Source organism: Oncorhynchus mykiss, chromosome 3, assembly GCF_013265735.2.
Source record: "Oncorhynchus mykiss isolate Arlee chromosome 3, USDA_OmykA_1.1, whole genome shotgun sequence".
Lineage (NCBI taxonomy): Eukaryota > Metazoa > Chordata > Actinopteri > Salmoniformes > Salmonidae > Oncorhynchus > Oncorhynchus mykiss.
In genome coordinates, this window is record NC_048567.1 from 7,002,600 (window position 1) to 7,063,274 (window position 60,675).

Below are 60,675 nucleotides of genomic sequence, written 5' to 3' on the forward strand. Positions count from 1 at the left end.
GGCATGGCAACTAACTTATAATACTAGGCATGGTAACTAACTGATACTAGTTAGCATGGTATCTAACTTATACTCATAGGCATGGTAACTAACTGATACAAGTTGGCATGGTAATGCACTGATACTAGTAGGCATGGTGAGTAATTAATACTAGTAGGCATGGTAACTAACTGATAATACTAGGCATGGTAACTAACTGATACTAGCAGGCATGGCAACTAACTTATAATACTAGGCATGGTAACTAACTGATACTAGTTAGCATGGTAACTAACTTATACTCGTAGGCATGGTAACTAACTAATACAAGTTGTCATGGTAATGAACTGATACTAGTAGGCATGGTAACTAACTGATACTAGTAGGCCTGGTAACAAACTGATAATACTAGGCATGGTAACTAACTGATACTTGTAGGCATGGTAACTAACTGAAAATACTAGGCATGGTAACTAACTGATACTAGATGGCATGGTAATGAACTGATACTAGTAGGCATGGTAACTAACTGATTACACTATGCATGGTAACTAATTACTACTAGTAGGCATGGTAACTAACTGAAAATACTAGGCATGGTAACTAACTGATACTTGTAGGCATGGTAACTAACTGAAAATACTAGGCATGGTAACTAACTGATACTAGATGGCATGGTAATGAACTGATACTAGTAGGCATGGTAACTAACTGATACTAGTAGGCATTGTAACTAACTGATTACACTATGCATGGTAACTAATTACTACTAGTAGGCATGGTAACTAACTGATTATAGTAGGCATGGTTGTCACGTTCTGACCTTTATTTTCCTTTGTTATGTCTTTATTTAATATGGTCAGGGCGTGAGTTGGGGTGGGCAGTCTATGTTTTGTGTTTCTATGTTTTTCTATATCTTTGTTCAGCCAAGTGTGGTTCTCAATCAGAGGCAGGTGTCATTAGTTGTCTCCGATTGAGAATCATACTTAGGTAGCCTGGGTTTCACTGTTGGTTTGTGGGTGTTTGTTACCTGTGTCAGTGTTTGTGCCACACGGGACTGTGTCAGTTTGGTTTATTTCACGTTAGCGTTAATTGTTTTGTATTTCATAGTGTTCAGGCTTTTCTTATTAAAATCGTCATGAACACTTACCACGCCGCATCTTGGTCCGATCCTTACTCGTCTTCAGACGAAGAGGAGGAAATCTGCCGTTATAATGGTAACTAACTGATACTAGTAGGCAAGGTGATGAACTAATACTAGTTGGCCTGGTAACTAACTGATAATACTAGGCATGGTAATGAACTGAAACTAGTAGGCATGGTAACTAACTGATGCTAGTAGGCCTGGTAACTAACTGATAATACTAGGCATGGTAAATAACTGATACTAGTAGGCATGGTAACTAACTGATACTAGTAGGTGTGGTAACTAATTGATACTAGTAGGCCTGGTAACTAACTGATACTAGTAGGCATGGTAACTAACTGATACTAGTAGGCCTGGTAACTAACTGATACTAGTAGGCATGGTAATGAACTGAAACTAGTAGGCATGGCAATGGACTAATACTAGTAGGCCTGGTAACTAACTGATACTAGTAGGCATGGTAACTAACTGATACTACTAGGCATGGTAATGAACTGATACTAGTAGGCATGGTAACTAACTGATACTAGTAGGCATGGTAACTAACTGATACTAGTAGGCCTGGTAACTAACTGACACTAGTAGGCATGGTAACTAACTGATACTAGTAGGCCTGGTAACTAACTGATACTAGTAGGCATGGTAACTAACTGATACTAGTAGGCATGGTAACTAACTGATACTAGTAGGCCTGGTAACTAACTGATACTAGTAGGCATGGTAACTAACTGATACTAGTAGGCATGGTAATGAACTGAAACTAGTAGGCATGGCAATGGACTAATACTAGTAGGCCTGGTAACTAACTGATACTAGTAGGCCTGGTAACTAACTGATACTAGTAGGCATGGTAACTAACTGATACTAGTAGGCCTGGTAACTAACTGATACTAGTAGGCCTGGTTATGAACTGAAACTAGTAGGCATGGCAATGGACTAATACTAGTAGGCCTGGTAACTAACTGATACTAGTAGGCCTGGTAACTAACTGATACTAGTAGGCATGGTAATGAACTGATACTAGTAGGCCTGGTAACTAACTGATACTAGTAGGCATGGTAATGAACTGAAACTAGTAGGCATGGCAATGGACTAATACTAGTAGGCCTGGTAACTAACTGATACTAGTAGGCCTGGTAACTAACTAATACTAGTAGGCATGGTAATGAACTGATACTAGTAGGCCTGGTAACTAACTGATACTAGTAGGCATGGTAACTAACTGATACTAGTAGGCATGGTAACTAACTGATACTAGTAGGCATGGTAACTAACTGATACTAGTAGGCATGGTAATGAACTGAAACTAGTAGGCATGGCAATGGACTAATACTAGTAGGCCTGGTAACTAACTGATACTAGTAGGCCTGGTAACTAACTGATACTAGTAGGCATGGTAATGAACTGATACTAGTAGGCCTGGTAACTAACTGATACTAGTAGGCATGGTAACTAACTGATACTAGTAGGCCTGGTAACTAACTGACACTAGTAGGCATGGTAACTAACTGATACTAGTAGGCCTGGTAACTAACTGATACTAGTAGGCCTGGTAACTAACTGATACTAGTAGACATGGTAATGAACTGAAACTAGTAGGCATGGCAATGGACTAATACTAGTAGGCCTGGTAACTAACTGATACTAGTAGGCCTGGTAACTAACTAATACTAGTAGGCATGGTAATGAACTGATACTAGTAGGCCTGGTAACTAACTGATACTAGTAGGCATGGTAACTAACTGATACTAGTAGGCATGGTAACTAACTGATACTAGTAGGCCTGGTAACTAACTGATACTAGTAGGCATGGTAACTAACTGATACTAGTAGGCATGGTAACTAACTGATACTAGTAGGCATGGTAATGAACTGAAACTAGTAGGCATGGCAATGGACTAATACTAGTAGGCATGGCAATGGACTGATACTAGTAGGCATGGCAATGGACTGATACTAGTAGGCATGGCAATGGACTAATACTAGTAGGCATGGCAATGGACTAATACTAGTAGGCATGGCAATGGACTAATACTAGTAGGCATGGCAATGGACTAATACTAGTAGGCCTGGTAACTAACTGATACTAGTAGGCATGGTAATGAACTGAAACTAGTAGGCATGGTAACTAACTGATACTAGTAGGCATGGCAATGGACTGATACTAGTAGGCATGGCAATGGACTAATACTAGTAGGCATGGTAATGGACTAATACTAGTAGGCATGGCAATGGACTAATACTAGTAGGCATGGCAATGGACTAATACTAGTAGGCCTGGTAACTAACTGATACTAGTAGCTATGGTAATGAACTGAAACTAGTAGGCATGGCAATGGACTAATACTAGTAGGCCTGGTAACTAACTGATACTAGTAGGCCTGGTAACTAACTGATACTAGTAGGCATGGTAATGAACTGATACTAGTAGGCATGGTAACTAACTGATACTAGTAGGCATGGTAACTAACTGATACTAGTAGGCCTGGTAACTAACTGATACTAGTAGGCATGGTAACTAACTGATACTAGTAGGCCTGGTAACTAACTGATACTAGTAGGCATGGTAACTAACTGATACTAGTAGGCCTGGTAACTAACTGACACTAGTAGGCATGGTAACTAACTGATACTAGTAGGCCTGGTAACTAACTGATACTAGTAGGCATGGGAACTAACTGATACTAGTAGGCATGGTAACTAACCGATACTAGTAGGCCTGGCAACTAACTGATACTAGTAGGCCTGGTAACTAACTGATACTAGTAGGCATGGTAACTAACTGATACTAGTAGGCCTGGTAACTAACTGATACTAGTAGGCATGGTAATGAACTGATACTAGTAGGCATGGTAACTAACTGATACTAGTAGGCCTGGTAACTAACTGATACTAGTAGGCATGGTAACTAACTGATACTAGTAGGCCTGGTAACTAACTGATACTAGTAGGCATGGTAACTAACTGATACTAGTAGGCATGGTAACTAACTGATACTATCAGGCATGGTAACTAACTGATAATACTAGGCATGATAACTAACTGATACTACTAGGCATGGTAATGAACTGATACTAGTAGGCATGGTAAATAACTGATACTAGTAGGCATGGTAACTAACTGATACTAGTAGGCATGGCAACTAACAGATAATACCAGGCATGGTAACTAACTGATACCAGTAGGCATGGTAACTAACTGATACTAGTTGGCATGGTAACTAACTGATAGTAGTAGGCATGGTAACTAACTGATAATACTAGGCATGGTAACTAACTGATACTAGTAGGCATGGTAACTAACTGATAATACTAGGCATGGTAACTAACTGATACTAGTAGGCCTGGTAACTAACTGATACTAGTAGGCATGGTAATGAACTGATACTAGTAGGCATGGTAACTAACTGATACTAGTAGGCATGGTAACTAACTGATACTAGTAGGCCTGGTAACTAACTGATACTAGTAGGCATGGTAACTAACTGATACTAGTAGGCCTGGTAACTAACTGATACTAGTAGGCATGGTAACTAACTGATACTAGTAGGCATGGTAACTAACTGATACTATCAGGCATGGTAACTAACTGATAATACTAGGCATGATAACTAACTGATACTACTAGGCATGGTAATGAACTGATACTAGTAGGCATGGTAAATAACTGATACTAGTAGGCATGGTAACTAACTGATACTAGTAGGCATGGCAACTAACAGATAATACCAGGCATGGTAACTAACTGATACCAGTAGGCATGGTAACTAACTGATACTAGTTGGCATGGTAACTAACTGATAGTAGTAGGCATGGTAACTAACTGATAATACTAGGCATGGTAACTAACTGATACTAGTAGGCATGGTAACTAACTGATAATACTAGGCATGGTAATGAACTGATACTAGTGGGCATGGCAACTTACTGATAATACTAGGCATGGTAACTAACTGATACTAGTAGGCATGGTAATGAACTGATACTAGTGGGCATGGCAACTTACTGATAATACTAGGCATGGTAACTAACTGATACTTGTAGGCATGGTAACTAACTGATACTAGTAGGCATGGTAACTAACTGATACTTGTAGGCATGGTAACTAACTGATACTAGATGGCATGGTAATGAACTGATACTAGTAGGCCTGGTAACTAACTGATACTAGTAGGCATGGTAACTAACTGATACTAGTAGGCCTGGTAACTAACTGATACTAGTAGGCATGGTAACTAACTGATACTAGTAGGCATGGTAACTAACTGATACTATCAGGCATGGTAACTAACTGATAATACTAGGCATGATAACTAACTGATACTACTAGGCATGGTAATGAACTGATACTAGTAGGCATGGTAAATAACTGATACTAGTAGGCATGGTAACTAACTGATACTAGTAGGCATGGCAACTAACTGATAATACCAGGCATGGTAACTAACTGATACAAGTAGGCATGGTAACTAACTGATACTAGTTGGCATGGTAACTAACTGATAGTAGTAGGCATGGTAACTAACTGATAATACTAGGCATGGTAACTAACTGATACTAGTAGGCATGGTAACTAACTGATACTAGTAGGCATGGTAATGAACTGAAACTAGTAGGCATGGCAATGGACTAATACTAGTAGGCCTGGTAACTAACTGATACTAGTAGGCCTGGTAACTAACTGATACTAGTAGGCATGGTAACTAACTGATACTAGTAGGCCTGGTAACTAACTGATACTAGTAGGCCTGGTTATGAACTGAAACTAGTAGGCATGGCAATGGACTAATACTAGTAGGCCTGGTAACTAACTGATACTAGTAGGCCTGGTAACTAACTGATACTAGTAGGCATGGTAATGAACTGATACTAGTAGGCCTGGTAACTAACTGATACTAGTAGGCATGGTAACTAACTGATACTAGTAGGCCTGGTAACTAACTGACACTAGTAGGCATGGTAACTAACTGATACTAGTAGGCCTGGTAACTAACTGATACTAGTAGGCCTGGTAACTAACTGATACTAGTAGGCATGGTAATGAACTGAAACTAGTAGGCATGGCAATGGACTAATACTAGTAGGCCTGGTAACTAACTGATACTAGTAGGCCTGGTAACTAACTAATACTAGTAGGCATGGTAATGAACTGATACTAGTAGGCCTGGTAACTAACTGATACTAGTAGGCATGGTAACTAACTAATACTAGTAGGCATGGTAATGAACTGATACTAGTAGGCCTGGTAACTAACTGATACTAGTAGGCATGGTAACTAACTGATACTAGTAGGCATGGTAACTAACTGATACTAGTAGGCATGGTAACTAACTGATACTAGTAGGCATGGTAATGAACTGAAACTAGTAGGCATGGCAATGGACTAATACTAGTAGGCCTGGTAACTAACTGATACTAGTAGGCCTGGTAACTAACTGATACTAGTAGGCATGGTAATGAACTGATACTAGTAGGCCTGGTAACTAACTGATACTAGTAGGCATGGTAACTAACTGATACTAGTAGGCCTGGTAACTAACTGACACTAGTAGGCATGGTAACTAACTGATACTAGTAGGCCTGGTAACTAACTGATACTAGTAGGCCTGGTAACTAACTGATACTAGTAGGCATGGTAATGAACTGAAACTAGTAGGCATGGCAATGGACTAATACTAGTAGGCCTGGTAACTAACTGATACTAGTAGGCCTGGTAACTAACTAATACTAGTAGGCATGGTAATGAACTGATACTAGTAGGCCTGGTAACTAACTGATACTAGTAGGCATGGTAACTAACTGATACTAGTAGGCATGGTAACTAACTGATACTAGTAGGCCTGGTAACTAACTGATACTAGTAGGCATGGTAACTAACTGATACTAGTAGGCATGGTAACTAACTGATACTAGTAGGCATGGTAATGAACTGAAACTATTAGGCATGGCAATGGACTAATACTAGTAGGCATGGCAATGGACTGATACTAGTAGGCATGGCAATGGACTGATACTAGTAGGCATGGCAATGGACTAATACTAGTAGGCATGGCAATGTACTAATACTAGTAGGCATGGCAATGGACTAATACTAGTAGGCATGGCAATGGACTAATACTAGTAGGCCTGGTAACTAACTGATACTAGTAGGCATGGTAATGAACTGAAACTAGTAGGCATGGCAATGGACTGATACTAGTAGGCATGGCAATGGACTAATACTAGTAGGCATGGTAATGGACTAATACTAGTAGGCATGGCAATGGACTAATACTAGTAGGCATGGCAATGGACTAATACTAGTAGGCCTGGTAACTAACTGATACTAGTAGCTATGGTAATGAACTGAAACTAGTAGGCATGGCAATGGACTAATACTAGTAGGTCTGGTAACTAACTGATACTAGTAGGCCTGGTAACTAACTGATACTAGTAGGCATGGTAATGAACTGATACTAGTAGGCATGGTAACTAACTGATACTAGTAGGCATGGTAACTAACTGATACTAGTAGGCCTGGTAACTAACTGATACTAGTAGGCATGGTAACTAACTGATACTAGTAGGCCTGGTAACTAACTGATACTAGTAGGCATGGTAACTAACTGATAATACTAGGCATGATAACTAACTGATACTACTAGGCATGGTAATGAACTGATACTAGTAGGCATGGTAAATAACTGATACTAGTAGGCATGGTAACTAACTGATACTAGTAGGCATGGCAACTAACAGATAATACCAGGCATGGTAACTAACTGATACCAGTAGGCATGGTAACTAACTGATACTAGTTGGCATGGTAACTAACTGATAGTAGTAGGCATGGTAACTAACTGATAATACTAGGCATGGTAACTAACTGATACTAGTAGGCATGGTAACTAACTGATAATAGTAGGCATGGTAATGAACTGATACTAGTGGGCATGGCAACTTACTGATAATACTAGGCATGGTAACTAACTGATACTAGTAGGCATGGTAATGAACTGATACTAGTGGGCATGGCAACTTACTGATAATACTAGGCATGGTAACTAACTGATACTTGTAGGCATGGTAACTAACTGATACTAGTAGGCATGGTAACTAACTGATACTTGTAGGCATGGTAACTAACTGATACTAGATGGCATGGTAATGAACTGATACTAGTAGGCCTGGTAACTAACTGATACTAGTAGGCATGGTAACTAACTGATACTAGTAGGCCTGGTAACTAACTGATACTAGTAGGCATGGTAACTAACTGATACTAGTAGGCATGGTAACTAACTGATACTATCAGGCATGGTAACTAACTGATAATACTAGGCATGATAACTAACTGATACTACTAGGCATGGTAATGAACTGATACTAGTAGGCATGGTAAATAACTGATACTAGTAGGCATGGTAACTAACTGATACTAGTAGGCATGGCAACTAACTGATAATACCAGGCATGGTAACTAACTGATACCAGTAGGCATGGTAACTAACTGATACTAGTTGGCATGGTAACTAACTGATAGTAGTAGGCATGGTAACTAACTGATAATACTAGGCATGGTAACTAACTGATACTAGTAGGCATGGTAACTAACTGATACTAGTAGGCATGGTAATGAACTGAAACTAGTAGGCATGGCAATGGACTAATACTAGTAGGCCTGGTAACTAACTGATACTAGTAGGCCTGGTAACTAACTGATACTAGTAGGCATGGTAACTAACTGATACTAGTAGGCCTGGTAACTAACTGATACTAGTAGGCCTGGTTATGAACTGAAACTAGTAGGCATGGCAATGGACTAATACTAGTAGGCCTGGTAACTAACTGATACTAGTAGGCCTGGTAACTAACTGATACTAGTAGGCATGGTAATGAACTGATACTAGTAGGCCTGGTAACTAACTGATACTAGTAGGCATGGTAACTAACTGATACTAGTAGGCCTGGTAACTAACTGACACTAGTAGGCATGGTAACTAACTGATACTAGTAGGCCTGGTAACTAACTGATACTAGTAGGCCTGGTAACTAACTGATACTAGTAGGCATGGTAATGAACTGAAACTAGTAGGCATGGCAATGGACTAATACTAGTAGGCCTGGTAACTAACTGATACTAGTAGGCCTGGTAACTAACTAATACTAGTAGGCATGGTAATGAACTGATACTAGTAGGCCTGGTAACTAACTGATACTAGTAGGCATGGTAACTAACTGATACTAGTAGGCATGGTAACTAACTGATACTAGTAGGCATGGTAACTAACTGATACTAGTAGGCATGGTAATGAACTGAAACTAGTAGGCATGGCAATGGACTAATACTAGTAGGCCTGGTAACTAACTGATACTAGTAGGCCTGGTAACTAACTGATACTAGTAGGCATGGTAATGAACTGATACTAGTAGGCCTGGTAACTAACTGATACTAGTAGGCATGGTAACTAACTGATACTAGTAGGCCTGGTAACTAACTGACACTAGTAGGCATGGTAACTAACTGATACTAGTAGGCCTGGTAACTAACTGATACTAGTAGGCCTGGTAACTAACTGATACTAGTAGGCATGGTAATGAACTGAAACTAGTAGGCATGGCAATGGACTAATACTAGTAGGCCTGGTAACTAACTGATACTAGTAGGCCTGGTAACTAACTAATACTAGTAGGCATGGTAATGAACTGATACTAGTAGGCCTGGTAACTAACTGATACTAGTAGGCATGGTAACTAACTGATACTAGTAGGCATGGTAACTAACTGATACTAGTAGGCCTGGTAACTAACTGATACTAGTAGGCATGGTAACTAACTGATACTAGTAGGCATGGTAACTAACTGATACTAGTAGGCATGGTAATGAACTGAAACTAGTAGGCATGGCAATGGACTAATACTAGTAGGCATGGCAATGGACTGATACTAGTAGGCATGGCAATGGACTGATACTAGTAGGCATGGCAATGGACTAATACTAGTAGGCATGGCAATGGACTAATACTAGTAGGCATGGCAATGGACTAATACTAGTAGGCATGGCAATGGACTAATACTAGTAGGCCTGGTAACTAACTGATACTAGTAGGCATGGTAATGAACTGAAACTAGTAGGCATGGCAATGGACTGATACTAGTAGGCATGGCAATGGACTAATACTAGTAGGCATGGTAATGGACTAATACTAGTAGGCATGGCAATGGACTAATACTAGTAGGCATGGCAATGGACTAATACTAGTAGGCCTGGTAACTAACTGATACTAGTAGCTATGGTAATGAACTGAAACTAGTAGGCATGGCAATGGACTAATACTAGTAGGTCTGGTAACTAACTGATACTAGTAGGCCTGGTAACTAACTGATACTAGTAGGCATGGTAATGAACTGATACTAGTAGGCATGGTAACTAACTGATACTAGTAGGCATGGTAACTAACTGATACTAGTAGGCCTGGTAACTAACTGATACTAGTAGGCATGGTAACTAACTGATACTAGTAGGCCTGGTAACTAACTGATACTAGTAGGCATGGTAACTAACTGATACTAGTAGGCCTGGTAACTAACTGACACTAGTAGGCATGGTAACTAACTGATACTAGTAGGCCTGGTAACTAACTGATACTAGTAGGCATGGGAACTAACTGATACTAGTAGGCATGGTAACTAACCGATACTAGTAGGCCTGGCAACTAACTGATACTAGTAGGCCTGGTAACTAACTGATACTAGTAGGCATGGTAACTAACTGATACTAGTAGGCCTGGTAACTAACTGATACTAGTAGGCATGGTAATGAACTGATACTAGTAGGCATGGTAACTAACTGATACTAGTAGGCATGGTAACTAACTGATACTAGTAGGCCTGGTAACTAACTGATACTAGTAGGCATGGTAACTAACTGATACTAGTAGGCCTGGTAACTAACTGATACTAGTAGGCATGGTAACTAACTGATACTAGTAGGCATGGTAACTAACTGATACTATCAGGCATGGTAACTAACTGATAATACTAGGCATGATAACTAACTGATACTACTAGGCATGGTAATGAACTGATACTAGTAGGCATGGTAAATAACTGATACTAGTAGGCATGGTAACTAACTGATACTAGTAGGCATGGCAACTAACAGATAATACCAGGCATGGTAACTAACTGATACCAGTAGGCATGGTAACTAACTGATACTAGTTGGCATGGTAACTAACTGATAGTAGTAGGCATGGTAACTAACTGATAATACTAGGCATGGTAACTAACTGATACTAGTAGGCATGGTAACTAACTGATAATACTAGGCATGGTAATGAACTGATACTAGTGGGCATGGCAACTTACTGATAATACTAGGCATGGTAACTAACTGATACTAGTAGGCATGGTAATGAACTGATACTAGTGGGCATGGCAACTTACTGATAATACTAGGCATGGTAACTAACTGATACTTGTAGGCATGGTAACTAACTGATACTAGTAGGCATGGTAACTAACTGATACTTGTAGGCATGGTAACTAACTGATACTAGATGGCATGGTAATGAACTGATACTAGTAGGCCTGGTAACTAACTGATACTAGTAGGCATGGTAACTAACTGATACTAGTAGGCCTGGTAACTAACTGATACTAGTAGGCATGGTAACTAACTGATACTAGTAGGCATGGTAACTAACTGATACTATCAGGCATGGTAACTAACTGATAATACTAGGCATGATAACTAACTGATACTACTAGGCATGGTAATGAACTGATACTAGTAGGCATGGTAAATAACTGATACTAGTAGGCATGGTAACTAACTGATACTAGTAGGCATGGCAACTAACTGATAATACCAGGCATGGTAACTAACTGATACCAGTAGGCATGGTAACTAACTGATACTAGTTGGCATGGTAACTAACTGATAGTAGTAGGCATGGTAACTAACTGATAATACTAGGCATGGTAACTAACTGATACTAGTAGGCATGGCAATGAATGAATACTCGTAGGCCTGGTAACTAACTGATAATACTAGGCATGGTAATGAACTGATACTAGTGGGCATGGCAACTTACTGATAATACTAGGCATGGTAACTAACTGATACTTGTAGGCATGGTAACTAACTGATACTAGTAGGCATGGTAACTAACTGATACTTGTAGGCATGGTAACTAACTGATACTAGATGGCATGGTAATGAACTGATACTAGTAGGCATGGTAACTAACTGATAATACTAGGCATGGTAACTAAGTATTACTAATCGGCATGGTAACTAACTGATAATAGTAGGCATGATTGCTAACTGAAAATAATAGGTCTGGTAACTAACTGATATTAGTGGCCCATTTCTCTGGAGTTTCTGATTTAATTAGTGTTTCATAGGAACCTTACAGTGTCCCTCCTCATGAAATACATGCACACAGTTTACGGGTGTGGTCTTGGAGTATTTTGCTGTGTGTGTGGTTAGGTGTAAACTCCCCCATCCCCCCTCCCTTAGGCCCCTCGAGTTTCTGTCCTCATATTGGAGAGAGATGGCTGCAGAGCAGCTATGTGTGCGTGTATGTGTGCTTACGTGCATGCGTGTGTGGAAGACACAGCCAGAGCTGCGGTAGGGAGAGCCTGAGACTCAGGTGTGGTCAGATGGGCTGTGAGGAGCGAGGGTGCAGTGGAACTGAGGTGGACAACTTTCCAGTCATTCCATTTTGTTGAAACCACAAAAACGCACATACATTGTATGTCCAGAGAGTAGTAAAGCTTTCTTTCACTGTGAGAGATTCGATTTTTGTCATATTTTATCTCATATTTGATTGCCATAATCTGTGGCCCTGGCATATTGTCAGTTATGTATTGATCTGATTTATCTCTTTACAGATTGATGGCCTTGCTCACACAAATGCCATATCATATAGACTAAATAATAAGCAGATCACCTCACTGAGACAGTTAAACCTATATCGCTGGTCCAGCCGAAGGAAACCGACAGTTGCTGAACCGCGCGGCGGTAATTAAAAAAGGATAGCACTGACGCACCTTTCTTGCGCAATCAAATTTCCAAAAGCTCAACAGTCGCTTTACCGCGGAGCTTCAAACGCAGAGGTCAAGATTTCCACGGTCATCTTCTTGAGACTACACCAAAATGAACGGGAACACACTGTTCATCCCGGGTGAAACCTGAGTAGCCTGAACTGAATTGAAGATGAAGTTGGCGATTGTTATATTTACCTGAAGACAAGGCGAAATATGGAGAGTGACAACAGAGAATGACAAAATGACAAAGACGTTCTCAGAGTAAATGAGTTTAGTAACTATAACAGAGATGTTGCATGTTGTAAAGCGCATGCGCAGATCACCACTGTTGCTTTAGTTTAGGACGGTTGGTTACAATTTGCTCCCAAGTATTGTAGCTATTTACAGCCCACACATTTTTTTTTTAATTGCTTAAATCAGCTTGATCTGATATGACCTGAGTTAGAACCATCAACAACAAGCAGGTTAAGTAACTGTAGTGGTTAAATACAGTACTTTGTTTACATCGGATAATTCAGTGCGTTGTAGATTATGTAACGGGTAAACCGGTTCTTGGTAACCCTTTACCATGCACACTGCTGGAGACTACATGCGCTTCTATTAATGACCGTAATTCAAACCGAAAAGTAAAGCAATAAAATAAAATGAAACGTTTGATAATGAGTCTATAATGACAAATGTTTTTCTTCTTCATATTTCCATAGGCCGTATTGCGCGTGTGTGCGTGGATGCACATGTATGCACACACACAGACACACGTGTTTGCCAGTCTATAGCATTGACTATTGTGTAGTGGGAGCACACCTAGGGATTACAGAAATCAAGCTACTGAAAAAAACCGTCAGACAAATATATAGGCCTAAACGTTTTGGGTTTTGCTTGCCTGCCCTCATATTTATTTAGGTAAAATGCGTTGTTTGGGCTATGTTTTAACCGGGCACTACAGAATAAAGACCGACCCGCTGCAACAAACAAACGGCCGTGAGTTATTACATAAATCCTGGTGACATAACCTCTGAGCAGAGCTCGGGCCGAGAGCCAGGGCGCAAAGAGCAAGCGGGTTGAAACCGGAGTAGCCTGAACTGCTTGTACAAGGAAGTTCGTTGCAAAAATGAAGTTGGCTGATATTATCCTCACGTGAAGACAATACGGAATATGGAGAGAGAGTGACAACAGAGAATGACAAAATGACAAAGACGTTGTCAGAGTAAATGAGCGTACTGGCTCTAACAGAGATGGTAGTGCATGTTTTAAAGCGCATGCGCCGTCCCTGCCTCTAGAATAGCAGGTAGTTCTATATATTTAGAATTAAAGATCCAAAGTTTTTTAAGTTATTTATGGTGCATTGCATACTAAGTGCATAGCAAAACGCGCGGTAGACAATAAAAAGGGGTGTGTAGACACGCTTGTCCCAGGAGTGTGAAGTGGCGTAGTGTGTGTCATAGCCAGGTGCAAGCACACGCAGTTTGTTTTGACGAGGGGAGTTATGGAATTTGAGGAGCACGATTCACCCGAACACATCACTACAGAAGAACCAATCAAAAGAGGTGAGATATATTATCTCTATCTTTATTGATAGGCTAGGCCTAGTGTATTCATGTGTAGGCATGGTAGGCTAGGCCTAGTCTATTCAGTCATTTACATTTCACAATGTAAATTATTTGCAGATGCAACTATTAGTGTTTTAGCTATACATTGTGGATTGGGTAAAATGAAAAGGTCACAGGTTAGCATTATAAATTAATGCACATTTAAAGGTGAATGCATGTGAATGTGTGCACATTGCAATATACTCTGTGTGTGTGTGTGTGTGTGTGTGTGCACGTGGATGCACATGTATGCACACACACAGACACACGTGTTTGCCAGTCTATAGCATTGACTATTGTGTAGTGGGAGCACACCTAGGGATTACAGAAGTGCTGTATGAGTGTTGGTATTCAGTCCCTGTCCCCTTCTCCTTCTCCCCCATCACCCTGTCCCCTTCTCCTTCTCCTCCCCCATCACCCTGTCCCCTTCTCCTTTTCCTCCCCCATCACCCTGTCCCATTCTCCCTCTCCTCCCCATCACCCTGTCCCCTTCTCCTTCTCCCTCTCCTCCCCCATCACCCTGTCCCCTTCTCTCTCTCCTCCCCCATCACCCTGTCCCCTTCTCCTTCTCCCTCTCCTCCCCCATCACCCTGTCCCCTTCTCTCTCTCCTCCCCCATCACCCTGTCCCCTTCTCCTTCTCCCTCTCCTCTCCTCCCCCATCACCCTGTCCCCTTCTCTCTCTCCTCCCCATCACCCTGTCCCCTTCTCCCTCTCCTCCCCATCACCCTGTCCCCTTCTCCCTCTCCTCCCCCATCACCCTTCTCCTTCTCCTCCCCATCACCCTGTCCCCTTCTCCCTCTCCTCCCCCATCACCCTGTCCCCTTCTCCTTCTCCTCCCCCATCACCCTGTCCCACTTCTCCCTCTCCTACCCCATCATCCTGTCCCCTTCTCCCTCTCCTCCCCCATCACCCTGTCCCCTTCTCCCTCTCCTCCCCCATCACCCTGTCCCCTTCTCCCTCTCCTCCCCCATCACCCTGTCCCCTCCTTTAAGAGAGCCTCATTCTAATGCTTATCTCTCCCCTTTCTCCTCCCGTTTCTCTTTATCTTTATCTCCTTCTCTATTTTTATCTCTTATCTATCCCCGTCACTCTCTCTCTCTTACACATTAGTTGTCTCATTCTCTCTCTCTTACCCCCTCACTCTGTCTTTGTCAGATCACCAAGGCTCCCTCCCTCCAAGTTCTTTCTCTGCCTTCCCCCTCACATCCTGCCTCATTCACTCTCCCTCCTCCCATCTTCCCTATCCCTCGCTCTTTTTCTTCTTACCCCATTCACTCTCCTCCCCTTCCTCCCTACCTCCTCCCCCTCCCTCCCCCTCTCTCATTAACTCACCTCTCTTCTGCTGTCCAGCTGATGGTGTAACTCTCCTTGAGGGTAAACATGGCAGTAATCCTCTATAAAACCAGGGATTAGCTCTTAGCTGTGTGGGCCTGTTTTGGGCCTGCTGCATTTCCCAGCAATACACAGTCTAAAATCAAACCATGGCTTTCAACTTAGATTCCTTCAGTCTCTATCACACGTACTCCATACGTCATTCATTAAATGACGTCATCCAACAGGCCTAAACCACAGGTGTCAAAATTCATTCTATGGTGGGCCGAGTGTCTGTGGGTTTTAACTTCTCCCTTGTACTTGATTAAACAATGAAGGTCACTGATTAGTTAGAAGCTCCCCTCACCTGGTTGTCTACTCTAGGTCTTAATTGGACACAAATTGAAATTCAATCACAAGAACCAGCAGACACTGGGCTCTCCATGGAGTGAGATGGACACCTCAGCTAAATATAGGCTACAGACTCAGATTGATATTTTCATCTTTATTCCCTAAATTTAACCAGGTCTGGCTGAGAGGGTGCACTGATACAAATATCCTGCAATGATGCCGCAGTTGTCCTCTAGATACTTATCTGGCTTTAGGACACATTAAAACCCTTTCTCACGATGCCGTGACACTGCATATTACTCTCTCCGTTACTCATTGACAGGACATCATGATAGCTATACAGTTATGCACCAGAGAGCTACTCTCTTCTATACTGTGTACATACAAACACGCACACACAAACACGCACAGTCACACACATGTAAATGCACCAGCAGTCGCTCCCTTATTACATTACAGTGTGTGTGGAGTGTGTGTGTAACATGCAGCGGTTATCTCTGTGTGTGTTCTTCTGTCACTCTCCAGCCTGCAGCTGCTGTATCTCCATACAGAGCAGGATAGAGAGACGGGGAGAAGAGAAACCCTTGGAAACTGCTTTTGATTAAATAGCGCCGCCTAAATCTTAGCAAGACTTCCATTGTCAGATAAAGCATTGATTGGAACAGACAGAATGCTGCTGTTTGATTTGATTGAGAGAGCAAGGGAGATAGACAGATAAGGAGAGAAAGAGAGTGATAGAGAGAGATAAGATGGGGTGTGGGTTGGTATTGATGCTGACAGACCAGTCTTTTTGAAAAGTAGAGCACATTGAGGAGTTAGAAGAAGATAGCGGTTTCCATTGCCTTCATGTTGGTCTTGTGTAACATGGCCTCTTAGTCCCCACACTGTGGTTTGGGCTGATACTCAGTGGCATGGGTCAGGTGTCACTGCAGCTCTCACTGGAATCAGATCATTAACACTTAGGTGTGTGTGTGTGTGTGTGTGTGTGTGTGTCTATGCGTTTTCTGAGTCTAGGTGTGTATGTTTTCTGTGTGTGTGTGTCAACTGCTCTGCTCTCACCAGACCTCGGTGTTCTGCTTATGAAGCAAACGTGATTTGATGAGGAGGGGAAACAGAGGGAAGCACACAGCCACAGCAGACCTTCTCTACCCCAGACACAAAGACCCAGGCTACCTCTGCCTCTGTCTGCCTCCACCCAGTGATGCTTATCTCCCCTGCCCTCTCTCAACACACACGCACACACACTAAAAATACACACCTCAGCTTGGAAACAACCCACACACACACATACACACACCCAGTCTAATATGAACTTTCTCACAATTGTGGTAAGAAAGCTAGACTCCCACCTTCCTCCACTATAACTGTGTCTGTCTTTTACTCACCAAGGTGTGTGTGTATAAATATGTGTGTGTGTGTCTGTGTGTGTGTGTGTGTGTCTGCGTGTGCCTGAGAGAGAGTTCAAACTCCATCCACACTCTGCTTGTGTCAGCTCCTACTCTCCCAACTGTCTCTTTCTCAAGGCTCTTCCACACCAATTAATTTCATACAACAATTTCATATAACAGACACACCTGTGCGCAGAGGCCCAGCATCATCCTGGCATAGATTCAGTTCTCCTCTGTTGTGTCAGAGAGACATAGACTCAGTCCTCTGTTGTGTCAGAGAGACATAGACTCAGTCCTCTGTTGTGTCAGAGAGACATAGACTCAGTCCTCTGTTGTGTCAGAGAGACATAGACTCAGTCCTCTGTTGTGTCAGAGAGACATAGACTCAGTCCTCTGTTGTGTCAGAGAGACATAGACTCAGTCCTCTGTTGTGTCAGAGAGACATAGACTCAGTCCTCCTTTGTTATTTTTACTTGAAATGTAACCTTTATTTAACTAGGCAAGTCAGTTAAGAACAAATTATTATTTACAATGGCGGCCTACACCGGCCAAGACCGGACGACGCTGGGCCAATTGTGCGCCGCCCTATGGAACTCCCAATCACGGCCGGTTGTGATACAGCCTGGAATCGAACCAGGGTGTCTGTAGTGACGCCTCAAGCACTGAGATGCAGTGCCTTAGACGGCTGCGCCTCTCGGGAGCCCTATTGTTATTGCCAGAGAAACATAGACTCAGTCCTCCTCTGTCAGAGAGACTGAGATGAGCCCAGTTGGGATGATGAGGGACATGGGGCTGAAGCTACAGTAGAGCATTGAACTAAGATGTGAGAGAGGAAGTGTTTCTTGTGTTCAAGCAGAATTTAACTTGTCTTTTCTTTACTACAGGAGATACTGTGTCCAAGAAGACTCATTTGAGTAAGTGTTTGTGTTTGTGTTTGTGTGTGTGTTTGGTTATGTGTCAATATGCCTGTCTGTTCATGCCCATGTGTTATGTGTGTGCTAGATATATGAGCATGCAGTGTGGTTATGCCAGGATCGCTAGTATTTGCACACGTTTGCACCTGTGCTGAAAAACACACACACACACACACACACACACACACACACACATACACATACACATACACATACACATACACATACACATACACACACACACACACACACACACACACACACACACACACACACACACACACACACACACACACACACACAGGTTTCTCTGTGGTGCCAACATCAACATTATAGCTCTGTTATGCACCTGTGGTACTTTGTGTAGACATTATTCTCCTGTTTGCTGGATTTAGGTTTGGAGATAAACTCTATATTGGTATTCTGGCATCTGGATGCAGATGGTATCAGATAGCATCTCCTTCACATGTGGTGGTGTTTCTGGGCTGTTTCTGCTCCTGACTACAACACACCTGTTAGTTTTGAGTGTAGGGAGAACATTGAAAAATGTCTGGTTGGTTTTCATGATACTAGTTTTCACTTTGAATAATAATCAGACCGATGATGGGATGTGTATCATCAGAAAGCTCTCTCTTTATTGGCTGTTTCAGATGTCAGTCCATACTCAATTGACTAGTTAGGCTGTCACTCTGTGCTGTGGGTACAGTCCTATCCTCTAGACATGTACAGTATATGTCCTTTCTTGCCAATAAAACTTTTTTTGTGTTTCAATGTATATTTGAGGGAGATAGACTGGTGGGTTCAGAGAGTGGTTAAGGCTTTGAGGGTGACTAGGTGAGGGGGTTACGCACAACAAAGAATGGGAAAAAAGTACCGTATGAAAAGAGAGAGAGCGAAAGGGGAAAGGCCCTCTGTCTTTCACACGCACTGTGTGACTGACAGAGCGCTTGAGCAGTGACTAGCGGAGACTTTGAGGCCTAACCATGCTGTAGGCGCACTAAGATAGTCACTCGGCAAGAGAAAGGACAGACAGAGAGAGAAGAGAGCAGAGAGAGAGAGAGATCAAGACAGTGACAGTGACAATTTGACAGTGATTGTGAATTGAGGGTGAGGGTGACAACAAGAAAGAGAGAGAGAAATAGAGTTTGTGAAAGTGGGACAAGAAGACTGAGAAGTGGAGTGAAGACGATGCGAGGTAGGAGTGATGGCCTTGATTTAATGTGTGTTACTCGGTACAGTACCGTTTCTCTGTGTGTGTGAGAGAGAGAGAGTGTATACTGTACTGTAGCCTACATTTGAAGTATGTTTGTTTGGCTTTTTTCCGTCCCCCATTCTCCTTCCGTATTCCTCCAACTCTTCAAGTACAGCAACGTATCCGCTCATAGTCATATTCATTTCTAAACTCAAAACATGATCATGTAAATACATTTTCCAGAATGATTATAGTGCACTGTGTTTCAGCCTGTTGGCATGTCCAACATCCTCACCAGACCCTGGTCCTGTTTCTTTCCAAAACCTCCAACAACTTGACTCTGTAGCTGCTCTTCAAGTTTACATTTGACATTTGAGTCATTTAGCAGACGCTCTTATCCAGAGCCACTTACAGGAGCAATCAGGGTTGAGTGTCTTGCTCAAGGGACAGATTTTTCACCTAGTCGGCTTGGGGATTTGAACAAGCGGTTAAGAACCCAACTCATAACCGCTAGGCTACCTGCCCCCCCAACTCATAACCGCTAGGCTACCTGCCCCTCCAACTCATAACCGCTAGGCTACCTGCCCCCCCAACTCATAACCGCTAGGCTACCTACCCCCCCAACTCATAACCGCTAGGCTACCTGCCCCCCCAACTCATAACCGCTAGGCTACCTGCCCCCCCAACTCATAACCGCTAGGCTACCTGCCCCGCCAACTCATAACCGCTAGGCTACCTGCCCCCCCAACTCATAACCGCTAGGCTACCTGCCCCCCCAACTCATAACCGCTAGGCTACCTGCCCCCCCAACTCATAACCGCTAGGCTACCTGCCCCCCCAACTCATAACCGCTAGGCTACCTGCCCCCCCAACTCATAACCGCTAGGCTACCTGCCCCCCCAACTCATAACCGCTAGGCTACCTGCCCTCCCAACTCATAACCGCTAGGCTACCTGCCCCCCCAACTCATAACCGCTAGGCTACCTGCCCTCCCAACTCATAACCGCTAGGCTACCTGCCCCCCCAACTCATAACCGCTAGGCTACCTGCCCCCCCAACTCATAACCGCTAGGCTACCTGCCCGCCCAACTCATAACCGCTAGGCTACCTGCCCCCCCAACTCATAACCGCTAGGCTACCTGCCCCCCCAACTCATAACCGCTAGGCTACCTGCCCCCCCAACTCATAACCGCTAGGCTACCTGCCCCCCCAACTCATAACCGCTAGGCTACCTGCCCCCCCAACTCATAACCGCTAGGCTACCTGCCCCCCCAACTCATAACCGCTAGGCTACCTGCCCCCCCAACTCATAACCGCTAGGCTACCTGCCCCCCCAACTCATAACCGCTAGGCTACCTGCCCTCCCAACTCATAACCGCTAGGCTACCTGCCCCCCCAACTCATAACCGCTAGGCTACCTGCCCCCCCAACTCATAACCGCTAGGCTACCTGCCCGCCCAACTCATAACCGCTAGGCTACCTGCCCCCCCAACTCATAACCGCTAGGCTACCTGCCCCCCCAACTCATAACCGCTAGGCTACCTGCCCCCCCAACTCATAACCGCTAGGCTACCTGCCCCCCCAACTCATAACCGCTAGGCTACCTGCCCCCCCAACTCATAACCGCTAGGCTACCTGCCCCCCCAAGTGTCTGCTTATTTTTGTTCTAGTTCTTCTAGAAGCATAATGGAGTCCGAATAGAACCGTTTCGTCTGATTCTACAGGGCTGTAGCAGTGATATAATGTAACCATTTACTTTGATAATAATGTATATATTTCAAAACATCTTGCACAGCATTATCACTTATTGTAAAAATACACAAGTGATGTAGTTATAAAAATGTCAATGTGGAAGTTGGGCCTAATCAGTCTTCAAAATAGTTGGTAGTTTTTGTCTAAATATGTAAATGGTTAACTATGACTACTTGTTTAGGTTGTTTTGAAACCAAATGAGGGATCTTTGAAGCGTCTAATTGGTTAGTAAGTCGGCGCTAGGACATTTATGTGTCATTACTGTGGTCATGGATACTGTCCTGATATGACTAAGTATTTTACCTGCTTATGTTTCAAAGACTTAAATTGCAGCCACACATTACCATGTTCTCTCACTACCACTCACACAGTCTGTGATGTGACACATGAGAACTACCACTCACACAGTCTGTGATGTGACACACGAGAACTACCACTCACACAGTCTGTGATGTGACACACGAGAACTACCACTCACACAGTCTGTGATGTGACACACGAGAACTACCACTCACACAGTCTGTGATGTGACACACGAGAACTACCACTCACACAGTCTGTGATGTAACACACGAGAACTACCACTCACACAGTCTGTGATGTGACACACGAGAACTACCACTCACACAATCTGTGATGTGACACACGATAACTACCACTCACACAGTCTGTGATGTGACACACGAGAACTACCACTCACACAGTCTGTGATGTGACACACGAGAACTACCACTCACACAGTCTGTGATGTGACACACGAGAACTACCACTCACACAGTCTGTGATGTGACACACGAGAACTACCACTCACACAGTCTGTGATGTGACACACGAGAACTACCACTCACACAGTCTGTGATGTGACACAAGAGAGAGGAACAGGGACTGTGTAGGAAGACAGGGAGAGAGGGATAGTGAGTTTGACATGAGACCGTACTGTGTTGTGAGATGGTCCTCTTAGAGCATCCTCTACACCAGTTTCTATTTACACATCCATATGGAGCTATAGGGACTGTGTAGGCACACAGTTCTCCTCTGTTATTTTTACTTGAAATGTAACCTTTATTTAACTAGGCAAGTCAGTTAAGAACAAATTATTATTTACAATGGCGGCCTACACCGGCCAAGACCGGACGACGCAGGGCCAATTGTGCGCCGCCCTATGGAACTCCCAATCACGGCCGGTTGTGAGACAGCCTGGAATCGAACCAGGGTGTCTGTAGTGATGCCTCAAGCACTGAGATGCAGTGCCTTAGACGGCTGCGCCTCTCGGGAGCCCTATTGTTATTGCCAGAGAAACATAGACTCAGTCCTCCTCTGTCAGAGAGACTGAGATGAGCCCAGTTGGGATGATGAGGGACATGGGGCTGAAGCTACAGTAGAGCATTGAACTAAGATGTGAGAGAGGAAGTGTTTCTTGTGTTCAAGCAGAATTTAACTTGTCTTTTCTTTACTACAGGAGACACTGTGTCCAAGAAGACTCATTTGAGTAAGTGTTTGTGTTTGTGTTTGTGTGTGTGTTTGTGTTTGTGTTTGTGTGTGTGTTTGTGTTTGTGTTTGTGTTTGTGTGTGTGTTTGGTTATGTGTCAATATGCCTGTCTGTTCATGCCCATGTGTTATGTGTGTGCTAGATATATGAGCATGCAGTGTGGTTATGCCAGGATCGCTAGTATTTGCACACGTTTGCACCTGTGCTGAAAAACACACACACACACACACACACACACACACACACACACACACACACACACACACACACACACACACACACACACACACACACACACACCGTAGCACAGCTGCCCCTCTGTGGTTGGCGCCATAGTGTGTGTGTGTGGTAGTGTGATATACACTGAGTGTACAAAACATTACCAGGTGAAAGCTACCAACCCTTATGTCACTTGTCAAATCCACTTCTATCAGTGTAGATTGATGGGAGGAGACATTTTAAAGAAGGATTTTTAAGCCCTGAGACATGGATTGTGTATGTGTGTCATTCAGAGGGCGAATGGGCAAGTTAAAATATTGAATTGCCTTTGAACGGAGTATGGTAGTAGGTGCCTGGCGCACCGGTTTGTGTCAAGAACTGCATCACAGTTTCCCGTGTGTATCAAGAATGATCCACCACCCAAAGGACATCCAGACAACTTGGCACAACTTTGGGTAGCATTGGAGTCAATATGGGCCAGCATCCCTGTGGAATGCATTCGACACCTTGTAGAGTCCATGCCCCGACGAATTGAGGCTGTTCTGAGGGCAAAGGGGGTGCAACTCAATATTAGGAAGGTGTTCTGAATGTTTGTACACTCAGTATATATCTCCTGTGTGTTTGTCACTGAATATAACATGATGCAGATGTCATTTCTAATATTACACACACTGGGTTCTAATTTTAATGTCAAGGAAGGAGAGGTTTCACCTTTGTAGACTGTTGACTTTGACCATTGACAACTGTAGACTGTTTTACAATGATGACATTACTTAAATACAACAGTGAACATTTCTGCATTTCGAATCTTTAATTTTTCTCTGAGAGTGGCCCACCACCATAGCCATATAGGCTTGGTTCAGGCGGCGTTCTCCATTCACAAACAGAGTCTGCTGATGCTTCTGGGGGATTCCTGTTCAGATTGATGTTCTCTTACTTCAAAAGACTTTCCTTACGCTTTTGGGCGTTCAGACAGCTGCACACACATACACACTTCCAAAGAACCTCACTTTACTTCAAAGAGTTGATACCAAAATCTGAAGTAACACATTCACCCCCAAACATGACAAATGAAAGAGAGCAGTCACACAGTCACACGGTCACACACCCATCAACATTACTTGGTTTACCTCACAACTCATTATTGTTCCCCTTGGACTCTGGGGTTCAAAACAGCCTTTCTGAAATGATTATGTTGAAATACGGAAGCTGCCTTTGTTATTGATTGTGAAGATTTCAGTTATTTTACTTATTAGACAGCATGGTATTACTCAGAAATGACACTTTCCAAAATAACTATTCAGATGCTCCACTCAAAACAAATTCAGTGTGATGGTTATCATTTAATTTAAGATATAGTCTTCAAGCTTGTCATGTAGAGAATTATCATGCCAATACTGTAAAAAAACAGTGTTATTTATCTAGGATTATCTTGCATAAAAATGTTGTTTTACACGATCTCTCAAAGCGCTTTCAATTGTATAGCTTCCACAACCACTTTCAATATAGCACCCATCTGGGTGATGCACAACTTCCATTTTGAGGCATACTGTCCCCCCCATCAGCTATCACCGCTCAATAACCTACCAATAACAAATACCTTACATTAAATGGGTCTCAAACAGAACAATAAACCTTGAAGAATACATGAAATTAAATGTGTCTTAAATTCCAGAGATTCCTTTACTAATTAAGTTATATTAGTATTATAAATATGTTAAAGCACAATGTTTTAATTGTAAAGCGTTAAGAGCTTTATATTAAGGCTAAAGTCTGATGGATACGTATTTGACATTTACAGTATATATATTTATTAGTCTCAGATGTTGACTTGAAAGTATTTATTATGATATTTGCTTCTACATTTTGTAATATTATATAATATTTCATATTAAGGTTTGTCAAATGTGGAATCGATTCATTTATAGCAAATTGTTCAATATCTACCAAGAAGTAAGTAACGTTAAGGATCAATAATCACTCAAAATATATTTACATTTATAGCTATTTTATTCTTTGATCATATTTAATAAACATTTCTTATTCCCTTTGTAACATTTTATAGTCAAATTTGTCCAAATACTGCTTGTCAAAAAATAAGAAATCTATTCATATTTATATGAATAAAAATCTTATCAAGTAATCGTTATCTAGACCAACATTTTTTGACAGAAAAACCTGATGCAACATGAGTTATTTTTGGTTGAAACATGTCAGTGTGCCATCGATTAGATTTGAGATTTTATTTCAAAGTATTCACACAATGTTCCAATGTTATCTCAAGTAAATCTCTTACTCTCTAAGGATAAGCGTATGTTCTCTTTGTCATGCATCTGTATGTTGGAGGGTGTAATTTAGCGGGGTGTTTCCGGTGGAGGAAAGTTGAGGTTTTTCGTCCGTTTACAGAGCAAAATGCAGAATGCTGACAGGGGACTTTATACAAAGACAAGGGAAAGGTGCTGAATGGCACTCGCTGCTCAGAGATATTCAACCCCTTGTGAAGGCCAATGGACATTTTATATAAAAGGCCCTTTTTTGTTAGGCTGCATAGCCTCTGATAGTGGCTTTCTACTGCCCTTCTGCATTAGCTCAATGAACGTAGTCGTGGAAACCATCACAACCTCACTGTATTTGATTTGACTCTCTTTATGTATAATACAGGGCCTTCAGAAAGTATTCACACCACATGTTGTTGTGTTACAGCCTAAATTCAAAATGGATTCAAGTAAGATGTTTTGTCACTGTCCTACATACAATACCCAATAAAGTCCAAGTGTAATTGTGTTTTTTGACATTTTTACAAATTAATTCAAATGAAAAACTGAAGTGTCTTAAGTCAAGTATACAACCCCTTTGTTATGGTAAGCCTAAATAAGTTAATGAGTAAATATTTGCTTAACAAGTCACATAATAAGTTGCATGGACTCACTCTGTGTACAATAATAGTGTTTAACATGGTTTTTGAATGACTACCTCATCTCTGTACCCCACACATATCTGTAAGGTCCCTCAGCCGAGCAGTGAATTTCAAATACAGATTCCACAAAGACCAGGAAGGTTTTCCAAGTATTGACTCATGGTTGTGAATACTTACAGTTGAAGTCGGAAGTTTACATACACTTAGGTTGCAGTCATTAAAAATAGTTTTTCAACCGCTCCACAAATGTCTTGTTAACAAACTATAGTTTTGGCAAGTCCGTGAGGACATCTACTTTGTGCATGACACAAGTCATTTTTCCAATAATTGTTTACAGACAGATTATTTAACTTATAATTCACTGTATCATAATTCCAGTTGGTCAGAAGTTTACATACACTAAATTGACTGTGCCTTTTAAACAGCTTGGAAAATTCCAGAAAATGATGTCATGGCTTTAGAAGCGTCTGATTGGCTAATTGACATAATTTGAGTCAATTGGAGGTGTACCTGTGGATGTGTTTCAAGGCCTCCCTTCAAATTCAGTGCCTCTCTTGACATAATGGGAAAATCCAAAGAAATCAGCCAAGACCTCATAAAATTATTGTAGACCTCCACAAGTCTGGTTTATCCTTAGGAGCAATTTACAAATGCGTGAAGGTACCACGTTCATCTGTATAAACAATAGTACACAAGTATAAACACCATGGGACCACGCAGCCGTCATACCGCTCAGGAAGGAGACGCGTTCTGTCTCCTAGAGATTAACGAACTTTGGTGCAAAAATTGCAAATCAATCCCAGAATTGATTTGCACTTGTGATGATGCTGAAGGAATCAGGTACAAAAGTATCTATATCCACAGTAAAACCAGTCCTATATCGACATAACCTGAAAGGTCGCTCAGCAAGGAAGAAGCCACTGCTGCAAAACTGACATAAAAAAGCCAGACTACGGTTTACAACTGCACATGGGGACAAAGATGGTACTTTTTGGAGAAATGACGTCTGGTCTGATGAAACAAAAATAGAACTGTTTGGCTATAATGACCATCATTATGTTTGGAGGAAAAAGGGGGAGGCTTGCAAGCCGAAAAACACCATCGCAACCGGGAAACACGTGGGTGTCAGCAGCATGTTGTCGGGGTGCTTTGCTGCAGGAGGGACTGGTGCACTTCACAAAATATATGGCATCATGAGCAAGGGAAATGATGTGGATATATTGAAGCAACATCTCAAGACATCAAGTTAAAGCTTGGTCACAAATGGGTCTTCCAAATGGACAATGACCCCAAGAATACTTCCAAAATTGTGGCAAAATGGCTTTAAGGACAACAAAGTCAAGGTATTGGAGTGGCCATCACAAAGCCCTGACCTCAATCCTATAGAACATTTGTGGGCAGAACTGAAAAAGTGTGTGCGAGCAAGGAGGCCTACAAACCTGACTCAGTTACACTAGCTCTGTCAGGAGGAATGGGCCAGAATTCACCCAACTTATTGTGGAAAGTTTGTGGAAGGCTACCTGAAACATTTGACCCAAGTTAAACAATTTAAAGGCAATGCTACCAAATACTAATTGAGTGTATGTAAACTTCTGACCCACAGGGAATGTGATGAAAGAAATAGAAGCTGAAAGAAATAATTCTCTACTATTATTCTGATATTTCACATTCTTAAATAAAGTCGTGATCCTAACTGACCTAAGACAGGGAATTTTTACTAGGATTAAATGTCATGAAGTTTGAAAAACTGAGTTTAAATGTATTTGTCTAAGGTGAATGTAAACTTCCAACTTCAACTGTATGTAAATTAGATATTTCTCTATTGCATTTCCCTCAAAATTGCAAGAATTTCTGAAAACATGTTGTCAACATGGGGTATTGTGTGTCGATGTGTGAAAATAAATTATATTTAATCCATTTTGAATTTAGGTTGTAACACAACCAAATGTGGAATAAGTCAAGGGTTATGAATGAACCTTTATTTAACGAGGCAAGTCGGTTAAGAACAAATTCTTATTTACAATGATGGCCTACCAAACGACAAAAGGCCTCCTACGGGGATGGGGGCTGGGATTGAAAATAATAAATAAATAAAATATAAATATAGGACAAAACACGTTACGACAAGAGAGACAACACAACACTACATGAAGAGAGACCCAAGGCAGCAACACATGACAACAACATGGTAGCAACATAACATGGTAGCAGCACAAAACATGGTACAAACATTATTGGGCACAGACAACAGCACAAAGGGCAAGAAGGTGGAGACAACAATACATCACACATAGAGTACAGTGATGTGTCCTTTAAGGAGTATTGGTGGCAAATCTGATGGCCGAATGGTAAAGAACATCTAGCCGTTCGAGAGCACCTTTACCTGCCGATCTATAAATTATTTATCTCTGGACTAGTGTTGCATAACATTTATCTCTCTCACTCTCTCTACAGTATTTCTTGCTCTCCCTCGCTATCCCCACTCTGCCTCTCTCCTTACGAGTCACTTCTCTCTCGCTCACTGTTACTCTCATCTTCTATTATCTCTCTCTCGCCCGCTTTTCTTTCTTAATTCAGATCAGTAATTCCCTCTCTTTTCTGTATCTGGCCTATAGCTGGTTCGGATAAAGAGATCAGGGATGGGATGAGGGGGGACTGAGAACTCATGTAAGTAACAGTCGAGACCATATCATAATTTACTACACTGAGGGGAGATTGAAAAGTCAAGTAAAGGTTGAGAACAGTAACATGGCATCCCTAGACGAGCTGCTGTTTGTTAGTGTGTAGGATGTCCCAGGCCCATAGTGCCGTAGCAGACACTACCATGGTGACTAGTCAGAGGAGACAGAAGTGTAAGAGGTCATGTTATATTAGCTAGCTGCCATCGCTCCTCATCCGCTCCAGCAATACCACCACTGGTGCTATCAACAGATGTGAAGGAGGCTGGGTAAATGACGGCTCTGATGAAGTTGGAGCCAGGTTAGCTGTTAGCCAGGTTAGCAGTTAGCCAGGTTAGCTGTTAGCCAGGTGAGCTGTTAGCCAGGTTAGCTGTTGATCTTAACTAGATGGGTAGGGCTGCCTGGGGTAGAGATGCCTGTAACAGTTAAAGATAGGGCTGCTGTGCACATCACAGAAGATCACTGACTGGTCTAGGTGATGGAGATCTATAGATATATTTGAGAGAGAGATTTATCTAGAGGCCTGTGATCTGTAGGGGGAGAGATATGAGAATAAAGTACACATAGAGGAAATCGACCAATATCAGCAATGTGGCTTCAGAATAAGATGAAGAAAGATAATAGAGAGATAGAGGATGAGTTTGAGAGATAGGGACCGAGATGGAAACACAGTTTGCTGTGGCAGTTGCAAATTATTCCTAAGTGTTTTCAATCATCAATGATCTAATGTGGAGATGAGTCCACATCCCACACCATATGTTGTCTATGGTATTGCTGATCCTCATACAGCCCTGCAGTACATACTGGTCCTCAATCCTAAATGAATGGAAAAGATAGAAACATATATGTGTGTATGTGCGTCAACAGTGAAAGGTTGTGGGTCAGGTTGGTTTCCTGTTGTTTGAGGTTGAGAATCAGAACTGAGAGAGAAAAAAACAGAGACCACTGACACTCTCTCTCTCTCTTTAGCTCTCTCTCTTTAGCTCTCTCTCTCTCTTGCTCTCTCTCTCTTTAGCTCTCTCTCTCTCTTGCTCTCTCTCTCTCTTGCTCTCTCTCTCTTTAGCTCTCTCTCTTTAGCTCTCTCTCTCTTTAGCTCTCTCTCTCTTTAGCTCTCTCTCTCTCTCTCTTGCTCTCTCTCTCTTTAGCTCTCTCTCTCTCTTGCTCTCTCTCTTTAGCTCTCTCTCTATCTCTTGCTCTCTCTCTCTTGCTCTCTCTCTCTTTAGCTCTCTCTCTCTATACAGTTTTGCAGGCAGTCACTCTACTTGTTTTATCTACCCAACCATCCATTCTGTCTATCCACTTTCCCATTAACATTCTCACACAATTAGCCAGTCTTCATGAAGTGTTGTTCAGTTGTTTTACTGCATATAGACAATACCATGCATGCAGTCTTTAGGGTTATAGTTTGTTACTCTTTTCAGATGTGCAGGATAGTGTGTTTTCTATCAGATGTGCAGTATAGTGTGTTTTCTATCAGATGTGCAGTATAGTGTGTATTATATCAGATGTGCAGTATAGTGTGTTTTTTATCAGATGTGCAGTATAGGGTATATTCTATCAGATGTGCAGTTTAGTGTGTATTATATCAGATGTGCAATATAGTGTGTATTCTATCAGATGTGCAGTTTAGTGTGTATTATATCAGATGTGCAGTTTAGTGTGTATTATATCAGATGTGCAGTATAGTGTGTATTCTATCAGATGTGCAGTATAGTGTGTATTATATCAGATGTGCAGTATAGTGTGTATTCTATCAGATGTGCAGTATAGTGTGTATTATATCAGATGTGCAGTTTAGTGTGTATTATATCAGATGTGCAGTTTAGTGTGTATTATATCAGATGTGCAGTTTAGTGTGTATTATATCAGATGTGCAGTTTAGTGTGTATTTTATCAGATGTGCAGTATAGTGTGTATTATATCAGATGTGCAGTTTAGTGTGTATTCTATCAGATGTGCAGTTTAGTGTGTATTATATCAGATGTGCAGTTTAGTGTGTATTATATCAGATGTGCAGTTTAGTGTGTATTATATCAGATGTGCAGTTTAGTGTGTATTATATCAGATGTGCAGTTTAGTGTGTATTATATCAGATGTGCAGTTTAGTGTGTATCATATCAGATGTGCAGTTTAGTGTGTATTATATCAGATGTGCAGTTTAGTGTGTATTATATCAGATGTGCAGTTTAGTGTGTATTATATCAGATGTGCAGTTTAGTGTGTATCATATCAGATGTGCAGTTTAGTGTGTATTATATCAGATGTGCAGTTTAGTGTGTATTATATCAGATGTGCAGTTTAGTGTGTATTATATCAGATGTGCAGTTTAGTGTGTATTATATCAGATGTGCAGGGGGTTTCTCAGTTTCACCGCTCACTGACCTCTTACGGCCTCTGGGAGATTCCTGTGGCACCTGAAAAGAGTGCACAAAAACACACACTTGACACACTGACACACACACACACACACACACACATTTCACACAATTAATTGCTGTACTGTAAACACAAGGGATTGTCTCACCACTTGACAAACTAACTTACACACACCAACAAAAAGAAAGACACACTTCCCGAACTCTAAAATCACGACAGAATAGCGTATTTATTTTCATATGTTCTGAATGTAATAATGTATGATTTGTTGAATGATGAGGAGGGGGGAGGAAGAGGGTGGGGGGGATGGACATTCCTGGCAGTGTCAACCAAGATGAAAGACTCTATTACTGGCAGCACTATCCTTTATGAGACAGATAGAGAGAGAGGGATGGAGAGAGCGAGAGGTGAGATGAAAGAAGGATAGTCAGAGCAAAAGAGAAGCCAGTTAACCACTTGAAAAGACTGAGGTTGACACCTTCACCTCCTCCTCCTCTCTCCATTCGCAAATATTCCCCCTCTACTGTTGTCTCTTCTGTCTGTCGCTGTGTATTTGATGTCATTCGGTTCATTTTTAACAATGTAAGAAATGCTAATGAGAGGAAAACAGAGTGTTCATTCTTTCACTCTGATTGCAAAGTTTGATGACAACCAAGCAAATAGTCTCTTTTTAAACCCTGTATTATTGTTGCAAAGCTGCGTGTGTGTGTTTGTGTGTGTTTGTGTGTGTTCATGTGAAGTGTTGTTGATTTGTTAGGGGAATGGTCAAACCTCAGTGGGATAGATATACTGACATACCTGCTGAACACACACAACACAGGTGTCACGTAATCAGGTGTCACGTACACAGACCAAAAACCCCTTTTCCACTCCATATTTGTGTGGTCAACCAACTTTCTCAGTCTGATTTTGTGTTAATGTTACCTCTCTGCAGTCTAGGTTTCTCTTTCCCCTTCCTGCCCTCAATTCTCTTTACCATCATCTATATTTCACTTTCTCTTCTCTCCCTAAGTCTCCCTAAGTCTCCCTAAGTCTCCCATAAGTCCCCCCAAGTCCCCCCAAGTCCCCCTAAGTCCCCCTAAGTCTCCCTAAGTCTCCCTAAGTCCCCCTAAGTCTCCCTAAGTCCCCCTAAGTCCCCCTAAGTCTCCCTAAGTCCCCCTAAGTCTTCCTAAGTCTCCCCTAAGTCCCCCAGAGTCTCCCTAAGTCCCCCCAAGTCTCCCTAAGTCCCCCTAAGTCCCCCCAAGTCTCCCCAAGTCTCCCCAAGTCTCCCTAAGTCTCCCTAAGTCCCCCTAAGTCTCCCTAAGTCCCCCTAAGTCTCCCTAAGTCTCCCTAAGTCTCCCTAAGTCTCCCTAAGTCTCCCTAAGTCTCCCTAAGTCCCCCTAAGTCCCCCTAAGTCTCCCTAAGTCCCCCTAAGTCTCCCCTAAGTCTCCCGAAGTCTCCCTAAGTCTCCCTAAGTCTCCCTACGTCTCCCTAAGTCTCTCTAAGTCTCCCTAAGTCTCCCCTAAGTCTCCCCTAAGTCTCCCTAAGTCTCCCCTAAGTCTCCCTAAGTCTCCCTAAGTCTCCCATAAGTCCCCCCAAGTCCCCCCAAGTCTCCCTAAGTCCCCCTAAGTCCCCCCAAGTCTCCCCAAGTCTCCCTAAGTCTCCCTAAGTCCCCCTAAGTCTCCCTAAGTCCCCCTAAGTCTCCCCTAAGTCCCCCTAAGTCCCCCCAAGTCTCCCCAAGTCCCCCTAAGTCTCCCCAAGTCTCCCTAAGTCTCCCTAAGTCTCCCCAAGTCTCCCTAAGTCTCCCTAAGTCTCCCTAAGTCCCCCTAAGTCCCCCTAAGTCCCCCTAAGTCTCCCTAAGTCTCACTAAGTCTCCCTAAGTCCCCCTAAGTCTCCCTAAGTCCCCCTAAGTCTCCCTTTAAGTCCCCCTAAGTCTCCCTAAGTCCCCCTAAGTCCCCCTAAGTCCCCCTAAGTCTCCCTAAGTCTCCCTAAGTCTCCTTGATAGACAGTTCTGAATGGGCTCACACTGTAGTTCTGAAAGATCTGGGTTTGGACATTGGCTACATTGGCTCTTCTGGCCAACGTAGTCCACAGGTGTTTGTGTTACTGTGAACTGTAATGTGTGTGTGTTAACTGTATTATGTTACTGTGAACTGTAATGTGTGTGTGTTAACTGTAATGTGTGTGTGTTAACTGTAATGTGTGTGTTAACTGTATTATGTTACTGTTAACTGTAATGTGTGTGAACTGTAATGTGTGTTTTATTGTGTGTGTAGCTCAGATTGAGGTGATTCCCTGTAAGATCTGTGGTGATAAATCATCAGGAGTTCACTATGGAGTCATCACCTGCGAGGGCTGCAAGGTGAGACTGCAGCACTACCTGATTTCTCTCTGACCAAGCAGACATAACTAACCGTGTGGTCAGATGACTTATTTCCAGGGATTTCATTGGTTATGTCAATGGTCCTCTCTCCCCCTCAGGGTTTTTTCCGGCGTAGCCAGCTGCCGTCCGTGTCCTACTCCTGTTCCAGACAGAGTAACTGTCCTATAGACAGAGCCAGCCGCAACCGCTGCCAGAGCTGCCGACTGCAGAAGTGTGTGACCCAGGGCATGAGCCGGGATGGTGAGACACCCATGCACACATACAAAAAAGATGTCTCCTGGTAAAATAAAGGTTGAATAAATACACACTTTTCATGTCAATTTACTTATTTTTTATTTATTTATTTAACCTTATATGAGGGTAATTCAACTCAACTCCACCACAAACTGTTTTTGTTTCCCCAGCGGTGAAGTTTGGTCGGATGTCGAAACGTCAGCGGGAGTCTCTGCATGCCGAGGTGGAGAGACACCGTCAGCTGCAGCAGCAGCATCTCCAGGCAGAGGCCCAGCCCGCCCTGCCCTACCCCAGCAAGGCATACCGTTTCCGGACACCCCACCTGCTCCAGGCCCCGGCTCCGGCCTACTCCTTCCCTGGAGAGCCAGAGCTGCCACCCTGCCCGACCGATGTGCTCCCCTACCTGGTGTGCTCCCCAGGCGAGTCCCAGGCTCCAAGTCTGGCCTACCAGGGCTCCTGTGTGTCTCCTGGTAGTGGGCACTCAGACGAAAGAGGTAAGGCAGTGGATACATACTGTACACACACTCGAAACACATAATCAGCCCAGCACTGTTTAATATCTATTACCCCTTCCTCCTTTTCACTCCGTCTTCTTCAGGGTTCGACTCCCGTCAGCCGTCTCCTGACCAGACGATAGGGATGGGAATTAGATCGTATGACCCAGAAGACCCTTACTGCCCTTACTCCCCCTCCCCCTCCCTGCTACGCATAGAGGAGCTGTGTGACAGTGTCGTGCAGTCCCATAGGGACACCAGTCAGTTCAGACTAGAGGAACTACAGGCTCTGAGATGGAAGTTGTTCAGTAGAGAGGAGATCCATGCCTACCAGAGCAAGGTACTGTACCAACACATCACTGGTCTCTTATAAATCATCAGTCAGTTTCATTAATAAGTTAAAAGAAGTCTGACCCCTGAAATCAAGTTTTTCATTTTATTATTTATTTGACCTTTATTTAACTAGTCAGTTAAGAACAAATTCTTATTTTCAATGACGGCCTAGGAACAGTGGGTAACTGCCTTGTTCAGTGGCAGAACTACAGATGTTTGCCTAGTCAGCTCGTGGACTTGATCTTGCAACCTTTCAGTTACTAGTACAATGCTCTAACCACTAGGCTACCTGCCGCACCACTCTTCTCCTTCTCACCTCTTTTTGGTATTCCCTCTCCCCTCACATTTCTCTTTTTCTCCCTCCCTCCCTCCCTCCCTCCCTCCCTCCCTCCCTCCCTCCCTCCCTCCCTCCCTCCAGTCAGTAGATGAGATGTGGCAGCACTGTGCCATGAAGCTGACTGAAGCGGTACAGTACGTGGTGGAGTTTGCCAAAAGCATCCCAGGGTTCCGTGGGCTTGGACAGAACGACCAGATCACCCTGCTCAAGACTGGTGAGCCGAATCCACCTGTCAATCACTACTTACTACACTGTCCTCTCTCAAGAAAAGTCTTCCTGTAAGAAGTGCACATTGCCATTATTAAACATTCTTGACCCTCTCTCTCTCTCTCTCTCTCTCTCTCTCCCTCTCTCTCTCTCTCTCTCTCTCAGGATCGATGGAGGTGGTTCTGGTTAGAATGAGCAGGTGTTTTAACACAGAGAACAGCACCGTCTTCTTCGATGGGAAGTTTGGCAGCACTGAACTTTTCAAGTCTCTGGGTTAGTCCATTGGTTCCTAGTCTTAGCTGTTGAATGGATGCTACAGTGAACTTTTCAAGTCTCTGGGTTAGTCCATTGGTTCCTAGTCTTAGCTGTTGAATGGATGCTACAGTGAACTTTTCGAGTCTCTGGGTTAAATCAAATCAAATCACATTTATTTATATAGCCCTTCGTACATCAGCTGATATCTCAAAGTGCTGTACAGAAACCCAGCCTAAAACCCCAAACAGCAAGCAATGCAGGTGTAGAAGCACGGTGGCTAGGAAAAACTCCCTAGAAAGGCCAAAACCTAGGAAGAAACCTAGAGAGGAACCAGGCTATGTGGGGTGGCCAGTCCTCTTCTGGCTGTGCCGGGTGGAGATTATAACAGAACATGACCAAGATGTTCAAATGTTCATAGATGACCAGCATGGTCAAATAATAATAAGGCAGAACAGTTGAAACTGGAGCAGCAGCACAGTCAGGTGGACTGGGGACAGCAAGGAGTCATCATGTCAGGTATTCCTGGGGCATGGTCCTAGGGCTCAGGTCCTCCGAGAGAGAGAAAGAGAGAAGGAGAGAATTAGAGAACGCACACCTAGATTCACACAGGACACCGAATAGGACAGGAGAAGTACTCCAGATATAACAAACTGACCCTAGCCCCCGACACATAAACTAATACTGCAGCATAAATACTGGAGGCTGAGACAGGAGGGGTCAGGAGACACTGTGGCCCCATCCGAGGACACCCCCGGACAGGGCCAAACAGGGAGGATATAACCCCACCCACTTTGCCAAAGCACAGCCCCCACACCACTAGAGGGATATCTTCAACCACCAACTTACCATCCTGAGACAAGGCTGAGTATAGCCCACAAAGACCTCCGCCACGGCACAACCCAAGGGGGGGGGGGGGGGGGGGGGGGGGCCAACCCAGACAGGATGACCACATCAGTCCATTGGTTCCTAGTCTTAGCTGTTGAATGGATGCTACAGTAAACTTTTCAAGTCTCTGGGTTAGTCCATTGGTTCCTAGTCTTAGCTGTTGGATGGATGCTACAGTGAACTTTTCAAGTCTCTGGGTTAGTCCATTGGTTCCTAGTCTTAGCTGTTGAATGGATGCTACAGTGAACTTTTCAAGTCTCTGGGTTAGTCCATTGGTTCCTAGTCTTAGCTGTTGAATGGATGCTACAGTGAACTTTTCAAGTCTCTGGGTTAGTCCATTGGTTCCTAGTCTTAGCTGTTGGATGGATGCTACAGTGAACTTTTCAAGTCTCTGGGTTAGTCCATTGGTTCCTAGTCTTAGCTGTTGAATGGATGCTACAGTGAACTTTTCAAGTCTCTGGGTTAGTCCATTGGTTCCTAGTCTTAGCTGTTGAATGGATGCTACAGTGAACTTTTCAAGTCTCTGGGTTAGTCCATTGGTTCCTAGTCTTAGCTGTTGAATGGATGCTACAGTGAACTTTTCAAGTCTCTGGGTTAGTCCATTGGTTCCTAGTCTTAGCTGTTGAATGGATGCTACAGTGAACTTTTCAAGTCTCTGGGTTAGTCCATTGGTTCCTAGTCTTAGCTGTTGAATGGATGCTACAGTGAACTTTTCAAGTCTCTGGGTTAGTCCATTGGTTCCTAGTCTTAGCTGTTGAATGGATGCTACAGTGAACTTTTCAAGTCTCTGGGTTAGTCCATTGGTTCCTAGTCTTAGCTGTTGAATGGATGCTACAGTGAACTTTTCAAGTCTCTGGGTTAGTCCATAATTATTGGGACAGTGAAGTTTTTTTTATTCTTATGGCTCTATACTCCAAAAGTTTGGATTTAGAAATCAAACAATGACTGAGTTTAAAGTGCAGACTGTCCTCTTTAATTTGAGGGTACATACCACCCTCATTTTAGGGGACCAAAATGATTGGGACGAATTCACTTATATATGTATTGAAATAGTAAAAAGTTAAGTATTTGGTCCCATATTCATAGCACGCAATGATTACATCAAGCTTGTGACTCAAAACATTTATTGGATGCATTTGCTGTTTGTTTTGGTTGTGTTTCAGATTATTTTGTGCCCAATAGAAATGAATGGCAAATGATGCATTGTGTCATTTTGGAGTCACTTTTATTGTAAAGAATAGAATATGTTTGCTAACACTTCTACGTTAATGTGGAGGCTGTATGATATTTGTGTGTCTGACCTTCTGAACTTTAACTTCAAATACAAACTTTTGGAGTATAGAGCCAAAATATATTTTTTTAAATCCTTCACTGTCCCAATAATTACGGAGGACACAATCTCATATTAACTTTGCCAATTGGTTCCTAGTCTTAGTGATGCTAACTCTGCTAACTGTGTTGTTCCAGGCTGTGGTGATCTGATGGTGGCGGTGTTTGACTTCGCTCACAGAATGTGTGCCCTGAGACTGACTGAGCAGCAGATGGCTCTCTTCAGCTCACTGGTGCTCATTAACCCAGGTAAGACACACAAATGTACACACATTCTGTAAAATGATACTGCAGATAATCTTAGTACAATAAAGTTATAGATCAGCAAAGTCACAGATCCGTAAAGTCACAGATCCGCAAAGTCATATATCCATAAAGTCATAGATCCATAAAGCCATATATCCATAAAGTCATAGATCCATAAAGTCATAGTCATAGATCCATAAAGTCATAGTCATAGATCCATGGAGTCATAGATCCATGGAGTCATAGATCTGTAAAGTCATAGATCCATAAAGTCATAGATCCATGGAGTCGTAGATCTGTAAAATCATAGAACATAATAAGCTGATTAATGGTGTAAAATTATCTATTTTATCTCTTTTAATCTTTTTTTGTGTGTATTTTTGTGTGTGTGTGTGTAGATCGCCCCTGTCTTGAGGATAGAGGCAGAGTACATAGAATGAGAAGAGACTTGGAGGTATGCCTCAGCCACATGCTACGCAGAGACAACCAGGAGAGCCTTCAGCACAAGGTAACATACACAGGCACTTGCACATACACGCACACACACAGGCACTTGCACATACACGCACACACACAAGCACTTGCACATAAACACGTGCACACACACTCATTAATTCAAGTTTGACGTAGTAGTGAGTGGAGAGCGTTACCAGTGGTGTAAAGTACTTAAGTAAAAATACTTTAAAGTACAACTTAAGTAGTTTTTGGGGGTGTCTGTACTTTACTTTACTATTTATATTTTTGTCAACTTTTACTTTTACTTCACTACATTCCTAAAGAAAATAATGTACTTTTTACTCCATTCATTTTCCCTGATACCCAAAAGTACTCGTTACATTTTGACAGGAAAATGTTCCAATTCACACACTTATGAAGAGAACATCCCTGGTCATCCATACTGCCACTGATCTGGCGGGCTCCCTAAACACAAATGCTGCATTTGTAAATGATGTCTGAGTGTTGGAGTGTGCCCCTGGTTATCTGTAAATTATGTCTGAGTGTTGGAGTGTGCCCCTGGCTAGCTGTAAATGATGTCTGAGTGTTGGAGTGTGCCCCTGGCTAGCTGTAAATGATGTCTGAGTGTTGGAGTGTGCCCCTGGCTAGCTGTAAATGATGTCTGAGTGTTGGAGTGTGCCCCTGGCTAGCTGTAAATGATGTCTGAGTGTTGGAGTGTGCCCCTGGCTAGCTGTAAATGATGTCTGAGTGTTGGAGTGTGCCCCTGGCTAGCTGTAAATCATGTCTGAGTGTTGGAGTGTGCCCCTGGTTATCTGTAAATTATGTCTGAGTGTTGGAGTGTGCCCCTGGCTAGCTGTAAATCATGTCTGAGTGTTGGAGTGTGCCCCTGGCTAGCTGTAAATTATGTCTGAGTGTTGGAGTGTGCCCCTGGCTAGCTGTAAATGATGTCTGAGTGTTGGAGTGTGCCCCTGGCTAGCTGTAAATGATGTCTGAGTGTTGGAGTGTGCCCCTGGCTAGCTGTAAATGATGTCTGAGTGTTGGAGTGTGCCCCTGGCTAGCTGTAAATGATGTCTGAGTGTTGGAGTGTGCCCCTGGCTAGCTGTAAATGATGTCTGAGTGTTGGAGTGTGCCCCTGGCTAGCTGTAAATGATGTCTGAGTGTTGGAGTGTGCCCCTGGCTAGCTGTAAATCATGTCTGAGTGTTGGAGTGTGCCCCTGGTTATCTGTAAATTATGTCTGAGTGTTGGAGTGTGCCCCTGGCTAGCTGTAAATCATGTCTGAGTGTTGGAGTGTGCCCCTGGCTAGCTGTAAATTATGTCTGAGTGTTGGAGTGTGCCCCTGGCTAGCTGTAAATGATGTCTGAGTGTTGGAGTGTGCCCCTGGCTAGCTGTAAATGATGTCTGAGTGTTGGAGTGTGCCCCTGGCTAGCTGTAAATGATGTCTGAGTGTTGGAGTGTGCCCCTGGCTAGCTGTAAATGATGTCTGAGTGTTGGAGTGTGCCCCTGGCTAGCTGTAAATGATGTCTGAGTGTTGGAGTGTGCCCCTGGCTAGCTGTAAATGATGTCTGAGTGTTGGAGTGTGCCCCTGGCTAGCTGTAAATGATGTCTGAGTGTTGGAGTGTGCCCCTGGCTAGCTGTAAATGATGTCTGAGTGTTGGAGTGTGCCCCTGGCTAGCTGTAAATGATGTCTGAGTGTTGGAGTGTGCCCCTGGCTAGCTGTAAATGATGTTTTTATGTTGCCATCTGATTTGCTTAATATAAGGACATTGAAATGGTTTCTTCTTTTACTTTTGATACTTAAGAACATTTGAGCAATTCCATTTACTTTTGATACTTGGGTATATTTTTAATCAAATACTTTTGGACTTTTACTCAAGTAGTATTTTACTGGGTGACTTTCACTTTTACGTGAGTCATTTTCTGTTAAGGTATCTTTACTTTTACTGAAGTATGACATTTGAGTACTTTTTCCATCACTGGACAGTGTGTAGAACTGTCATTGACTAGCTGTGTGTGTGTGATGTCCCCAGCTCTACCAGAAGGTGTCAGTGTTGCGGTCTCTGTGCAGTCTTCACGTGGAGAAGCTGCACTGGTTCAGCCAGCGCTACCCGCTCACCGTCCACTCTGTCTTCCCTCCTCTATACAAGGAGCTGTTCACCTCTGACCTGCCTTCTGTGGACTCCCTGTGAACTCCCTCTGAACTGCACCGTACATGTTGACAGATAATTAGACAAAGAAACATGCATACAGAAGTAGACAGACACACACAAACACACACAAACACACACAGACACACAAACACTCAGAGACACAGACACTTAGAGACACACAAACACACACAGACACACAAACACTCAGAGACACAGACACTCAGAGACACAAACACTTACACAGAGACACAGACACACACAGACACTTAGAGACACACAGAGACTTAGAGACACACAGACACTCAGAGACACATACACAGAGACACAGACACACAAACTTAGAGACACAGACACATGAGAATGCATTGATAACATGAGAGGAAATGACTTTGAATGCTTCACTTGTTGAATAAATATATTTTTGTCATTTCAGAGAGCAATGATTTGATTTGAAGGTAATTTCAGTAGCCTATTAGTGATTGGACATTGAAGCGATTTTCATGCAAAAAAATGTTTTATAGATTGTTGTTTTGTTTTTCCTTTTTGAGAGTGTTATTTCGTCCTTGAGATGATGTTATTTTGACTCAGGGCGGCTGTTGTGACTGTATCCAGACCAGTTGCTAGCTGGTATAAATGACCATATTTAGATGATCACTATGAAATCTAATGGGTGTTTTCTGAGTTGTTTTTAAATGTGTGACTTTACAGAGTTGGCTAACCCATCGGACTGAGTACCTGAGCTATAGCCCATGGGCCCCATGCTTCAGGAGCCAAACACACAGTCAAGTATATAGCTAGTCTTCTCAAAGAACTGTGTGTGGATCGAATTTGACCAACAATCCTATCTGTCTCTATCGAGCTTTAAAAGAGGCTGTGTGTTACATTAAAACAGAGTCAGAAATCATAGACAGGCAGAAATGTAAATATGAATAATCTAGAACATAAAGTTGGATGCTGGGTAATATGGGTAATATGTTATAGGACTACAGTATGTAGGTAGGCATTTGAATGACTAACTTTGGGCATGACTGTTATTGTAAACGTGTCAGATTTGTTGCTTTAACATGCTCTCTGTTAGTTTGTCTCCTAAGTGTTACCATGGTGATTCCCATTGAAAAGGCTTCCAATAAACTGCTGATATGATTTAAAAAATGACTGGTGTTCCTGTATTGTCTGTTTTCCCAATGTACAAAATAGGATGTTTAATTGCATGCCAGGAAGGGAAAGAGCTCGAAGAAACATAGCAGGGGAGAGCTCAGTGCATGCAGCTGCACACTGGTAGAATTGACATGTTTTAACGACACATCTATGATAAAACACACACAGACATTCCTGCTTTGAGCCGTCCTCAACGGTGTGTGTGTTTGATTCATAGACTACCCAATGAGCTGAGTGTGTTCTATCGACATCTGTGTATCAGCAGTGTGCGGATGTCTGTTTTTCTTGTATGACTTTACCTTCAGTACCTCGTAGCTGAAAGTATCCTAACTGGATGTGGGTACAGGACACCACTTCTTAACTGTGTGTGAGAGTGGCAGTGGCTGACACTCAGCTGAGCTTCGTTGTGTGTATGGGAAGACTTTTGTTCCGTCTAAAACTGCCCGTTTTGGGAAAATAAGTAATGAATGTATTTATGTGGATGCCTTTGTTCGTCGTCTATCTCTGTTGAAACCAATCAATCCTTCTACAGGGAAGATGTTGATTGGTGTAAGACTCTGGTTGTCCAACAGAGGTCAAAATGTCCTTCTTAGTTGTCCTGGCTTGTATGGGCTGTTTTCAGAGCAGATTTTCAGATGCAGCAATGACTGTCTGAGATGCGATTTTCTCCTTCCCACCTTGTGTCTTTAGTCAGAGTTTGAAGCACTTTACACGTGCAGCTGCAGACTGGCAGTATCGTGGTCTGGTATAATATAATGTTTACATACCCTACATGACTCATCTCATATGTACAGTGGGGCAAAAAAGTATTTAGTCAGCCACCAATTGTGCAAGTTCTCCCACTTAAAAAGATGAGAGAGGCCTGTAATTTTCATCATAGGTACACTTCGACAGACAAAATTAGGTAAAGAAATCCAGAAAATCACATTGTAGGATTTTCAATGAATTTATTTGCAAATTATGGTGGAAAATAAGTATTTGGTCACCAACAAACAAGCAGGATTTCTGGCTCTCACAGACCTGTAACTTCTTATTTAAGAGGCTCCTCTGTCCTCCACTCGTTACCTGTATAAAAGACACCTGTCCACAACCTCAAACAGTCACACTCCTAACTCCACTATGGCCAAGACCAAAGAGCTGTCAAAGGACACCAGAAACAAAATTGTAGACCTGCACCAGGCTGGGAAGACTGAATCTGCAATAGGTAAGCAGCTCGGTTTGAAGAAATCAACTGTCGGAGCAATTATTAGGAAATGGAAGACATACAAGACCACTGATAATCTCCCTCGATCTGGGGCTCCACGCAAGATCTCACCCCGTGGGGTCAAAATGATCACAAGAACAGTGAGCAAAAATCCCAGAACCACACGGGGGGACCTAGTGAATGACCTGAAGAGAGCTGGGACCAAAGTAACAAAGCCTACCATCAGTAACACACTATGCCGCCAGGGACTCAAATCCTGCAGTGCCAGACGTGTCCCCCTGCTTAAGCCAGTACATGTCCAAGCCCGTCTGAAGTTTGCTAGAGAGCATTTGGATGATCCAGAAGAAGATTGGGAGAATGTCATATGGTCAGATGAAACCAAAATAGACATTTGGTAAAAACTCAACTCGTCGTGTTTGGAGGACAAAGAATGCTGAGTTGCATCCAAAGAACACCATACCTACTGTGAAGCACGGGGGTGGAAACATCATGCTTTGGGGCTTTTTTTCTGCAAAGGGTCCAAGACGACTGATCCGTGTAAAGGAAAGAATGAATGGGGCCATGTAGAGAGATTTTGAGTGAAAACCTCCTTCCATCAGCAAGGGCATTGAAGATGAAACCACGTAAAACCACAAGCCCAAAACTCTATCTTCATCCATGGCTAATTTAGGACAATTTTAGCTAGCTAGTCACTGGAGGACAACAACACAACAATATTCAAATTGTTTCTGGATGTGACATGATGTGATGTGATTGGACTGCAGCCAAATCCAAACTGGCTTCCTTGACACTTTTTTGGGTGTGCCAGGACCATTCACAGTTGAGCTCACTAGGTTTAGTTCAACACTGATTGGCTATATTGTTTTATCAAGGGAGACCAAATGCTTGCTAGCTTCCCTTGCATTTGATATTACACATAGAAAGAGGCGCTGTTTTGCACAATCAGTTGCTTTCCATAGTGTGAGGATACATTCAACCTCTTGCGAAATGAAGGACAATTATTTATTTTGTTATTGGCTAATTTTTTTGGGGGGGGCAAGACTGGCTTCCATCCATGAATACATAGCACTGCTGACTAATGGTGGGAAAATACCTCCCTCTTTTCCCTCCAATCACAGAACAATCATACATGTATTTATGCTCTCTCACAGCTCTCACACACTCATTCTCTGTTTCATACCACTCCATAAGGACATAACGGTTTGAAAAGAAGGGATTCCAGCTGTCGTTTGTCAAGTCGTTTCCTGAACTTGGCGTGGCTTTGGAACAACTTTGCTAAACACAGGGAAAGAGAGTGGGGGGTGAAAGAGGGCAAAACAGAGGGAGTTGAAACAGTCCAGTGGAAGAGGACAAGGATAACTCCCGTATCAGTACTCAAAATGGGTTGGTCTTGGGTTCTAGCGTGCTGGTGTGCATTAGTGCTGGTGTGCTCGTCTGAAGGTTTGTAGCCTACAAGGTTTTTGCATGTAGTCATCAGTTCTTTCTGTCCTTGTTTTATGTCCTGGTATGTGTTTATGGCTCCCCTTCTGTTTGTGCATGGTCTGTTAGAAGTGCACAGAATTTTTATGCCCTATCAAGATCATGAAGAAAAACATTATTTGTTGGACGTGATACATTCCATTCCACCAGTTTAGTGTGGAACAACTTTGTCCAAGTCTACTAACAGTATAACTAGTATTCTAGATATAACAAAAATCTAGACTAGAGAATTCACACCATGTTAATTAAAGGTGCAATATGCAGAAGTCGCTCCGCAATTTCCTGCTTGATACAATTCAAATAGTTAGCCTAATTTCAGTTTGTGACAAAACAAGCAATGTGTAGTGTTGAGAATCATTGTACCATCTAAACCGCTATGAAATACATTTTCAATAGGCAAAAATATTTGTATTTTCAGCTGTTTGAAGCTGGTATACAAAACCAGAAGCAAAAATGTAACTTAAGAAATGGGAATCATAGAAATAGTACACTTAGAACAGATCTCCCGCTTCTTAGACTTGCTGTCAATGAGAATAACAGATCTATAAGTCACATTTCTATGTGAATTGGGTCACCCAAAAAGTTACATATTAGCTTTAAGTATTCTGATTTCATGATTTCCACAAATCTAGGTGGTATACAGCAGTACTGACATCACATGGTCAGAATGCTATGGCTTATTTATTAACTAGTACGTGTGGGCGTGTGTGTTTACATTCTCTCATCCCTTCCACAGATAACAGATCCCTTCCTGGCATGTTACAGAGAGAGGCCTCCTTTGACATAGAGGATTTCCTGCAAAGTTAGTGTGACATGTACTGTGTGTGTGTGTGTGTGTTTGTGTGTGTGTGTTTCAATGCCCTCACAGTGCTGTGTGTATATTTGTCTTCCAGGGGAGATCACCCAGTACCCGGACACAGACTTTACACCTGGAGTTCGGCCAATGGCTGGGCCTCGCTCGGTTGGGGAGTCCTACCCCAGTGTCCTCTTCCCCCCTGGCCGGCCCTCCCATAAAAACCTCCAGGCCATCTGTCTCCATAGCAGCCATCGTCCGCGGTACCCTTCCTACTCCCTCCCCCGCAACGGCGGAGGCCACTTTCGTCGTCGAGCTGAAGCAGTCAACCGGGTAGAGTCCTGGTACAGCGCATGTTGCCATGGGAACGGGAAACAGCAGGTCCAGGAAGTGACGCTGTGCTGCGTTACACAGGCGGTGAGTGTTTCTGTGGCAACATTGGATTCTGTCCTTTCGTGTTGCGTTCAGTTCTGTTTAGGTCCATTCACTCCTAGTGTACCAACAGAACCACCTTCTAGGTGCACAGATGCAGTAGTGATGAGGACAGAGGATGCCCAGGGAAGATGAGACTCAGTAGAAGGAAAGCCCATACAGACACAACAGATTAGCCTTGGAGTCTATCTGTATAGCTGTGTAGCTGTGTAGATGGGAAGGCATTCATGAGTCAGGCCCACTAAAGTTGTATCTTCACCATTTTAGGACTTCTTTTATCTCTATTTTTCATGTGTGAATTGATGTTTGTATATGTCACTTACAGTGGGAACAGACCCTGTCCACATTCTGTACTGAGGAGTCCGGAGTGAAGACACGCCATCACCACTGCTGCCAGAAGGAGGGCGGGGCCAGACTGAGCTGTTTCCATAGGGAAAACCCAGACCCCACCTACCTGCCGACCACCCCCATACCTGAACCTGGCTTCACCTTTAACCCCAACACTTGTCACAAGTAAGGGAGGGAGAGAGGTTTACTTTAGTTTTTGGGCAGGGTTGTTATGGTGACGGTATTACCGCCACACTGGTGGTTACGAGTCATGACCGCAGTCAAATTCCACGTGACTGTTTAGTCACGGTAACTAGGCTTCTCCAAAACTGCACTCTGATAGTGCTGATGATCATTAGTAGAGTACCAAACTTGCTAACAGTCAGTTGCTAATGTGCTGGTACTCAGCACCGTACTGTCTCTCTAATCACTCTGACATCAATAGAAATGTCAATCGAAAATCGAATCAAACACTTCATGAGTGCCCATGAGCTCATGTTGCGCAACAGTTCTATAGGCTAATCAATTGTGGGAATTTTTTTGGCCTCTTTTAAAAAGAGGATCCCATCAGCTTTCTATAGGCTTGGCCTACTATATTTATTTCTCAACGTTCCTAATATTATGTACATTGCTTCGCTTTCCAAAGGAGTATAGCCTACTTGGCTGCATGAATATTAACCATAGGAAATGCGCCCTCTATTTGCTATTTAAGTGTATTTACATCAAATCAAACTATATTTGTCACATGCGCAGAATACAACAAGTGTAGACTTTACTATGAAATGCAGACTTACAAGCCATTAACCAACAGTGCAGTTCAAGAAGAGTCAAGAAAATATTTACCAAGTAGACTAAAAGAAAAAGTAATAATAAAAGGTAACACAATAAGAATAACAATAATGAGGTTATGTACCAGGGGCACCGGTACTGAGTCAGTGTGCGGGGGTACAGGTTAGTTGAGGTAATTTGTGCATGTACAGTTGAAGTCGGAAGTTTACATACACTTAGGTTGGAGTCATTAAAACTCATTTTCAACCACTCCACAAATGTATTGTTAACAAACTATAGTTTGGGCAAGTCGGTTAGGACATCTACTTTGTGCATGACACAAGTCATTTTTAGAAAAAATGTTTACAGACAGATTATTTCACTGTATCACAATTCCAGTTGGTCAGAAGTTGACATACACTAAGTTGACTGTGCCTTTAAACAGCTTGGAAAATTACAGAAAATGATGTCATGGCTTTAGAAGCTTCTGATAAGCTATTTGACATCATTTAAGTCAATTGGAGGTGTACCTGTGGATGTATTTCAAGGCCTACCTTCAAACTCAGTGCCTCTTTGCTTGACATCATGGGAAAAGACCTCAGAAAAAAAATGTAGACCTCCACAAGTCTGGTTCATCCTTGAGAGCAATTTCCAAACACTTGAAGGTACCACATTCATCTGTACAAACAATAGTAAGCAAGTATAAACACCATGGGACCACGCAGTCGTCATACTGCTCAGGAAGGAGACGCGATCTGTCTCCTAGAGATTTTGGTGCACGTATTTTGGTGCAAAAAGTGCAAATCAAATCAAATTTATTTATATAGCCCTTCGTACATCAGCTGATATCTCAAAGGGCTGTACAGAAATCCAGCCTAAAACCCCAAACAGCAAGCAATGCAGGTGTTGAAGCACGTTGGCTAGGAAAACTCCAGAGAAAGGCCAAAACCTAGGAAGAAACCTAGAGAGGAACCAGGCTATGAGGGGTGGCCAGTCCTCTTCTGGCTGTGCCGGGTGGAGATTATAACAGAACATGGCCAAGATGTTCAAATGTTCATAAATGACCAGCATGGTCAAATAATAGGTCTGGGACAGGTAGCACGTCCGGTGAACAGGTCAGGATTCTATAGCTGCAGGCAGAACAGTTGAAACTGGAGCAGCAGCACGGCCAGGTGGACTGGGGACAGCAAGGAGTCATCATGCCAGGTAGTCCTGAGGCATGGTCCTAGGGCTTATGTCCTCCGAGAGAGAGAGAGAAAGAAAGAGAGAAAGAGAGAATTAGAGAGAGCATACTTAAATTCACACAGGACACCGGATAAGACTGGAGAAGTACTCCAGATATAACAAACTGACCCTAGCCCCCCGACACTTACTACTGCAGCATAAATACTGGAGGCTGAGACAGGAGGGGTCAGGAGACACTGTGGCCCCATCCGATGATCCCCCGGACAGGGCCAAACAGGAAGTAAATAACCCTACCCACTTTGCCAAAGCACAGCCCCCACACCACTAGAGGGATACATTCAACCACCAACTTACCATCCTGAGACAAGGCCGAGTATAGCCCACAAAGATCTCCGCCACGGCACAACCCAAGGGGGGGGGGGGGGCAACCCAGACAGGAAGATCACATCAGTGACTCAACCCACTCAAGTGACGCACCCCTGCATTCCATATAAATGGAGCTCTGTAGGAGAAAGCCCTGCCTCCAGCTGTTTGCTTAGAAATTCTAGGGACAATTAGGAGGCCTGCGTCTTGTGACCGTAGCGTACGTGTAGGTATGTACGGCAGGACCAAATCAGAGAGATAGGTAGGAGCAAGCCCATGTAATGCTTTGTAGGTTAGCAGTAAAACCTTGAAATCAGCCCTTGCCTTGACAGGATGCCAGTGTAGGGAGACTAGCACTGGAGTAATATGATCAAATTCTAGCAGCCGTATTTAGCACTAACTGAAGTTTATTTAGTGCTTTATCCGGGTAGCCGGAAAGTATTGCATTGCAGTAGTCTAACCCAGAAGTAACAAAAGCATGGATACATTTTTCTGCATCATTTTTGGACAGAAAGTTTCTGATTTTTGCAATGTTACGTAGATGGAAAAATCTGTCCTTGAAACAGTCTTGATATGTTCGTCAAAAGAGAGATCAGGGTCCAGAGTAACGCCGAGGTCCTTCACAGTTTTATTTGAGACGACTGTACAACCATTAAGATTAATTGTCAGATTCAAGAGAAGATCTCTTTGTTTCTTGGGACCTAGAACAAGCATATCTGTTTTGTCCAAGTAGAAAGTTTGCAGCCATCCATTTCCTTATGTCTGAAACACAGGCTTCTAGCGAGGGCAATTTGGGGACTTCACCATGTTTCATTGAAATGTGCAGCTGTGAGTCATCCGCATAGCAGTGAAAGTTAACATTATGTTTTCGAATGACATCCCCAAGAGGTAAAATATATAGTGAAAACAATAGTGGTCCTAAAACAGAACCTTGAGGAACACCGACATTTACAGTTGATTTGTCAGAGGACAAACCATTCACAGAGACAAACTGATATCTTTCCGACAGATAAGATCTAAACCAGGCCAGAACTTGTCCGTGTAGACCAATTTGGGTTTCCCCAATCTCTCCAAAAGAATGTGGTGATCGATGGTATCAAAAGCAGCACTAAGGTCTAGGAGCACGAGGACAGATGCAGAGCCTTGGTCTGATGCCATTAAAAGGTAATTTACCACCTTCACAAGTGCAGTCTCAGTGCTAAAACCAGACTGAAGCATTTCGTATACATTGTTTGTCTTCAGGAAGGCAGTGAGTTGCTGCGCAACAGCCTTTTCTAAAAATTTTGAGAGGAATGGAAGATTCAATCTAGGCCGATTATTTATTATTTTTTTCTGGGTCAAGGTTTGGCTTTTTCAAGAGAGGCTTTATTACTGCCACTTTTAGTGAGTTTGGTACACATCCGGTGGAAAGAGAGCCGTTTATTATGTCAATCCCAGATCAACAGCAAAGGACCATAGGACATATTCCAGTCTGTGCTAGCAAAACAGTCCTGAGTGAGTCACTGGTTCTTCCTGCTTTAGATTTTGCTTGTAAGCAGGACTCAGGAGGATAGAATTATGGTCAGATTTGCCAAATGGAGGGTGGAAGAGAGCTTTGTATGCATCTCTGTGTGTGAAGTAAAGGTGGTCTAGGACTTTTTTTTCTCTGGTTGCACGTGACATGTTGTTAAAAATTTGGTACAACTGATTTAAGTTTGCCTGCATTAAAGTCCCCGGCCACTAGGAGCACCGCTTCTGGGTGAGCATTTTCTTCTTTGATTATGGCCTTATAGAATTGGTTGAGAGCGGTCTTAGTGCCAGCTTCGTTCTGTGGTGTTAAGTAGACAGTTACGTATAATATAGATGAGAACTCTCTTGGTAGATAGTGTGGTCTACAGCTTATCATAAGGTACTCTACCTCAGGGGAGCAAAACCTCGAGACTCCTTTAATATTAGACATCGCGCACCAGCTGTTATTAGACACACACCCTCACCCCTCGTCTTACCAGAGGTAGCGTCTCTGTTCTGCCAGTGCATGGAAAATCCCGCTAGCTCTATATTGTCCATATTGTCGTTCAGCCACGTCTCGTGAAACATAAGATGTTACAGCTTTTAATGTCCCCTTGGTAGGATAATCTTAATTGTAGGTTATCCATTATATTTTCAATGATTGCACGTTAGCAAGAAGAACAGATGGCAGTGTGAGTTTACTCGCTCGCTTACTGATTCTCAGAAGGATGCCCGATCTGCAGCACCTTTTCCTGCGTCTTTTCTTCACACAAAAGGGGAGGATCTGGTCCTGTTCCAATGAAAGAAAGATATCCTTCTCGTCGGACTCATTAAAGGAAAAGTTTATTCCAGTCCGTGGTGAGTAATCGCTGTTCTGTCCAGAAGTTATTTTTGGTCATAAGAGATGGTAGCAGCAACATTATGTACACAATGAGTAAAAAAATAAGTTACTCAAGCTGCAAAAAAAACAAACAAAAAAGCACAATTGGTCGGGAGAAAGTAAAACGTCAGCCATGTTCTTCGGCACCATCTTCATAGAGTATGTATTACATGTATTCTTCCCCCTGCCCCTATTCTGATAGCTGCATGATAATAATCCAAACTAATTTCATATATTTTTTGACACGCAAAGACTCAAGCGGCGTTCCATAGTATGTATGTCGTCAAGATAATAGCAGTGATGAGATTACTGTGTAACTCCGGTAGGGCAACGGCAGAAAAATAGCGCACTTGGTAGTGTTAACTGGTGCTCGACCAGTTGGCAAAAGCTAACATTACCAACGACAGAGAACGGTTGATTGTCAAGGGCAATGAATCCCATTATCTTGGCTTTAATGGATTTCACCTTTGAGTTGTCTTGCTGACATTTTTACTTGTTGACTGCTCCATCCACACAGCATACATTGTGGGCTAGTTTAGGAATGCTGTGTTGCACAAATAGCGCAAACTTTTACGTGGCGTCATTATGTCATTTACCTTCGTTATATAGGTATGCACGCCTGTTTTGACATCGGTTTTGCACATTTGGCGTTAAACTAGACATCGGCTGATATCGATGTTGGCATTTTTAGCTAATATCGTCCGATTCCGAAATGTCCACAATATATTGAGCATCCCTATTTAGTATATGTAAAGGCAAGATTAAACTAGTGTAATGGGTGACAATATTATAATATGTTAATGGTGCCCAGTATGTGCATAAGGCAAGAAACAGCACATGCTTTTTTTTCTCTCGCGACCACCCCGTGAGAGCCCTCTGTGGCCAAGAAACTGTGGGGTTATGACAAGCTAACCAGAGTAGGCCCAGCACCATTGGAAATGCAGGAGAGTCAATAAGGAAGATACTAATTCTCTCCTTGTGACCCCCCTGCGTCACCATGCCCAAAGGAGCGGTGACCTCCTTAATCAACCCTGACCCTAATGGTCGATTATCTAAGGCGTGAACGGGGAAAGGCACAGCCACGGAAACAATGGGGATCCCTAAACTATAGGCTAAAGCTCTATCAATAAAATTCCCAGCTGCGCCTGAATCAACGAGTGCCTTATGCTGGGAATGCAGGGAATACTCAGGGAAAGTGACAAACACAACCATGTGCAACAGAGGGCTCTGGGTGAAAATGGTGCCGGATCACCTGGGGTGACACCAGAGCGCACTGCCTGCTGCCTCGATCCCCAGAGGAACCAACCCGGAACTGACCTTCAGTGTGACCTCTGCGGCCACAGATAGTGCTCGAGCTGGAACCCCTCCGGTCTCCTTGTGCACCACCCCTCCCAGCTCCATGGGTATCGGAGAGGGGGTGCGGGAGGATGGGTTCCAAACCCCAATCAGAACGTCCGCGGGTAGCTAGCAGGTTGTCCAGCCGGATGGACTAGTCCACCTGCTGGTCGAACGTGAGGGTGGTGTCTCTGCAGGCCAGCTCCCGACAGATGTCCTCGCGCAGACTGCAGCGGTAATGGTCGATCAGGGCCCTGTCGCTCCATCCCGCTCCGGCAGCCAGGGTCTTAAACTCCTGGGCGAACTCCTGGGCGCTCCTCGTCCCCTGCCTCAGATGCTCTACCCTCAGGCGGGTGAACTCCTCAAACTGGTCCAACGCCGCATCTCCCTCTCTCCACACGGCATTGGCCCACTCCAGGGCTTTCCCGGTGAGGCACGAGACGAGGGCGGACACCCTCTCACGGCCCGAAGTTGAAGAAGGAACCCCTGGCAGTTCGCAGCCTTTCTATCCTATTCCTGGGGCAGGGAGAGACAAATCCCACTGGGACCAGGAGGGAGAGGGGCGCTCAGAGGAGACCCCGGTTGTGCTGGTGTAGGTGCTGGAAGAACTCCCTGTCTCTCCCAGTGGTCCATAGTTTGGACAACGCGGTCCATGGCGGTGCCAAGAAGGCGGAGCATTGCGGCGTGCTCCCGGACGCGCTCCTCCACCCCTATACCCGGGGTACCTGCTCCTGCTGACTCCGTAGTCAGGTAGGTGATTCTGTAAGGGGTGTGTACTGGCGGCAGAGAAGTCAGACGCAGGAGAGCAAAACTTTTCCAAACGGCGCAGTTTAATATAAAAAAAAAACACCGGAAAACAGAACAATCAAATAATGGGTACATAACCCGACTCACACCAGGACAGACCTGCACAAGCACTTACAATAAACAATCTGACAAGTACATGAGGGGGAACAGAGGGTTAAATACACAACATGTAATTGATGGGATTGGAACCAAGTGTGATAGAAGACAAAACCAAAGGAAAATGAAAAGAGGATCAGCGATGGCTAGCCGAACGCCGCCCGAACAAGGAGAGGGACAAACTTCGACGTAAGTCGGAAGAGGAAATTATTGTCCAAAAACAAACTTTAAAGTATTACTGAAAAATTGTGAATATGCGCTATGTGCACTCACCAAGGATATTGCTGTTGCTCTCAGTTGGTGCCAATAAAATAGGCTATTCTGTTGTTTATTTAATTGAGAATTTTGATAACTAAAAGACAGATTAGTCCTTGCATTGTCTTCTCTTTACAGCGATAACCATTTTCTGTCCAAACTATGTTTTCCCGCAATTGTATTTTGAAATATTGCGATATGCCTGGCTTGGCCTCTACTTTCACAGATAGTCGCAACTCAACAATAATCTGCCCAAATTGCACGTTGCCTTTCCTTCCAACTGTAGGCAAGTCTATTTAAAACAATCCACAACAAAATAAATATCCTCTGTGGCCAAATCATGCTTTAGTAGCCTATTTTGAGTGATTTAATGTATTTCTTTATAGACAGGAGTAGGCTAATTAGGCTATATAATTTTGGCAATTTAATTCAATTTACTTTAGGAAAAGCTTCTCCTAGCCTTATGGATGCGCTGCCTATGCTTGCATTTTAAAAACATACAGTAACTGCACATAACCTCCATTCGCTATTCACTATTGAAGTGCAGTCTACGGATTACATGCATTTTTTTTGTGGAGCATTCTAATCAAAAGTAATTTCACACATATTGGTAGGCTACATGTACACACCAGATTAAATTGAGAATAGTCTGATGGGTGAGAACATGATCAAGTGCTTGTCAAATTGTGAATGAGAGACTGATGAAGTGTGTGCAGCCTGTGGAAGAAACAGAGCAGAGCACATAACTTTCATGTGTTTTCTTATTCAAATCATCATTAGTCACATCATGCAGCCTTAGAATGTATTAAACATCAAAACATATAGCCAGTCAAAGGTTTGGACACCTACTCATTCCAGGGTCTTAATTTTTTATTTGACTATTTTCTACATTGTAGAATAATAGTGAAAAAAATCTAAACTTTGAAATAACACATATGGAATCATGTAGTAACCAACAAAGTGTTAAATAAATCAAAATATATTTTATATTTGAGATTCTTCAAAGTAGCCACCCTTTGCATTGATGACAGCTTTGCACACTCTTGGCATTCTCTCAACTAGCTTCATGAGGAACGCTTTTAAAACAGTCTTGAAGGAGTTCCCTCATATGCTGAGCACTTATTTGGCTGCTTTTCCTTCACTCTGCGGTCCAAATCATCTCAAACCATCTCAGTTGGGTTGAGGTCAGCTGATTGTGGAGGCCAGGTCATCTAATGCAGCACTCCATCAATTTCCTTCTTGGTCAAACAGCCCTTACACAGCCTGGAGGTGTGTTTTGGGTCACTGTCCTGTACGCCATCCAGGTGGGATGGCGTATCGCCACAGAATGCTGTGGTAGCCATGCTGGTTAAGTGTGCCTTGAATTCTAAAAACATCACTGACAGTGTCACCAGCAAAGCACCCCCACACCGTCACACCACATTCTCCATGCGTCACGGTAGGAACCACAAATGCAGAGATTATCCGTTCACCTACTCTGTGTCTCACAACGACATGGCGGTTGGAACCAAAAATCTCAAATTTGAACTCATCAGACCAAAGGACAGATTTTCACCATTTTCATTTATTTGGGGTGCAATTTCTGAGGCTGGTAACTCTAATGAACTTATCATCTGCAGCAGAGGTAACTCTGGGTCTTCCTTTCCTGTGGCGGTCCTCATGAGAGCCAGTTTCATCATAGTGCTTGAGAGCTTTTGCGACTGCACTTGAAGAAACTTTTAAAATTCTTGAAATGTTCCAGATTGACTGGCCTTCATGTCTTAAAGTAATGATGGACTGTCGTTTCTCTTTGCTTATTTGAGCTGTTCTTGTCATAATATGGACTTGGTCTTTTACCAAATATGGCTATCTTCTGCATACCACCCCTACCTTGTCACAACACAACTGATTGGCTCAAACGCATTAAGAAGGAAAGAAATTCCATAAATTAAGTTTAAGTTTAAGTTTATTTTTTATTTTTACAGGGACAGTGCACATTAATCAACGTTTCAGTAAAAGTGCCGGTTTTAGCCAGCCGGCTAATTGGGCAGGTTATTAAAAACAATTACAATATAGACAATAGCAGCATAGAACAAGCAAGATATAGCATACAGACAGAGCAACATAGGACAAGCAAGACATAGCATACAGACAGAGCAACATAGGACAAGCAAGACGCAGCATACAGACAGAGCAACATAAAATAAAAAGCAGCAAGACAAAATTCATAAAAGCAACAAAGTGTTTCCACACCTCACAAGCTACAAGGCACAACTGTTAATTTAAATGCATTCCAGATGACAACCTCATGAAGCTGGCTGAGAGAATGCCAAGAATGTGCAAAGCTGTAATCAAGGCAAAGGGTGGCTACTTTGAAGAATATCAAGTATATTTTGATTTGCTAACACTTTTTTGGTTACTGCATGATTCCATATGTGGTATTTCATAGTTTTGCTGTCTTCACTATTATTCTATACTGTAGAAAATAGTAAAAAAAATTAAGAAAACCCCTGAATGAGTAGGTGTGTCCAAACTTTTGACTGGTACTGTATATCACAACTAAAGGTGCATTAACAACAAAACATTAGGCATACAGGAGGACCTGTTTCTTTGTTAACCGCTCAACACAGAATAGCAGCATGTGTTCACTCCCTCAAATCATTTGGAGAAAATATCCTTTCTATTTTATTCAGCTATGTTCAATTGTATTCTTCATATTATAAAACAATGCCACGGAATTCTAAGAAAATCTTTTCTGCTAAATGAACTAGTGTATCCCACAGCCATATGGCATAGCCTGATCAGGGCCTAACACAAGGACAACTCAGAGTATTCTATTCTGTTCTTCTGAAATAGACTACATTTTCATCATATCATGTTTTTTTAAACCTGTCTAAAATAAATAATGGATTTATTGTGATGGTGTAGGCTATATTAAATGGATCTATTAGACGTCTTAAAATGTAGATGTTCCAAAGGTCTGCATCAGTGGCTTGTAAGCTGTGTGTAGAAGCCAGGAGATGTTAAACGTGTTGATGTTAATTAACTTCAATTACCATGAGACTGGCAGTCATTTGCATGACAATCACAGGCTGACAAAATGTCATGACCGCCACAGCCCTGGCAACTAATGACTACATGTATTGTGTCCTTTCCTCCCAGGTCCCAGCCTGGTCCATGTGCTGTCAGAGGAGAGAAGCACAAGAGCCCCCAAGCTACTCCCAGAGACTCTGACATCAGTTTCCCCCCTGGACGCCCCACTTTCGACAACATTGGATTGGTCTGCTGCCTACACAACAGCCGACCCCTCTCCACCACCAAGTGCCTGCCACGTACAGGCTTTGGCTGGCTGGCCCGCCAATCAAAGGCCATGAACCGCCTGGAGAGAGGGTTCAACCACTGCTGTAAGGGACTGGAGAACGTGCTACCCTGTGCTGAGGGAAAGGTAAGGAGTGTGTGTGTGTGTGTGTGTGTGTGTGTGTGTGTGTGTGTGTGTGTGTGTGTGTGTGTGTGTGTGTACAGTTCGAGTGTTGATCAATTCAAGTGTTTACAGAACATCTCTCCACCTCTCTCTTAGTGGCGTGAGGAGCTTGACAGGTTCTGTGAGGAAGAGCAGAAGGGGAGGCCTCACAACTCCTCCTGTTGTGATGTGGGAGAAGGTGAGGACAGGTATACCTGTTTCTCCTCACTCGCCCCTCATCCAGACTATGAACAAAAGCTTGACTCTGCTTCTGACGCACCACAGACCCACAACCTCGGACACATCTGTGAAACATACAAGATCATCAAGATGTAAGGGTTTGTTTAGGTTTATTGATTGTGTGTGTGTGTGTGTGTGTGTGTGTGTGTGTGTGTGTGTGTGTGTGTGTGTGTGTGTGTGTGTGTTTAATTGTACCTTTTTCCTCCTCAGTCACATTTTTATGCTGCCCAGCCCGATTGTTTATCTTTCTGGGTGACAGAACCAGACCTTTCAGAAAGGGTACATTTCACTGTAGTAGATGGTGACTGTAGCTATGTTTCCATCCGACTGGCGACAGATTTTAAATTTGCGCATTTTCCCAAAAGTGGTGTGTTTCCACCAAAATGACTTGTTGCTGATTTTTGTAGTGCACACGAAATTTATTTTTTTCTTCATTTTATTGAATAAAAATCTAAAGTTCAGAAACGGTTGTTATAAATAGTAAATGTGCCAACTCTGGTCTTGGCACATTCGCTCTAGCCAACAGCTAGCAGATACAGTGTGGGTAAGCTAGTCTACATGATGAGATTTATTATGGATAACAGCGACCAGTATTACATTTTTTAAATGGCAGTCAAGCATCAATCATAATGTCACCAGAATAAAACCTTCGATATTTACTGGAAAGGAGCATCACTGTGCATCTTCACCACCCTGTGAAGTTCATCATAACTTGTTTCATCTGTAGCCTAATAAACTGCATAGTTTCCTGAGTCGTAGTGGAAGGACCACACACCATATTATCGAGTGACTGCAAGTTTACGTGGATATGATGGTTATTATATCAATAGTTGCGCATAAAGGAATTTCCACCGCCATTTCTCACATAACTCATTTTACAGACGAAAAGATCCCACCATGTCAAAAGAACAAATTATCTGTCAGTATTTATACAATTTTACAAAAAATTCCTGTTTCCATTCCAGTTGTTGTGGTTTTATTTGATACGGTATGACCTTACTCGTAATAAAACTGTGGATGGAAATGTGGTTAATGACATTAAAATTCCAGATTTGCATTGCATCAAAAAACATTACCAAAAGTTTAAAAACAATAGTATACAATAACTTTCACAAGTATCTTATTACAGCAGCTAGTTTGATCCAGGGACATTTGTACATATCTGTCTAACAAATCCCTTTGACTGATTTGGTTTGATTATCGAGTAAAACAAAGATGTAGTTTACTGAGATGATCTTGCAATCTGCTCTCTCAGCTTCCCTGTGGCTCTCCCTGTCCAGAACTTAGTGGACCAATGCTGCTCCCTGCCAGCAGACCAGAGAACTGCATGTGTTCAGATACAGGTGAGTTCGACACTTAATAATACAGGTTCACACAGACAACCCCATATCTCATATTAACCAGGTTGTCCCATTGGGATAAAATGAACATGATTGGCCATCAAGTGTCTACAGGATCTTAGACTGAGAGTTAAGTTAGTTATAAACAATAATTTTTATATTGTAGCTCTTTGCATGTTGCAGGCTTTTTGATATTGTTGTTTTCATAACTTCTCTCTTTGACTGTGAACCCAGCTAGTGATGCTGTCGCAGACACGCTGTCTTGAGGGGAAGCCCTCCTCTTCCTCTGTCTTGCAGAAGTCCTGCCCTCCCTCCTCCTTCTCCCAGGACTCCCCTATGTGCCTCTCCAGACTGCTCATGAATGCCATCACCAAGGCAACCAAGTCCCCACACCTCAGAAAGAGGAAATTCCTCCTCACCTGATTTTGGTTTTACTCTGATGGCAGTGGGCCAATCCGAATTAGCGGTCAGGGCATTTCTGCAGTAGTCACTAGATAACCATGCCAGAAAGGATACAATTGGCTAATACAGAAGAACTGTTGAGCAAGTGCATGATTTAGTCAAACAGGAGTTAGGATGTGGGTAAGAGTAAGCAGAATTTATAGTTAGAAAGTTCCATTTATTCCATATTGTCTAGCATGGCCAGATGACAACCAATTAATGTATGGTATCCGAGTGCACATAATATTTCAGTATTACTGTCAGTGTCTGTCATTAAGAGGGTGTTATAATGTTAGAACACCTGGAGAGCTGATATGAATATAAAAAAGAAGTGGTAATTCAAATGGTGATTTGTTTCGTAAAGCAGATATGTTTCAGAATTGTTAGTTGTATTTTTCATATAGCTCCAGAACTGCTAGTCCAGTTGTCCTGTTCTATTTCTAACATTTGAAATAAATCTTTATAGAATATGTCTTAATCATTTTGGAGTGAAGCACTGCCAGTTATTGTAATTTGTCATTATCTGACACATGAACAACATTGAAATGATTATTTGAATAAACTGAAATGTTGATGGAAGTGGACTTTATGTTATAGTGACTGTGTGACTGACATGTATCCACTAAGTTAGTGTAGTAGAACTTGCATTAATAGAGACAGACAGGGTCCTCACTAGCTGTCACAGCCACAGAGTTTAGCCCAAAGCCTGGCAGATGGCGATATTGAGTGGTTTCATCTCACCGTCCAAAGGCATTGTATGAAGCCGGTTATATACACTTGTATCCCCGGTGGACCGGTTCTTACATGAAACATTCTCCATTCAGGCTGCAAAGGCATCGATTTCCTCAATTTGATTTAGTGGTGAGAAGGTAGAAAAATATGGGGAAACTATATGCTTTCTTTATGAAACACTATTTTCCACCACCATGCTAGAGTGGCTAGAAGAACACCAAGACGAAGATTCTGGAGATTGTGACAGCCGGCTAAATGGCATCCCTTGAGAATGCAAGAACAAGATGTATGTCAGGAGAAGTGCAGTATTATCATAAGGAGGTGTATATTTGGAATACGGAGGAGGAATGGAGGGAAAAGAGAGGCAGAGGAGGTCTAAGAGAGAGAGGAAGGAAGAGGCTGAGCTTGAGTGGCTTAAAAATGGCGGGAAAAAGGGAGATAATTTGTTAAAGAATAATTGTAGAAAGTGTAAGCAGATTGAGCTGAAGACAGGAGGAGAAATGGAAATGAATGAGGTTGAACCAGAAGTGGTCTTGTGATAATTGTTTGTGTTTCTGCTGTTCAGAGGGAGAAGGCATTCCACATTAAACGAACGGGGGCAAGAAATGTGAATTGTTTTGCTCTCAAGATAATGGCACCATTGAAAGGATTGATTACTGGGTTAACAGTAAATGTAAAAGTTGACCAACTGAAGGGGAAGATTCCCGGTGTTTGTGATGCTCGTCATTTGGTGCGACGCAAACAACATGGCAAGTGGTGAAACAGAAGAGTCATTGTCTGTTCTTTTGAGTTTTGATGTTGAGTCTTTGCCCAATAAAGTGATGTGAGGATATTTAAGTTATCCTGTACAATATTTTGTGCCAAATACATTACGTTGTTACAGGTGTCAAGCTTTTGGGCATGTGGCAGCAGTGTGTTGGAGGGATATTCCTAGTTGTGAGAAGTGTGCAGAAGGGCATGAGACAAAGGAATGTGTAGCATTGGGGAAGGTAGTGGTATGTGTTAGTTGTAGGGGTGCCCATGGGGCTGAGGATCAAAAATGTCCAGTGCAAGGGAGGCAGGTTGAGGTTTCCAGGGTTAGAGTAGTGCAGAAGTTGCCATATATTGAGGCATTGAAGAAAGTAGAGTAAGATAGGTCAAGGGGAGGGATCCTGATAGGAGTGGTGTGAGTTGTAGATCTGTACCAGTACAGAGGGATATGCCAACAAGTAATATACGTTTCTGGAAGATTGGATTTTGTGCATTTATAGCAATGGTTATCAACTGTACTGCAGGGATGGAACCTAAGT

General features: G+C 42.9%; 2 protein-coding genes across 6 annotated transcripts; both read left to right on the forward strand.

The window, feature by feature from the left end:
- Window positions 1–14,091: 14,091 nt before the first annotated feature.
- On the forward strand, window positions 14,092–42,617 carry LOC110520784 (nuclear receptor ROR-gamma). 3 transcript variants are annotated; one of them, XM_036967256.1, is made up of 12 exons: window positions 14,094–14,708; window positions 18,686–18,715; window positions 23,119–23,148; window positions 33,594–33,679; window positions 33,799–33,940; window positions 34,105–34,428; window positions 34,533–34,768; window positions 35,180–35,312; window positions 35,471–35,578; window positions 37,913–38,023; window positions 38,419–38,528; window positions 40,505–42,617. In XM_036967256.1, the coding sequence occupies exons 1-12, from the start codon at window positions 14,648–14,650 to the stop codon at window positions 40,661–40,663; spliced, it is 1,530 nt and encodes a 509-aa protein (XP_036823151.1). In that variant the 5' UTR covers window positions 14,094–14,647; the 3' UTR covers window positions 40,664–42,617. The 3 variants fall into 3 exon arrangements, with proteins under 3 accessions (XP_036823159.1, XP_036823151.1, XP_036823166.1); XM_036967264.1 differs by lacking the exon at window positions 18,686–18,715 and having other exon boundaries at window positions 14,092–14,708; XM_036967271.1 differs by lacking the exons at window positions 14,094–14,708; window positions 18,686–18,715 and adding an exon at window positions 18,956–19,910.
- A 1,518-nt stretch (window positions 42,618–44,135) lies between these two features.
- On the forward strand, window positions 44,136–59,233 carry LOC100135938 (extracellular matrix protein 1). Of its 3 annotated transcripts, XM_021588832.2 has the most exons (8): window positions 44,136–44,426; window positions 45,202–45,267; window positions 45,359–45,675; window positions 46,016–46,203; window positions 56,336–56,618; window positions 56,751–56,965; window positions 58,129–58,216; window positions 58,448–59,233. In XM_021588832.2, the coding sequence occupies exons 1-8, from the start codon at window positions 44,366–44,368 to the stop codon at window positions 58,634–58,636; spliced, it is 1,407 nt and encodes a 468-aa protein (XP_021444507.2). In that variant the 5' UTR covers window positions 44,136–44,365; the 3' UTR covers window positions 58,637–59,233. The 3 variants fall into 3 exon arrangements, with proteins under 3 accessions (XP_021444507.2, XP_036823184.1, XP_021444515.2); XM_036967289.1 differs by lacking the exons at window positions 58,129–58,216; window positions 58,448–59,233 and adding an exon at window positions 57,034–57,756 and having other exon boundaries at window positions 56,751–56,987; XM_021588840.2 differs by lacking the exon at window positions 45,202–45,267 and having other exon boundaries at window positions 44,137–44,426.
- Window positions 59,234–60,675: the final 1,442 nt, after the last annotated feature.

Bases quoted from the DNA above. Each gene is read 5' to 3' on its own strand.
- LOC100135938 (XM_021588832.2), top strand. From the start codon at position 44,366: ATGGGTTGGTCTTGGGTTCTAGCGTGCTGGTGTGCATTAGTGCTGGTG. The intron at 56,619-56,750 runs GTAAGGAGTGTG...CCTCTCTCTTAG, and splicing joins TACCCTGTGCTGAGGGAAAG to TGGCGTGAGGAGCTTGACAG. The intron at 56,966-58,128 runs GTAAGGGTTTGT...CTGCTCTCTCAG, and splicing joins ACATACAAGATCATCAAGAT to CTTCCCTGTGGCTCTCCCTG.
- LOC110520784 (XM_036967256.1), top strand. From the start codon at position 14,648: ATGGAATTTGAGGAGCACGATTCACCCGAACACATCACTACAGAAGAA. The intron at 14,709-18,685 runs GTGAGATATATT...TCTTTACTACAG, and splicing joins AGAAGAACCAATCAAAAGAG to GAGATACTGTGTCCAAGAAG. The intron at 35,313-35,470 runs GTGAGCCGAATC...TCTCTCTCTCAG, and splicing joins GATCACCCTGCTCAAGACTG to GATCGATGGAGGTGGTTCTG.